Source organism: Nelumbo nucifera, chromosome 1 (genome assembly GCF_055504915.1).
Source record: "Nelumbo nucifera cultivar China Antique chromosome 1, China Antique-T2T, whole genome shotgun sequence".
NCBI classification, from domain to species: domain Eukaryota; kingdom Viridiplantae; phylum Streptophyta; class Magnoliopsida; order Proteales; family Nelumbonaceae; genus Nelumbo; species Nelumbo nucifera.
In genome coordinates, this window is record NC_142649.1 from 103,921,900 (window position 1) to 103,982,847 (window position 60,948).

The window sequence follows — 60,948 nt, forward strand, 5'->3', positions numbered from 1 at the left end:
TACAAAATATTCAAAAACCATGAAACCAAGAATTATAAGGAATTATTTGGAGAAAATATAAGCAACAAATAACAAAAGGAATTCCCCTTACATACTTAGTTATGTAACACACACAAATGTGCAAGCATAAATATGGCTGTAAGAGAAAGATGTTCAAGGATAAACTGGAAGGTAAGGTCTGATATGATACCCTTTTCATGTCACCTATTGAAAATCCATTATATTATAATGCCAGACAATAATTCCATGTTTTGTGCCATAGAAATGAACCAAAAACTTCCAAGGAGGAGGCTCATGATCCCTAACAAGCCTATTTGTTTTTCCTAGTGGTTTTGATCATCTTTCTAACACTGAGTTCCAAATCAATTCTGTCTTTCCCTCACTTATTGTGGTTGTTGGTGGAAGGCCACTAACAGTTGGTGTGAACTCTGACCAAGAAATCCATAATCAGTAATTTAAAAAAAATAAAAGATTACCTGATTCTTTACATTCATTCATTAAAATAGATTCATCCATCAATTCCTAATATATTAGCTGAAGTTACAGACCGGGCAGAGATAGATGGTCCATAGTAACCTTGTTCAGGTATACAACAAGTACCTTTTCCAGCCCAGAAAAGATAAATTTCAAGAAAGTTCTTAGGTACATTGGCTTTAAATTCTTTCTAAACAGCTTTATTAGAGGCCCCACCTACCTCCTTTCTTATATCAAAGTCTTTTAATTGTAGATTACTCTAAAACATTGAAAACATAGCTTTAACAACCAAGAAAATCTTATGGGGCATCAGGTATATATAGACAAACTAAAAACACATAAAAATTAACAAATATGCATGAAACTTAACGGTTTTTTTTTGGTTTGCTTCTGGTATTTTGTAAGTAAGATAAACTTGAGAGGTTCAATAATTGAAATATGAGTTCAAGACCCATGGCAAGAAATTTTATTCAAATATTCTCTTCTGATGTTTCTTTTAGTAAATCTTTTAAGTTGTGGACAAAAAACCCTTGATAAGCTCCATTGAGTATACTCCAATGAGAGAAAGGAAAGTTGCATTTATTAAAAGACACAGATATGAGTTGTGTTATCTATGTATACAATTTAATTTAAGGTTGATCTATATTCTCATCAATGGATGGGTTCAACTAATTAGAAATGGGTTGAAATAACAATGCAGCTTCATGGATTCAATGACATAGACCTAGTATAATATATGCATACCTATACATAAATGTCAAAAACATACCTTCCAAGACTTTCCAAGATTCTGAGCTTGCATCACTGATTTTTGTCTCTGCAAACCAATGGCTTACTGTGTAGATTCCATTCTCCAAACCTAGACAGGGGAAAAACACTCCTTTTATTTATAGGAAATGATATACTGTGTGCACAGAAGCATTTAAAACAGGGGAAAACACAAGCATTTTATCGTGGTCTCCCATCAGAACATATTGACCTAGGAAAAAACAAACCCCACCCAATCTTTGTGTGCACAGGAACATTTAAAATAGGGGAAAAAACACAAGCATCGTACCTTTGGTGTAGTTCTCAGTAGATTTTTTATTGATGCAGAACAATAGAAAACATTCTCTTCTCCTATTCGAACGAACAAGGGTCGAAGATTTCATTGTTAATCCCGTTCAATCAAAGAAAAAAGGAAAGAAGTCGTCCTCCTTCACAAGCAAAAGGCTCTCTGTGAACACTTTGTTTTGTCGAAGAGGAATCTCAATATTCACGCGGGGGAAGAGTATTTTTGACTTCCCCGCGTTCCTTCCCCTTATGAGATTAGACCGGTTTAAGTTTAGAACCGTCGTGCTTGGCCTATTAGACCGCCGCGCCAGATGCCAAATCGGATTTAGGCGGCGGCCTTGCAAAGACCGCCATGTCAGACATTACTATAGCGGCAGTCACTTGGACCGCTGGCTCTAAACTGCCGCCTTTGCTCATTTTTCTTGTAGTGGAATGCAGCAATTAAGTTTCCTAAACCACACTCAAAAGGCAATTATTGAAGTGAATAGTGGATAAGGTGGTTTTTTCTTTTGTTTATTGCTTTCGACTTGTCCTGGTAAACAAAGAAAAATAGTACATTTAAACTAGTTTTGGAGGGTGCAGGACTATGGAAAAAAGTAAGCCAATGACTTTCTTAATGAAAGTAACGAGCTTGAGAACCCATCAAGTTGGAAAGTATATGGAGATCATTATGTGAAAGGTAGAGAAAGTTAGCAAACAATGAGGGTAAGGTGCAACATGGAAACAAACTAATTAAATATGTTGTTTAAGGATTATTATGAGATCAATTTCCTCTTCAATTAATAAATCAATCAATGACTTCTAAGAAAGGCATAAATGCATTACTCTTAAAGAGAGAGACAAGGGTGAAAGGAGAAGTCCCCACCATTGCTGTTGTTGAATTTCCATACTGGTGTTTAACAAATGCTTATGAGCATATCCAAATGTGAAACTCAAATTTAGGATAACCATGACAAACACTTCAGTATCTTAGAGAAATATCCTATAAAAAAATATACCCACCAATGCTTATAATCAATAAAAAATATCCTATAAAAAATATACCTGCCTTTTCCAGATCCAAACTAAGTTTAAACTTTGTCTCTCCGGTCTCCACCACTACATCTGATCAAGTTCAAATCCCAAAACCAAAAGCCATTAAATTTTGGATATGGAAATGGGAATTACTGAAACTATTCCTTTTACCTTTATAGTGTAAAGATAATCTAAACCAAGAATTAAACAAAGTTTGAATCAAAAAATTAAATGAAAGCCCAAATAAAAAAAAAAAAATCTATACTACTTTAAAAAGTATGAATAGCCTCAAGAATATTTCTGGAATCTTTTGAGGACAAAATTTACCCACCCCCCCCCCCCCCCCCCATATTTAAATTTATTGAGAAAAATGAGTTGAAAAGAGGTAATTTTAGGATATTCAATGCATTCAATTCCCTCTCAATAAATCCAACATTTAAGTTATTAACTTGCATTTGTGTTCATTGAATCATATATTGAAGTCATTTTTGTTTCTTCTCAAGTTCTCATCATTAAGTTCTATTAATTAAATTCATACTTAATAAATTAATAATTCCAATAACATAAAAGCTTATACTTTTAAAATCTACCTATAAAAATAGTTTTTTCATCTAGGTGGTGGTAAGAAATTAAACCATTTTGGGTCAAATGGGTCAATCCATGTTGCCACGATTAAATAATAAAATTAAAAAAATTGGGAACATTTTTAACATACATATTAAACAATAATAAGTATGATAAATAAGAAATGTTTTTATTAATGTTGGAAATGGAATGTAAAATTTAATTGGAAATAAAAATGTTTTCCTATTCTCTCTCATTAAATCCTATATTTAAGATATATTTTTCTCATCATTAAATTCTTGTAATGAAATCCACAATATTAACTTTAATAGTATAAAAATAAATGTTTTGAAAAGTAATTTGAAAACAAAACCATTTTCTTCCCTCCCGATGGTGGGCAAGTAATTTGGCCATTTAAGGTCAAATGGATTAATAAATAATACCATAACTAAATAATAAAAAAATAAAATAAAAAAGTATAAAATGTAAGAAGTATTTTTATTAATGATGAAAATGGAATGTCAATATTAAAATCTACCTAAAAATGAAATGATGCCATTAGGGGTGAGCAAAAAAGCCCGAAAAACCAAACCGAAATCCGGTTAACCAAATCAATCGATTCGGTTTTGGTTCATTATTCTTAAAAAACTGCAAGTTTCGGTTAACCTTTTAAAAAACCGGAGGTTAAACGAACCGATCGGTATATATATACTGGTCATCTCCTCCACTACTCCGTGCCAACCGCCAAGCAGCAATGCCGATTGCCGGCAAGCACCAAATCACCAAAGCCAGGCGCTAGCTACTCCCTCTCTAGCGACACCTATCCTCTTCGCCACCTCTCACTTTAGGTTTAGGCGACAACAACGAGTCCAACACTTGTAAATCGGCCACCAGTTCAGTGTTCATTATCCAAGTTCGACTTCAGGCCTTCAGCTTGTTTAAGGTATTTTTTATTTTTTTGCTTAGGTATTATTTATAATGTATTTTTTTTGTATAAATATACAGGCCTTCTGGCTTTATCTTGTTCATTGTCCAAGGTTACTGCATAAAAAAAAACCAAAAAAATAGTTCAGTTTTGGTCCACGTTATTAAGAAACCAACCAAGTTGGTTCGGTTCAAAAAAAAAAACTTCATGAATTGAATCGTGAGCACCCCTAGATGTCATAGTCAAATAATAAAATTTTAAAAAATAGAAATTTGAAGAATCACAAAAAAAAAAGGATAGAGAAAATTTTGGGCACATATCTAATGTTATATATTTATAAAAAAAATAAAATATTGGGTACATCTCTAACATTATGCATTCATTATATTGAACAAAAATAAGTATTATAGATAAGAAATAATTTTATCAATGATGGAAATGTAATACCAAATTTAATGTCAACCTAGAAATAAAACTATTTTTCTTTTTGGGTGGTGGGTTAGTGGTTTGGGTCAAAAGATATCATAGACAAACAAAAATTAAGAGCGGTAAGTAGAAATTATTTATATAATGTAAATGAAATATATAATTTAAAGGGAAAATTATTGTTAAAGCTCGTTGTACATTTAAAATTAGGTTGCAATTTGGTCTAGAAACCAACAAAACTCTAACAACCAACTCTACATTTCAAATTATAAAAACCCCCACCATGTCATTAGAAGCATATCTGACTATTACAAACATGGGACTCTTAATCCATGTTGGACACAACAAAAAGCCTATATCGAAAATAGGTTTTTAGTTTCTCTCATGCTCCCTCTATCTCTTGATCTCCCTCCCTTCTCTCTTACTCTCACAATCATCTTTCGATCTCCTGCTCCCTCTCTCTCTCTCTCCCTCTCCCTCTATCTATCTATCTATCTATCTATCTATCTATCTATCTATCTATCTATCTATCTATCTATCTATCTATCTATCTATCTATATATATTTATATATATATCGTTCTCTCTCATTCTTCTGCCTCTCAGTTAATATCTCCTTCTCCCTCAGTCTTTCTCCCGCTCCCTTTATCGTTCTTTTTTATTTTTCTTACAAACTTATACAATATTAATCAGATGGTATAAAAAAAACTAAAGGGACCAACCACTTGTACAATCATGTTATAAATTTCTATCAAGATGATGTAAATTTCATAGTCAAGAGTTTCATGTGAATTTTTATCAAATTGGTGTAATGATTTTTCAACCATACCAAGTTGGTCTCATGTTCTTTTATATGGTATGATTAACACCATATAAGTGTGTAAGAAAATAAAGAAAAAAAGAATGAGAGAGGGAGCAGGAGAGAAACTAAGGGAGAACAACAAAAATTAAGGGAGAAGGAGAAATCGATCGAGAAAGAGAATGAGAGAGATTGAGGAAGAACAATAGGTAGAGAGAGAATAAGAGAAATTGATAGAGAGAACGTAAATACCGAAATCGAAAACCAATTTTATATATTTTCAAATCACACAATCGTTGAGCAGAGAGAGACGACTATGAGAATGAGAGAGTGGGAGGGGAGAGAGAGAGAGAGAAACTAAAAACCCTTTTTTTTATTTTTCCAATCACCTAGCATTAAAGGCAATTTCGGTATAATATTTTTGTTGGGTCCAACATGGATTAAGAGTCCCATGTTGGCAACAGCCACGTAAGCTTCCAATGACAAGGCAAGGGGTTTCTATAATTTGAAATGTAGATCCACTTGTTAGAGTTTTGTCGGTTTTAGGACCAACCTATAACCTAACTTTAAATGTACAACCCACTCTGACTATTATTTTCCCAAATTTAAAACTAATCCAAAAGCAAACCTATTTTCTTATCTAGATGGTGGGTCAATGATCCAACTTTTCAAAGAAACCCATAATGTCATAACTTAATAATAAATATTTAAATAATGATAGAACACCAAAAATAAAATTATACTGATTTTGTAGAAAAACATTTGAGAAAATTTCTAATGTTATATATTCATCATATTAAATAAAAATAATTGTTAAAATAAAAGTTATTTTTATTTATGATAGAAATGGAATACAAAATTTAATAATAATAATAATAGTAATAGTAATTGTTATTTGCTATAAGAATTTAAGTTTATTTTTAATCATATTATTACCTTTGTTAATTTTCAATTTATATCTTAACTATAATATATCTAAAATTCAAGTAATTAATATGAAGAAAATTTGCTCACGTGCAACGCATGTGCTTAATTACTAGTTAAGAAAAGAAACTAAAAACAAGAAAAATATTATGGCTCAGGATTTGAAGATGGAACACTTACTGTAACTTGTAGTAATGTGTGCGCATGCTACACATTATTTTTATTACTTTATACATGGTTTTGATGATGATTCTTAATGGTTTTTACCCTAATTGAGTTGAATTTCAGGAAATTGGGAATTTGGGACAATTTAGAGTTAAGAGAACATAATACATGGTGATATGGCGGCAAGGGGAGGACTTCGGCCCACCAAGGAGAGAGGCCCAACCGCAGCCCTATGGGAGGCTCCAAAAGGTGGTTGACTTTAGGAGTATTAAAAAGGAGTAGGATTCTCAATCAAAAGCTGAAGAAAAAGAGTATAAAAGAAAAAGAAAGAGAGGAAATTAGGGGTTGACCCCTTGACACAAGAACGAAGAGGAAAGTGCTAGGAGAAGGATCACAAGGCTGTTGAAGGAGAATTGAAGAAGAGATCAAAGATTGATGCAGAAAATTTAAGTGTTTTCTTCTTTGATTCCGCAAAATCGGTAACCTAGATTCAATTAGGGTTTTTCTTTGTTGAATCTTTATTTCTTTCTATTATGCAAACCATGATGGATGTTAATTTAGATTTGTAATTAATATTTTAAGATGATCCGATTGATAGTGATTCAGTCTTGGGATTTCTTGATTAGGGTTTTCAATTATAAGAGTAATTTTGGCTGAACTGCTCTTGTTTCTTGGATTATTTAAATTGCTTGAGAAAGGGTTTAGGTAATCAGATCAACTGATCAAGAAAACGGATTGAGTGTACCTTAGAGATAATGTGCATGATTTGTTTGGCATTCATTCAACAAGAATTGATTTCCTTCGAATTCTTTGTCCTTAATGCATCTTTGGTGATTAAATTCTTGATAAAAATATAAGAGTTGTTGCTCATAGATAGAGCGGGTTGTGCTCAAAAGAGGTTGCTCATACAATTAGGAATTAGCTAACCCATGACTGAATTCAATTTCGGTTGGATAGCTTAATGGTATAATTGCTGAACCGATTCTGCTAGTATTTTCGTGAAGCACTTCCTCTCATTACTTAAGGCGGTTTGATCTGAGAATACTTAGGATAATTTTCTAATTAGGAGTTAAGTTTTCCTTGTTTAACCTTTCGGATTGTCATATAACAAAGGCTGATTCAGTACTGGTAGTTGTTGGATTAATCCCTGTGGGAACGATACTCTACTCATCAGTATATTACTTGATCGGCTAGTGTACTTGCTAGTGTAATCTAAATGCATCAAGTTTTTGGCGTCGTTGCCGGGGAGTATTACAACAATATTAGGAACCATCTACTGTTGTAATCTGATTTTGTACAATATGTTCATGATATGTGTGTATTAATATCTTTTCGACTTTGACTTGTTCAGTTTATGACATGCAGAAGTGAAAAGGAGAGAATCATCTACGATCCTGAGATTGAACGAACTCTCCACTGTCGCCTCAGAGCTTCGAAGCAAGGGAAAGCTAAAAGTACAAAGATGGCCAAGCAAAGGGCTACGATGGACTATGCCAAGCCAATGCTCACTGGGGCAGCCTCGAGCATTTGAGACCAGCAATAGTTGCTAATAACTTTGAGATCAAACCAACAATCGTTCAGATGATCCAAAACACAGTTCAGTTCTGCGGCTTGGCTAATGAAGATTCGAAACACTCACATCGCCAACTTCTTGGAGATATGTGACACATTCAAGCACAATGGAGTCAGTGATGGTGCTATGAGGCTCAGATTATTTCCATTCTCGTTCAAAGACAAGGCCAAGACTTGGCTGAACTCTCTACCATCTGGATTGATCTCTACTTGGGATGAAATGGCTAGCCACTTCCTATCCAAGTATTTCCCTCCGTCCAAGACTGCAAAGATGCGGAATGATATCACCACTTTCTCTCAGCAAGACAGGGAATCATTATATAAGTCATGGGAGCACTACAAGGAATTACTGAGGAAGGTCCCTCATCATGGACTTCCCGTATGGCTCCAAGACCATTATGGACGCTACAGCTGGAGGATCCATTAACAACAAGACCCCTGAAGTTGCCCATGCACTTATTGAGGAAATGGCTGCAAATAATTATCAGTGGCATTCCGAGAGAGCCCAAGCTAGGAGACAACCCGACCTTCACAATGTAGACACCTATACAACACTATCTGCACAAATCGGTGCCCTCAGCAAGAAGATCGATGAAATGCAGTTGGCAACCATGCATGTTCAAGCCGTAGCCTGTGAATGCTGTAGGGGAGGTCATATCAGCACCGAATGCCAAGTTGGAAACCAGTTCATGTAGTCCTCTGAGCAAGTAGACTTCGTAGGGAATTTGCAAAGGCAGCAAGGCAATCATTATCCTCGTGCCTTTAACCCCGGATGGAGGAATCACCCCAATCTGTCTTGGTCAAATCAAAATGCGGTGAAACCCCTCCCTCAAAATTTCACTCAGCCATAAAAGAAATCTAATCTAGAGGAGCTGATGACTAAGTTCATATCAAGTGTGGAAACAAGATTTCAAAATCAAGAGGCATCGATTAAGAATTTGGAGATTCAAGTGGGGCAGTTGGCATAGATGATATCCTCTAGAGTCCAAGGTACCTTGCCCAGCAATACAAAAGCAAATCCAAGGGAACAAGTGCAAGCCATTACCTTGAGGAGTGGTAAGGAGTTGCAAGAGGTGGAGAAGAAAGAAAAGGAAGAAGGTAAGATGGGTGAAACCCTAGAAACCGAAAAGGAGGAAGAGTAGTCTGATTCAAGGAAAGAGACAAGCCAAAAGCCACAAGTGCCATTTCCTAATATGCTTAAGCGACACAAAATGGAAAAGGAATTCGGTAAGTTCCTTGAAATTTTCAAGAGTTTACATATTAACATTCCTTTTGCAGATTCTTTAGCCCAGATGCCGCATTATGCAAAGTTCCTTAAGGAAATCTTGGCGAACAAAAGGAAATTGGGAGACGTGGCTACAGTTGCACTGAATGAAGAATGATCAGCAATCCTCCTCAACAAGCTGCCTCAGAAACTGAAAGATCCAGGGAGTTTTACAATTCCTTGCACTATAGGCAGTTTAAAGATTAATAAGGCATTGTGTGATTTGGGAGCTAGTATAAATTTGATGCCCTATTCGATTTTTAAGAAATTAGGGCTGGGTGAACCCCAACCCACTAGAGTTGCATTGCAATTAGCTGATAGGTCCATCAAGCATCCTAGGAGAATCATAGAAGATGTACTTGTTAAGGTTGACAAATTTATTTTTCCCATGGATTTCATAGTGTTAGACATGGAAGAGGACGTTGACGTCCCACTTATCCTAGGGCGACCCTTCCTAGCTATAGGAAAGGCAATGATTGATGTCCAACAAGGGCAACTCAGCCTTAGGATTCAAGATGAGGAAGTAATTTTTAAAATGTCTAATGCTATGAAACATGCACCTTCTAGTGATGATTCATGTTATATGATAGATGTCATTGATTATGCGGTTGGTGGGTATTTTCAGGTTAACAGGTCGACCGATCCCCTTGAGCTATGCATACAAGAAGGAGAAGCCATAATGGGAGAAAATGAAGAAATTCAAAGCATGTTGGCATACCTGAATGCCAATCCTCAGTTTCAAGGAAAGGGGTTCATCAAGTTGGAGAGCTTAGATAGACCCTCGATGCTAGAAAGCAACTCTTCAATCGAAGAGCTGCCCACCCTTGAGCTGAAGCAACTTCCACCGCATCTGGAGTATGCCTTCTTAGAAGCACCACCAGCCCTACCAGTGATCATATCAGCAGCCTTGACCCCTTTGCAGAAGGAAAAACTGTTACGGGTGCTACGGGAACACAAGACAACTCTAGCTTGGTAGATAGCAATTATCAAGGGTATCAATCCGTCCATATGCACTCACAAAATTCTGATGGAGGATGGAAGCAAGTCCACGGTTCAGCCCCAAAGACGCCTGAACCTGAACATGAAGGATGTGGTGAAGGCATAAGTCATCAAGCTGTTAGACGCAGGTATTATCTATCCGATCTCCGACAATTCATGGGTGAGCCCCGTCCAAGTAGTGCCGAAGAAAGGAGGCATGACTGTGGTACCGAATGCGAAGAATGAACTCATACCGACTAGAACGATTACCGGGTGGCGAGTGTGCATTGATTACAGAAGACTAAATGAAGCCACACGCAAGGATCATTTCCCTCTACCCTTCATTGATCAAATGCTAGAGAGGCTAGACGGTCATGAGTTCTATTGTTTCCTAGATGGGTATTCGGGGTACAATCAGATACCGATTTCACTGGAAGATCAGGAGAAGACCACCTTCACATGTCCCTACGGTACCTTTGCTTACAGGAGGATGTCATTCGGTTTATGCAATGCTCCAACAACATTCCAGAGGTGCATGATGGCTATATTCTCTAATATGGTGGAGAGCTTCATGGAGATTTTCATGGATGACTTTTCAGTCTTTGGCTCTTCCTTCGATGCATGTCTATATAACTTGGAAAAGGTACTCAAGCGTTGCAAGGAAACCTATCTAGTGTTGAACTGGGAAAAATGCTACTTCATGGTGCAAGAAGGTATTGTGCTTGGACACAAGGTTTCACAGAGAGGGATTGAGGTCGATAGAGCCAAGGTGGAGACAATTGAGAAGTTGCCACCACCAACATCTATCCGGTCTGTGAGAAGCTTCTTGGGACATGCAGGATTCTATAAAAGGTTCATCAAGGATTTCTCCAAGATAGCTAAGCCATTGTCCAATTTGTTGCAGAAAGATGTGCCCTTCGATTTCACAAAGGAATGCCTACAAGCATACAACATCTTGAAGGACAAGCTGATTAATGCCCCGATCATAATAGCACCGGATTGGACACTCCCTTTTGAGTTGATGTGCGATGCGAGTGATTTAGCAGTTGGAGCCGTTCTAGGACAAAGAGTGAACAAACATTTCCAGCCAATTTACTATGCTAGCAGGACCTTGAATGGAGCTCAGCATATTACACTACAAGGAAAAGGAACTACTAGCGGTATTTTTTGCTTTTGATAAATTTCGCTCATATCTAATCTTGTCCAAGGTTATTGTGTAGACAAATCACTCAGCACTCAGACGTCTACTTGCAAAGAAGGATGCAAAGCCAAGGCTGCTTAGGTGGATTCTGTTGCTGCAAGAATTCGATGTCGAAATCCATGATAAAAAAGGCATCGAGAACCTGGCCGCGGACCATCTCTTCCGGTTAGAGGATTTAGATTTGGGAGGGAAGACACCCAGAACCCTTTGAGATGAGTTTCCAGACGAGCAACTCTACTTAATTCATGTAGATATATCCCCTTGGTATGCTGATTTTTCCAACTATCTCGTAGGAAACGTCCTCCCTCCTAATCTTTCATATCAATAGAGGAACAAATTCTTCTCTGATGTGAAACACTATTTGTGGGAGGACCCCTTTTTGTATAAGCTTTGTGCAAATCAGATCATTCAAAGGTGTGTTCCCAACGAGGAGACGAAGTCGGTACTCTGATACTACCATGACCGAGAAGCAGGAGGCCATTTTGGAGCCAACCGGACAGCAGCCAAGGTGTTATAATCATGTTTCTATTGGCCCACCTTGTTCAAGGATGCTCACAGGTATGTGTCCGCATGTGACCAATGCCAAAGGACAGGTAACATCTCTCGACAGAATGAAATGCCTCTGAAAGAATGGTAGGATCCATCGTATGGACGCCAAATAGGTTGGGGAATGGGTGGGCGAATTTCAAAAATTTCCTACCTTTCTTCAAACTGGGAATCACATTCCCTTATTTTAGAATCGAATATTCAAGGATCTACTCGAACCAAACCAGACAAGATCTGAACCAAAGATCAGGGGGAGGGTTATACCTGATACGGAGATTCAAAATCTCCCAACATCAGTATTCACGCCCAATGAAAGATCCAAGATCTGCTCCCGCTGAAGATGACACAACGATTCAAAATCTCCCAACATCAGTATTCACGCACTGAACTCTTCACAATAACTCGTTGGAGGCTTAGAGTACCAAACCAAATCAGCCTTTTAGCAAAGACTGATATCAAGAACAAATTTCTTGATTCTCCCTTCAATGGAGTTCAAACTATGCAGCAAGGTGGCGGTGGCTGGAGGAGATCCCTAAGCTGAAAGTGGCGTGAATGCAGTTTTTAGCTTAAGGAGGATGAGATCCTATCTCAGATTGCAGAGAGTGTTAACTGCAAAAACCCTAGGTCAAATTCTTGTAATTCTCTGTTAGGGTTTTCTCCTTTCTTAGTGATTAAGAAACCTCCTAATCCAATTAGGAGCTATCCCAATCCAAATCTGTATTTGGATAGGGGATAATCTTAATCCTATCTGCAGATTAGATTAGCCCATTCCTGATCTCATCAGGAGTTTAGTCTTAATCCTATCTGTAGATTCGCCCCTTTAAGTGGGTGATCAGATTAGCCCTGTTCAAAATGGGCTTTTAGGCCTAATAAGTAATTAGTGCTCAATAAGTTTCCAAACTGCTGCCCAGTTGGGCTTCTTTGTATGGCGTGGGACCCAAGCATTGATCTCCACATTAGCCACATGGGTTCGGCCCAGCCTTTGTTACAAGGCTTAACTGAATTCACTAGAAAACCTAGTGAACCCCTTGAGCCCATCACATGGACCCTATGGGCCCAACACTTACACTAAGTGGTCCTTGGGCCAAGCCATCTTATAAAAACCCAGGGACTGTAGGCGGATGCAAGATTATCCCATTAGGTATTATCCTAAATGGTCTTACACTTAACCTCTCAGCCCATAATGATCAAGCACTGCCCAACAAGAGAAGACCTCTCCCTCGGCTGCAAGGAACAGTGCTGTAGTCTCTACTCACATGGATCCCGAGAATTAAAACAATTTGCAAACAATTTGAAACCATATATAACTATATATCATATATATAAATTTTGCAAAACAAAATTCCAACGATTGAAATCAACTGCCGGCAGTTTGGTTTCCATCAGAGAGAGTGCATCCCCGATCATTACCTTTGTCCGACAAAGAGGCTGATCCTGTCACTATGATCACCTACTCAGATGAATTCTCAGACTGTCCCAACATACCCAGGTTTTGACCCCCGCTAAGGATCTCACTGATTGGCATATCAAAGACAGACCAATCCGACACCTAGTGCAGTACCATAATCGGGTCTAGGGGTCAGGTGTAACTTTCCAATTTTGCCCATCAATCTCCAAGATCCAAGGCAATACTGGAAATCTGGTATGGTTCAAGGGTTCAAGTAATCCTACATTGCGTGTGCCTTGGGTCTCACCCTGGCGGCTGAGACAAGCCACCCCAACAGTTGGCAGCACACCAGTGTTAGCCTTGACAGGATAAATCTCCCCAGACTTATCCAACGACTGTGAACATTTAAAACTAACACAAGTCTCATTAAGTGTCCAATTTTAGGGTCTTACATAGAAGTATACCACACAACATGAATCAAACATGTACTTTATTTATTTACATTAAATATGAAAAGTACATCAAAACTGATTGAAGCTAAGGGCATACAAAACAGTCTAACAGCCTCTCACTAACATATTAATTTGTGAAATCTTTGATGTATGGGGTTTTGACTTCATGGGACCTTTTCCAAATTCTTTTGGAAATAAATACATCCTAGTTGCTGTTGACTATGTGTCCAAATGGGTGGAAGCCATGGCTTTACCCACAAATGACTCTAGTAGAGTAGTCCAATTCCTTATGAAGCTATTCACCCAATTCGGCACACCCTGCGCCATAATTAGTGATAGGGGAACTCATTTCTACAACACCCAATTTGAGTGACTGATGTGAAAATATGGTGTAACACATAAATTAGCAACCCCATATCACCCTCAAACCAGTAGCCAAGTCGAATTAGCTAACAGGGAATTAAAAAAAAATGGAGAAGACGGTAAACTCTTCAAGAAAGGACTGGTCAGTCAAGTTAGATGATGTATTGTGGGCATATAGGACTGCATATAAAACACCTATTGGCATGTCCCCATATAGGTTGGTCTTTGGAAAACCATGTCATTTACCTGTTGAACTTGAGCATAAGGTGTATTGGTCCCTGAAATTATTAAATTTTGATTTGCAGGCCGCAGGTGCACAGAGACGAGTGCAACTCAATGAGATGGATGAATTCAGACTTGCAGCCTATGAGAATGCCAAGATCTATAAGGAAAAAACCAAACGATGGCATGACAGAAATTTATTGAGGTGTGATTTTCAGGTAGAACAACAAGTACTATTATATAATTCACGCCTCCGGTTGTTCCCAGGTAAACTGAAATCGAGGTGGTCCAGACCTTTCACCATATCACAAGTTTTCCCTCACGGAGCTGTAGAGGTCACTCACCCGACACAAGGCACGTTTAAGGTCAATGGTCATCGCCTAAAACCATATATAGTGGATGGAACGTTGCCTACCCCATCAATTTTATACCTAGACGGTCATTGATCCCATTGGAATGTTGAGCTTCAGACAGAAAACAAGCGCTTATTGGGAGGCAACCCATTGTTGATAAGTAGTTTTTTTTTATTTGTTTTTCGGCTTTTTTTTTCGTATCACTCGAGTTTTTTTTTAGGGTATTAATATCGTCGATTGCTGATCACCCCTAGTGTTTCTCATTCTCTCCTCCTAGTTTCTTTTGATCCTTAGCAGCTAGAGGGCCCAAACGAAGGAGCCACTTCAAATTTCATAACGCTCTTCAGGGAAGTTTTCTAAATCCCCTTAGATGCTTGAAGTCATACTGCCCACATTGCTGACCCCATCCTTACACTCTACCTATATGAACATTGAGGTTAATGTTCCTGATAAGTGTGGAGGAGGCTATAGCTATGCACCTCAATCACCCCAATACATAAATGCATTGATAGGCTGCATAAACTGGTAATCACCTCAAAATTATTGTTGTCTATAAGGTGAATTCCAAGAGAGAATACGCTGAAGTTGAAGGAAAATCACTTGTAAGTGTTAGAATTTGTTCCTGTGATTTATCCAATTTTATCACAATACATGAGGTTGAGGAAGTCGAATAGGACTTTCATCATAGCCAGCACTAACTCTATTCATGTCTATAGTGTACTTGATTGAAGTTCGAATGAAACTCAAGCAATTAGTGAACATCATGAATTGTTAATGCTTGAACTTCAACAAGTGATCCAAAAATGAAAAAAGAGAAGAAGAAAGGACAAAGTCCGAATTACTCCATTGTCATGAACTGAATAATAAAACTAGCGGTTTATGATATGAGTTCAGTCCCAACTCCGCTATTCCAAGTTGAATAGTAAAACTAGCAACTTGGTATATGAGTATTGTCATCTGCCCCTAGCCTGTGACCCGTGTAAGATGGAGCATAAAATGCACTCACACACAAAAAAAAGAAGAGAATTCCGTGACGACTGAGGTTCAAGGGGACAAAAATATGGTTGGACATTTAATTTAGTACATTAACAGGATTTGAGACCAAGCTCGAGGTGATGGTTAGTTAGGGCGATCAAGGAGCTGCTATATATATTGAATGGAATTGAGTGCTAGAGCATGAAGAATCTCATGTTCTCCCATTCCTTTGCTCTTATGTATGTGGTAAGAGTGGCCAACCATGGGGATGAATCAGAATGCTTATGTAGGATTTCCGATCAATTAACGCATTCTCATCCTAAAATTCATGCGATATATGGAAATAGTCTGGGGAATGATCAGTTTATGAGTATTATCTTTGCTTGAGGACAAGCAAAAGCTTAAGTGTGGGGGTGTTTGATCTGTGCACATGCTACACATTATTTTTATTGCTTTATACATGGTTTTGATGATGATTCTTAATGGTTTTTACCCTAATTGAGCTGAATTTTAGGAAATTGGGAATTTGGGACAATTTAGAGTTAAGAGAACATAATACATGGTGATATGGCGGCAAGGGAAGGACTTGAGCCCACCAAGGAGAGAGGCCCAACTGCAGCCCTATGGGAGGCTCCAAAAGGCGATTGACTTTAGGAGTATTAAAAGAGAAAGAAAGAGAGGAAATTAGGGGTCGACCCCTTGACACAAGAATGGAGAGGAAATTTCTAGGAGAAGGATCACAAGGCTGTTGAAGGAGAATTGAAGAAGAGATCGAAGATTGATGTAGAAAATTTAAGTGTCTTCTTCTTTGATTCGACGAATTTGGTATCCTAGATTCAATTAGGGTTTTTCTTTGTTGAATCTTTATTTCTTTCTATTATAAGAACCATGATGGATGTTAATTCATATTTGTAATTAATATTTTAAGCTGATCTGATTGATAATGATTCAGTCTTGGGATTTCTTGATTAGGGTTTTCGATTATAAGAGTAATTTTGGCCGAACTGCTCTTGTTTCTTGGATTATTCAAATTGCTTGAGAAAGGGTTTAGGTAATTAGATCAACTGATCAAGAAAATGGATTGAATGTACCTTAGAGATAATGTGCATGATTCGTTTGACATTCATTCAACAAGAATTTATTTCCTTCGAATTCTTTGTCCTTAGTGCATCTATGGCGATTAAATTCTTGATGGAAATATAAGAGTTGTTGCTCATAGATAGAGCAGGCTGTGCTTGAAAGAGGTTGCTCATACAATTAGAAATTAGTCAACCCATGACTGAATTCAATTTTTGTTGGATATCTTAATGGTATAATTTCTGAACCGATTCTACTAGTATTTTTGTGAAGCACTTCCTCTCATTGCTTAAGGTGGTTTGATTTGAGAATACTTAAGATAATTTGCTAATTAGGAGTTAAGTTTTCCTTGTTTAACCTTTCGGATTGTCAGATAACAAAAGGCTGATTCAGTACTAGTAGTTGTTGTATTAATCCCTGTGGGAACGATACTCTACTCATTAGTATATTACTTGATCGACTAGTGCACTTGCTAGTGTAATCTAAACGCATCAAGTTTTTGATAGTTGGATTATTCACTTGCTAGTGAGCTCCACAAAAATTAATTTTAATCCAACTAATCGGTGGCTTGGTCCAAGCACTAGCTAGTGTTATAGTGGATTGATGTGGCTGCACAGGAATACTCTGATTCTTCTTAGATGCAAGAACTACTAACTCCAAATGTTAGTGAGATAGCACCATAAAATGCACAGCTATTCCAAGAGGTCCGGCTGTGAAACCCTTCCCTTTAAATATACCCGGCCCCTACATCTATCTGTCAATGAAGCTGGACTCCATCCCATAATCCACGGCTCATCATATCATATATAGAGGTGTCCCACCCGTTGCCAATGACCCAATGAAGATTATCTATCTATAATGTGACTTCTCACTTTCAACATTGATGCCCAAGTTCCAGAAATTGATGATCCTTTCATATATAGGGGGTGATCTAGAAAGAGTAGCCAAATTTTAATTGAGCCCACAATTGATATTAGATGTTAGGAATCCCCATACTGGTTTCATAATCAAGGCTATATCCAATGTTAGAATGTCCCTAATCCCAACCCTCCATCTTCCTTACATTAGTAGAATTTCAATTCTTTCAAGTATATGTAATGATCTCTGATGAGGGCGGATTTGGCCCTCTAATGACATTGTGACATATGGCATCTCAGAACAGGTAGATGACACCTAGACATCACCTAAGTGATGATTTGGAGTCCCAGATCGCGGCTCGTCTTTACCCCAACCTAGCGACTTGCCTTTACGCCGACCTAGCAACCTCGACCACAACTTAGGTCGGCATGCAGCACCTTGTCCAGGGTAAGCCTGTAGCACCTCGTCATCGGCCAAAGTGACCTCGACGCAGGGTGTGACCTCCCTCGACAGCTTGCCAACCTGATTGGGGACTAGGCGGTGACCTGTGAGATGTGATCGCCGACAAATTCGGCAAGCATATCTCGACACTCCTAGGTTTCTCAAAAGTTGGCCCACGTACCGAATGTTCCGAAAGATGGTCAACGTGCATGGTGGTTACCTTTGAGGATCTCGGACCGGTTAGGCACGACCTCTCGGAAATCTTGGATGTGGTGTGTGAGGCCCACACCAAACAATGCCTATATAAAGGCACCAACCCCAATGACACAAGAGAGAGGCGAGTAAGCACATTCTAGCTCTCATACTTTTTGATTTTTTAGCTCGGGATCAACTACGAGAGTACTAACTTAATCGTCGGAGCGACCTCACCGGGTTAGCCACCCCAGGTCCTCTAACATTGATTCCTTGTAGGTTTCTCTGAAGAGCTACCCAGCTCAACAATCAACCTAGCTCGGAACCCAATCTACCCCCTAGCTTGGCCTAGTCAGCTCGGCATCCAAATACTCATCCAGCAAAAATTCTTCACTTCAGTCTTTGAGTCATCGACCATCTGGATGTAGTCTGAACAATAGGGTGCTGCCAAAAAACCCTTCATCAATTGGCACCATCTGTGGGAAATGCTACAAGAAGCTAAGTTCTCACCTCTAAAAAGCTAAGTCTTTATCTTCCAAATAGCTAAGATCTCACCTTTTAGAAATTAAAGTTCTCACTTTCTAATTTCCATATTTTATGAACTCAAAGGAACTTTTGAGCAGCATCAACACCCAGAACGAATACCGATTACTAGGGGGCAAAAACATCTGTGGTGAACCTAGAGAACTCCCCTATGACAATCAGACAAGTTCAGGCCGAACTCAGCATCCCTAGGGCCCCAGATAAATGCCCCACTACTGCACGTGAATGCCCCTCTCGCCGCGGTAGAGCCATCAGCAGTTTCTTCCAGGCACGAAGCGCGGCAGTTCCATGAGATGAAGCATGAATTTCTAGATGTATGCATGGGAGCAGCTCGATGTATTCATGTCGATGCAGAATAGGCAGCAGCAGAACGACCTTAACAACTAGCAGTCTGGCGATAGGCACCTCAAAGTAAGGCTGTCCTCACAGGTCGAGCCAGTCATGGTTCCCGTAGGAAGTTGATGGTCAACAGACTAAGCAGATCTACCAACTTTATTTCAGCCCAGATAAGCCTCATCAGTTCTCTTTGTGAGGTCTCTTCTACAGATTGAACCCTTCGTGGCTCCTGTGGGAGTTAGCGGCCTACGAACTATGCGAACGCCCTTGCAGGTTGAGCCCCTCAAGGCTCCCGAGTGAATCGGCGGCCTACAGTTAGTAGAGGTACTCCCGTAGACCAAGCTCCCTGTGGCTTCTCGTAAGAGTGGACGACCGACGTCATAACGAGGCTGATGCAGTGCAGCCATGGCCATGAACTGCCGACTCACACCAACAACAACATTTTTCCCTCGCAAAGGGGGGGGGGGGCAGAACATGTACACCGAGGTCTCGCAAGCACTCACCTAGGAAGATAGTCCCACGGGATGACGTAGAAGTAACCATATGAGAGGTTACTACAGAATGACCACCTGCGTAGGCAGAAAGGTTAGGTCGCACATCAGTCAAATAATATTAAGGAGAGTGGACTATGAAGTCGCTCCTATTGCCTAAGGGCTAAGGTGTCGAGCTGATAAAGACCTCGACACAACCTAAGACCTAGCCGCCCCTTTGGCATGGGCAAAGTCAAGAGTAAGGAGAGTGGACTATGAGTCGCTCCCTAGGCTTAAGGGTTATGGTGGCAAGCTGATAGAAGAACTCGACACCACACAAGACCCAGTTGCTTCGGCATGGGCAACCTGAACCCTAGTCGCTTCGGAAGGGGTAACCTAAACCCCAATCGCTTGTCCAGCAGGGGTGAAATAAAAAAGCAGTTCGTGTTCATCGGTGTGCAAACATGTCGAATACCTTCCCTACAGTGTTCGCACCCCTCAGCTTACATCGACCTCGGATTATTCCTAACTATGCCCAGCCCACCAGTTCGGCACCTCGGGTGAATTCACACTTAGAAAATTTTTGGAGAAAAAAAAAGAGAGAAAAAGAAACGACGGAAGGAAGATTAATTCGGCACAAGAAAGAAAAACAAAGGAAAGACCAATTCGCTTTTAGCATCATGACAGACGCAAACTTGGCCGTTCTCTTCATGGTTGACCTCCACCTCGGTTCCTGGCTCCACATCGAACTAGCTTGAGAAACACTGTGTCAAAGTCTACCTAGGTGGAGTGACCTAATAAAACAACCACACAGAACCGCTTCTTGAGGATGACATGATGAGCTTCACTCTTGAGGTACTTAGTTGGATTATAGAATCCCTTGATGGTCACATCCTTAATAAGGTAGATGTCCTCGGGGTACCTGCTTCACCTCTCCTCGAGCAGATGAATTCGCTCTCGTGCCCCGATAATCAAGATGGCGAGGTCCTGCGTAAGGCTCTAAACACTCGGACTCTTCTGACCTGAGAAGCAAATTAGACCAATGCTTACAACTACAAGCTTATCGAATCAGCCATTCCGGGCCAAAATGAGCGATCTACTCCCTTCGCCGAGCTACTTTCAGCTCGGGAGTGGGGGGCAATTGATGAGGACGGATTTGGCCATCCAATTACATTGTGACACATGGCATCTCAAAATAGCTAGATGACACCTAGACACCACCTAAGTGATGATTTGGAGTCTCATATCGCAGCTTGTCTTTACCCCGACATGGCGACCTGCCTTTACTGCCAACCTGGCGACTTGCCTTTACCGCCAACTTGGCAACTTGCCTTTACGCCGACCTAGCAACCTCGACCACAACTTTGGTCGGCTTGTAGCACCTTGTCCAGGGTCAACCTGTAGCACCTCGTCACCGGTCGAAGTGACCTCGACGTGAGGAGCGACCTTCCTCAAGGGCTTGCCGACCTGACTGGGGACCAAGCGGTGACCTGGGAGATGTGCTCACCGACAAATTCGGCATGCATATCTTGACACTCCCAGGTTTCTCAAAAGTTGGCCCACATACCAAATGTTCCGGAGGATGGTCAACATGCATGGCGATTACCTCTGAGGATCTCAGACCGGTTAGGCACGACCTCCCAGAAATCTCGGATGCAGTGCGTAGGCCCACACCAAACAATGCCTATATAAAGGCACCAATCCCAATGGCACAAGAGAGAGGCGAGTGAGCACATTCTAGCTCTCATACTTTTTGATTTTTTAGCTCGCGATCTACTACAAGAGTACTAACTTAATCGTCGGAGCGGCCTCGCCAGGTTAGCCACCCCGGTTCCTCTAACATTGATTCCTTGTAGGTTTCTCAGAAGAGCTACCTAGCTCAGCAGTCAATCTAGCTCGTCACCCAATCTACCCCCACCTTAGCATCCAAGTCCTCATCCAGCAAAAATCCTCCACTTTGGCCTTTGAGTCTTTGGCCACCTAGAAGTAGTCCGAACAACAAGGTGCTGGCAAAAATCCCTTCATCAATCTCTACCTTCACAACCCCACCAGAAGTCTTGGCACATTGAATGAAAATGATTGGCATCAACTTGGAAAATCAAAGAAGTAGAAAGAGTATACAAAGGTAGAGTCTCCACTACACTCTTTAGTAGTACAATTTGACCCGCTTGAGAGAGCAATTGTGATTTCCAGTTTGATAGTTTTGAAGGAACATTGGCCAGCACTTCCGTCCAACCCTTGATCCTTATTTCGCCTCTTATCATAAAAAAGGAGCCTAAGTAAAAGATTAGTAAATAATGATGAATAAAAGCTATTTTAGGCACAATGAGGCTCTACCACATATTGATAATGATAGGGATTATAGCTGATAAGGGCAACTTTTGGGCCCTAATATCAATAAAAATAACTTTTTTAATATAATTTCTAAAATAAGATAACTTTTTAAAATATATATCAAGAAAGGGCAAAAATATTGTTCATGGTGGCTCCAAACCATCGTTAAATTCTCTCGAGTTCATCAAATAAGCTGAGAGGATGCACATGGTGGCTCTAGCCAAGCTCAACCTTCTCGCCGAAGCTCATGGCACTACTACTACTTTGGTCACTGCTCAACAGCTTTGGCCCTTAATTCTCAAGCTCTCTTTCAGTAGATATGTGGGCAGAGGCTATACCAATCTAGTTGCCACTTTCACCTTCTTCTTCCTTCGATTATGGCTCATAGTTTTTCGAGAAGATCATGATACAAGCAATGACCGAAGATGGGAGCGAGCTCTTTGATTGTTCTATCAGAGGGCGACTGTGACACGCACCATCCAACCTGATGAAAAAAGCCTCCATGCTCTCTCCATGCTTTTGCTCTAGAGCTTTGCCATCTCTAGCTGTTTTTCTTTCCCGATCTCCTTCACCGTCGATATTTACTTGTATGGTCTCCGATCTCCTTCTCAGTGTTCTCACTGGTATTTGTAAAGCAAAAGTAGAGCTTGTGGGTCGAGGCAGAGGTGGAGGTGGACGGCGGATTGGCATTGCCAAAAGTGTTCATCTTCTTCTTTTTTCTCTCTCTCCCTCCCACACAACACTAAAGGCGGAAGCAGTTTGGAGAAGGAAGAAAATGAACAATATTTTTGTCCTTTCTTGATATTAGGGCACAAAAGTTGCCCTTATCAGTTATAATGTCATCAACAAAAAATAAATGATTAATTACACACCTACCTGAGCCAAAAGGGCAACCTTTCAAATTTTTGAAATTGATACCATTAAACAATAGTTTTGAGAGCACATTTAGATAAAAGAATGAATGGAGAGTAGGCATCCCTGTCTGAGACTATGTTGTGGGTGGATAGATGAGCATAGAATTCCATTAACAAATGCAAGAATAAATAAGATGATAGAACTTGTCAAAGAATTCTCTTAGTTGGAGCATCGAATTCCTTTACAAACCTCGTATAGGTTTCCTTACGTTTCCTTTCCTTTCCCTACCTTTTCCTTCAAACCAAACATAGCCTGAATAGTAAATGCCATTCCATACGATCATATTCTTTGGAAAAGTCTAGCTTCGTAAGAAATTCTCCCACCCGAACCTTCTTTTGTAATGAGTTCTATCACCCTATTATCAACAATTTGTCTCCTAGGAATGTGAATGCATGCTTGCTAGTAATAATCATGGTGATGATTTTGTAAACCATATACCAATGGGTCTAAACTCTAAAGTCAGCCATCCTTGAGAAGGCTCTAATAATTAGGGAAAATTCCTGATCAGTACCCTGTACTTTGGCTCGTGTGACAATTTGGTCCCCAAACTTTAAAATGAGACAATCCAGTACCTGAACTTTTAAAATGTGACAATCTATTACCCGAACTTTCAAAATGTTACAATCCAGTACCTGTCATTAACTAGTCCATTAATCAGCCATTAATTGACATTTGAAAAGTCAAAAATGCCCTCAGGATGCAATCTAATTCTCTTTATCAAGCATCCAAACATTGACAATAAAATGAACAATCCCAAATTCTAGATTCTTCTAAACAGTCACCAACTTTTTTGAATAGAAGAGGCTAGGATTTGGGGTGCTCAATTTTTTGTCAATGTTTGGATGATTCATAAAGAGAATTAGATACCATTCAAAGGGCATTTTTTTATTTTTCAAATGTCACTTAATGACTGATTAATGGACTAATTAACGATAGATACTGTTACATTTTAAAAGTTTAGATATTAGATTGTGACGTTTTAAAAGTTCGAAAGCACTGAATTATGGCATTTTAAAGTTTTGGGACTAAATTATCAGTCCAACCAGGGTACTCATCGAGAATTTTCCTTAATAACTATTATTGAATAATGTTGTGAATCAAATCATTTATGCAAAAAATCTTTTGGGTTACAAGTTTTGAGTTCGGATATGCTGACCGCAATCCATTATTGGCCACGTTCAGCTGCCCGTGCCCCACATTAGCAATATCTTTTACACTTTACATATATAGCAGATATTCCCGATGTGCGGATTGGTGGTCAGCAATATCTATCACAAATTTTAGTAAATGCTTGCAATGATAGGGGTGTTTTTAGTAAATGAACCTAAACAAGACAAACAAAGATCTTATATATGTTAGAAGTCAGAACATACCAAGGACCGTTACGATGGTAAGAACAAAACGACATGGTAATTTCTCACATAATCCGATGGACTGGTGCAAGTGCGACGTTCCCCCGGAACATGAAAATTTTACCGGTAAAATAGTCGGCAGCCGGGGTAGCTTGACGCAGCAAGACTAAATCCACATTGTAAAACACGTGTGGATCCCTTCATAACGTTGGATTGGAATTAAAGCCCATACGATCTAAACATTAGATGAACCATTGAAATTAATCTGACGGTTCAAAAGAGATAGCTTAAACGGGCGGCATCGGGCAACCTAACTGGCTTACTGTAATTCTGCACGGAATCGGTTTCCTTCCTATTATAATGTAAATCAATGTCTGCGATTACGACCTGTACAAGTTTCTCTCTCTTCTCCATGTTCGGTGAATCCAACTCATCGAATCAATTGCTGGAGACGGCTGAGGCCAGAGAAGAACAACGAAGCACGCAGTCGTCGAAGAGGCAGCGACTGAGACAAAGGGAGAGAGGAGAAGGAGATGATGTCGAATAAGATTTATTGGCAATTAAATTGTGGTGGAGAAGACTTGGGGGTTGACAACTGTGGGATACTCTAAAGTTTTCTTTCCGGTCATGGAGGTTGAGGTTTCTGGTTCGAAACTTTTGTCTGTTGAAAGTTCTAAAAGGAGGGAGAAGGAGCAAATTCGCGTGAAGAGGGAAACCTTGCAAGCTGTGCTCGAGCAATGTCAGAGAGCTCTCGAATCACTGAAGAACACCGGCAGTGAGGACGCCGTCGCTGAATCGGAGGAAACTGATGAGGAATCTCCGTCTCAGTGCGGGGATTCTGAAACGGACGAGGTACGGATGCAATTCTTATAGATATTTGTTTCCGTCGACCTTCACATAGATTGAGCCTAGGTTTTAATCCTGTGTAACTTTATATATCCGATCGTTAGTAAACGCAAATCACTTCAGAAAAATTTCTTCCGATTCTGCGGTTCAATTTTCTAATAAAAACTCCTTGGTTTTGGAAGGTTTGGTTGTTATAATATGCGAACCCCTATTCTTTGTTTATGCTCCACAGCTCGAATCATGGCATAACGTTGGAAGCCTTCACGTAGAGCAATTAAGTTGCTTTAGTTTTCTTTCTTCCCTTAATTTAATAGTGTACCTGGCGTAGTAGTTATTAGCAAGATGCGTGGTCTCAAGCGCATCAAGATTATTTTATTTAGTTACATTTATTGTCATTGGTCTATTAGTAGTTCTCAGAATGAAGTTTTAATGGAGTTTATGGATTTGGTTGCTACCGGATGGATATGGGATGCGCCTCATTGGTAGATAATTAGCAATTAAGCACATGTTTTGGGACCTAGAGACGATGAACTGATTACTGATATGAAGTTTCTGGTGCTGACAAATGGTCAGAATGTGTGTATGTTGCTCCTGGAAAATTTGTCTTTATTTTGACTACACACTGCACTAGTAAAAAGACCATCCACTGCAGCAGTAAGAAGAGGGTATTGTTTGAAGTTTCTGATATGCATTTCATTGATATCACATTGCGGTGCCACATGGTATTATTTGTGCCAGAAGAATTTGAAGATTGGAATTCATTCCATTTGGTCCTTGTTTTGCATCCACTATGAACATTAGAGACAAGGAAATAGTTTGTTTGGCATGCATAATTATTAGTTGTTAAATAGTAAGCCTAGGCCTCATACTTACCAAAAAAGCCTAAGCCTCATGTCATTACAATGACCACCCCAAAATTTTAGTCCATTCTCTTGCCGGTTCCACTTGACTGGTATTATTAAGAGTCATATAACTTATATTTGGTAGTGCAAATAGGAACAACATTATATTTTTCCTATCACTTTTTTTTGTGTTCAACTGAAGCAATCCATACTTAATTGTTGGTATCTTACATGCAAATAAGCACTTTGCTATGAAAATTGAAATATTTTTCTTGTTCATATTCAGCTATGTGATCTTCTGAAATCTAGAGTTGACTCCCCCGACTTTCTTGAAAAGCTTGGAAACGCCCAGGTGCCAGTTCCACAAAATATGGCCGGTATGCATCCCAAGATGGACTCTTCCCTGGTGGCTAGACCTGTTCATGGGCCAGGCTTTGGGTGCAACTTTACACTGTTTTGGGCTTTGGCTTTGGGCCGGGCCTGTTCAAATTTTAGAAAAAGTCAAGCCCGAATGGCCCATAAACATGTCTACTGGTGGCTTGTGGAAATTTTGGTTAGATACCAGTTTCTTTTAGAAGCTACCAAACCACCAAAATATGTAGGCCTTCTTTGTGCTTCTTTAAGTTTGAAACAACTTTATTATTTAGGATAGGGATGACTATGTTGTCCTGTTGCTGGTTTATACTCATGATCCATGATTTGTGGTATGTTCTGAAAAAGGCTATATTTTTATTGTAACAGAAGATGGTAGCTCTTGGGATTTGGTCAGTGAAAACGATATATGGGAAGGTGGGAACATTGATGGAGATATTGAGTCAGATCAAGATGGTTATGTTCTTGTTACACAAGAAGATATTGTGGAGGGAATTGCATGTTTTATGGCTACATATATGTTGTCCTTAAAACAGACGAAAGTATGTGAAAGTTCCCTTTCTATTGTTTTCTTCTGTTGTAGATTCTTCTTAGTAGATCTCTTTCCAAACATTTATGTTAGTTTATATTTATATTACACAATGCAGTGATTAATTTTAGCCAACCATTATGCTTGCTTTAATACTTTTTGGCTTGTATGACATTGGTATTGTATTAATCCTTAACTAAGTTAGACTTCTTTTCTGTTGGCTCAGCAACAAGTGGTTAATCCTCCATGTCATGTAAACTTAATGCTTATAAGAACAATGCTACATTGAAAACATGTGCATTAGATTTTGAGTTGCATTTCTATCTAAGTGCATTTTTTTTTACCATAGAACTCTCCTCTGCATTGGAGCTTTTCCTTTCTATAGCCCATGGTCATTCATTAAATACAAGTTTCTGCCTTACTAGTACCTAGTGATTACATGCTATTGTGTCTGTTAATCTGTGTGTCTTGAATATTTTGGTAATCCTCTTCAATGGATATCACCTATCTAACATCAATTGGTGTCTTCATGATTTTAGGACATCTGCTTCTTGAGTCCATTAAGTTTTTTTTTTTTTTTTTCTTTCTATATGATAATAAAGAAATTCTATTAATTTAGTAGAAAGGGCATGAATACCATAGACAAGCAAGAAACTATACCTTTTTCTGTTGATTTGTAATGAAAAATATTCCATTTAAAAATTATTTGTCAGAAAACAATTTACATAACAAAAGTTTTTACTAACAAAAAGGAAAAAATATGCCAGAAGCAAACAAATTAGATTTGAGTCTAAGAGCATGGGATGCAAATTTGAGTCTGAGAGCAGTCACTTTGTGCGAAAAATGGCCAAGGTTAGGTCCAAATCCAATCCGTCCTTGTCAAGATCATGTGAAGCTGGGACCAACATTGGGTAATGATCCTAAGCAAACAAAAGGGTGTTGGAGACAAGGAAAACAAATGACTTACAATGTGTTGCCCTTCCAAAAAGTTAGTAAGGCTAGCAAAATGGTATATCAATATGTGAAAGGATTTTTTTATTTTTTTCTGCATGGAAGGAAACTTGCAAGAAAAGTGTTTTTTGAGTTGGAGGAAAGAACCGCTTGTAGAATTTGAGGAAACTTAAACAGAAGCTAGGGATATTAATGGTGAAGTTGGATTTTTTTTCATATGAAATGGAGATATTACTTGCCTCCTTGATCACTTTCCACAATCCATCTGCAAAAATCACATTTCACTTTCCTTGTCCAACTTGACTAAAACCTTCTTGTTCTGCATAATCATTTGCAACACATTATGTTGAACCTCCTCCTATTTCATTCCCTCATTTCTTCCTGGTCCACCTTTGTCACAATCTTCTCTAAATATGTGGTTTTGCTTTCCATATGGAAACCCCTAATCCTTAGATAGCCAATACTAAGGATGTTCAAGTGCCACCTGTCATAGCAAGGGTCCTATTCTCAATAAATAGGATTAACCTGAGTCCGTTCTGGCTGTATATGGTTTACCTGCTCCCAAATTATAGACTTGTAGTGGATTTAATGGAAAACCTCATTGGGGTAGAGAACCGTCCTTTTATTCTGTTCCTTTTCCTTGTTTATTAATTATATTCTACTCAGATGGCATTTCCTGAGGAGGAAGCTTATCCACTCATTTTGATGATCCAAATATTTTTCTTTCTCTTTGTGGTTGGATACATGTAGCACGTCCTTGTCAACAGTGGTTACTCTTACAAAGTTGAAGCACAATCTGCCCACCCTAAACAAAGAAAAAGAGAAAAGAAGGGAAGAACTACATCTTTCTGCCTTCTTATTCACCTTTCCACCCAATTGGTGGTCGTTTACTTTTCAAAGTTCAATAAGTTGATTATTTAGCTATAAAAATATGATATGTTAAACATCTGTTTTCTAGCTGGCATAATTTGCTACCAATCTCTTGAATTGAAGTTCAGTTCTGAGACTGGGAAACCAGCATATAGAATAGCAGCTAAGGTATATTGTGCTTGTGTAGGACTTGATATATTGTGTTTATTTTTCAGGATTTGACTCCAAATCAACTCCAAGAAGGTTAGTTTGGTTTCCTTTCTTACAGAATGTTTTTAACGAGCATCCTTCCCAATACCCTGGATAGCCAGGACTAACATTGGGTAATGGTCCTTTTTACACAATGGAAAAGTAAAATTCCAATGGAGTTTGTTCCCTGATGGAAATGATTCATTTTATATTTTGAATTAATTAGTTTTTCAGTTAAAGAATTGAGTAAGATATCTGATACTTCTTTGTGCTTTTCTTTAGCTCTCAGCAAAACATTCTCTGTAAAAAAGAAAAAAGGAAAACTTCGAAAGGCATGGGATGGAAGCAAAGTTATTTATAATGTGGCGTCTTGGGGTGCAACTGCCGTTGGGTAGGTTATGTATGATTCAATGTAATTTATGTTTGATTTTTTTTAGTTTAGTTTATCTCTAGACTAGATTTGGTAGTTCTGAAGGAACTTCAACTTGATTGTGTTCCCTGTTGTTGTATATAATTTGACAAGTGTCTATCCTACATATCCTCTCTCTCTCTCTCTCTCAATCCTTTCATGAGATTCTCTTGAAGATTTTATTTGGTAATTTCTTATCTAGTCATCCTTATAATATGCTGCTTTTACCAAGTTATGTCATTCATTAGTGGTCTGATAAGACAGTTGTATATTGGGGCCATTGGGCTGGTGGGTCAGTGGTCGGTCATTGGATAAAGATTTGCTGAGGTTTACTTCTTCCAATTGAAAAAAGTATTTTCACTTCATTTTGGGGTTGGTCCAAGCTTTAGGTTTTGATGGTCGGTGGGTGGTAGCTGATAAGTGATAATTTTCGTACGATATGTGCATACTTTGTCGAGTACAAATTTGCTACTACAGTTTTTGTTTAGCATTCTATTTGTCACGGGTGTGCCTGAAATCTTATTTAACAATATATGTCTTCAGCCTCATTGTTTGATCAGTCTGCGGCATTTATAATTACACAAAATGCAATTTTATTGACCTCTGGATCTTTCTCTGTTCGTGTCTAACAGGATATACCAAAATCCGATGCTATTTAGGGCAGCTTCTGTGGCTTTTTGGACCTCATGTCGTGTTATATCGAAGCTTTTCTAAATCTGTATGTATGTTGCTACCATGGAGAATGCTTGTAAGTTCGCTATTTGTGTCGTCCTTCTCTCGAAACGGAGGCTGGGAAGATTGCACAATTTGTTTAATTGATGACGTCTCTGTAAGAATTAGGAATGTAGGATCACCCAAATGTAGTTAATTTCTAATTAGATATCATAAGCCGGTTGGTCTTCATGAACGTGCTAACTGACTCGATGGGGGTGTGTTCTGTTAGAGGTGAAGGTTCAAAGTATCTACTCAGGGCGTATAGGTCTGTATCGGTACTTTTTTTAAGTTTTATTTTTTATTATTTAAATCGATTCAGAGTGGTTGGTTTAAGTTCTAGCTGCTCTCTGAAATCATGACCTGATACAACTCTTGGAAGGGCATATTGAAAAGCCATTGACATGATATGTATTGGCTAATATGGGCTGATACATGTCGATATTTTGAATTTTACTGTAACTCTACAATTCACATTTGTATTGGTATCATGCCAATGGTCTATCACCTAAAAACACCACCCCAAGGTCCCCAATCTTGGGGCTTACAAGTGACAACGATAATTATCTTAATCTTGGACTCTGATGCCTAGAGAAAAATTCTATCCATTACTACTTTCAATTGGACCCTTATCATTGTCCAAAAGTGAATTATTGAGTCGCTTGGCTTGATTCACTGAAAAATGTGCCTACGGCGTAATGGTCCCAAGCCTTTCTCATTTGCTATTAATTCAACCACCTTGCAGACAATTACCAAGAAATGGACACTCCAGGCCAAGGGACGTGTAAAATGTCACACGTCACTCGTCAATCGTGAGAAATCCTGTCCCTGCAGCACGTACTTCCTCGTCGAAAGCAATGGCAACACCCAACAATGAACCCTTGTTTCGATACAGGAATAAATACACAAAATTGTGAGCTTATCACCTCTAACTATCACGTTGTTGGAATACATTATTTTCCCCTTAAATGATAACAATCATACATTTTATTAAAATTCAACTATCGTTGTTTCTCCTTACTGACGCTTGATTGGCAGGAAAATTTAGGGGGCGTTATTTTTTCGGATTTTGAGAGGAGGAAAGTTGGTTAATGGGATTTTGATTCCCATTGATCAAGAATTTTTTGTTCTTTTTTCAGATTTATATGGGGATCAAGGAAAGTTCATTTTTCTGGTTACTACTTACCTGGGTAACTTGTATCCATCTCCTAAGTGAGTATTACTTACCTGGCTAAAATAGTCAGTCTTATTTACACGAAAAATAAAAGAACATGGATAAATGCACTTACCCGGGTAAGTGTTTCCCAGGAAAAAACTTACCCAAGTAATTGCATTTACCCGAATAACTTACCAAAAAACAAACAAGACCTTATTAGTAACTAAATTGATAGCGTGGCAGAAAAAAGAATGAATAAAAAAACAAAATTGATAACGAAGATGAAGCCAAGACATCAAAAAAAGAATGAACGGAACCACGGTAGAGAATCGTGCAACAGGACAAACCAATTGAATTTGACAATAGATAAAATATAGATGACATTGACTATAAAGAATACAGATAATAGGATCAATTTCCCAGTACTGTTACATTTATATTAGGAAGAGAATATATTTTTAAAAGGAATTATCGAAGAAAAAAAGACAACCTAAGATGGTAGCCTTGTCAATTAGGATGCATCTGCAGGTTAGTGGTAATTATTATTGTCCTTAATTGTGGTTAGGGGCCTCCTTCCAAAGCATTGAGTGCACTTCAATGATCAATCAAGGTGGCTCAAGGTCCTTCTCTTGCAGTGTATTCCCAAGCAGTTGTTGCATCTGTGATGCAAAGTAACCATCCAAAGATGAAAGATCTGCAGTAAAATACAGAATCAAATAAGCCTCTTAAATGGTTTATGTACAGGAAAATTTATTAAATTTGATAAATAATCTACTAAATGCGAAAAAGAAAGATCAACATCAAGGTGTTTGTTTTTATTTATCTTTGTTTGGATTTCATTATTTTTGTTGCTATTAGATTTTTCTTGGTTACTATTTCAAATACTTTGTGACTTTATCCTATGGGTGATTGTTGTAAAGTCACAACACCAACTTCAAGCTGCAGAGCACATAGGTCGAAGAAAACTACTACCATTGACTTACCACAATAGAAATATGGCTAAACAAGTGGATTGACAACAAAGAATAAAGTAATGATTTAAGAATGGATATGACATCAAATAGAACAGATTAGTGAAACAAGATTCATATAACCAATCCCATTGGGATAAGGCTTGGATGATGATGATAATATGCTTAGAAATCAGTAGGATACTAAGGAGCAATTAAGGCACCGATTGATTTGGTAGAGAAAACCTAGGGTTGTAATTGGGTTTTATTCGTATTGGGTCCTGCCACATCCAATCTGATTTGAAATTCAGAATATCGGACTTACATCCAAATTCACTTTATTGTCATTAAAATAAAGAAAATTTAACTTTCAAAAAATTAATTACTTTTTACTTATATGACAAATTTATATTTATATAAATATAAAACATTAGATTTAATAACTATAAATATTATAAAATTATTATATATATAATAAATTTTAATCAAACCTGAATCTTAACAGCTCTTAATATAAATCTTGGGAAAAATCTATGGTTCTGGAAAGATATGATACCAAAAGAACTTTGACCAATCAACCCCTAGTGAATTTATATAAAAAAAACTTGATTGGTTACCACTTTTACGATTTGTACAAGTCATCCAATATCACACAAATTCTTTAAGTCAATTGGCTATAAATAAGGTATAAAAAAAAATCTTTTCACAGCTTCTGTGAAGAATGATGTATTGCAATCAACACCATAAACATGTATTAATTGTAATTTACATTTGTATGCAAAATGCATATAAACGTGGGCTGGGAGGTATTTAAGGGATAGGTGTCAATATACCATGTGATTACTCATTGTGCTTTAATAAGGTGATTACTCAATGTGCTCACTAAGGTGGTGTTTGGTACCATTGAGTATTGCATTGTTGTTTTATGAGAAAACAATAATGAATATTGTTTGGTAGTGTTGCTGTCACCTAAGCAGATGCAATAATACTATACACAAATTTCTTTTTGGTAAAAAAGCGGCATAGTGTTGTTGCCACATCAATAATAGGCAATTCACGGGTTGCTTGTAATAGTTTTTTATTTTTTTTTGAAGGTTTCAATCATGTTTCATTCATTCAAGAGATTGGTAAAAAGAGATGCCAACCAGGCCAAATAAAGACCAGAGATACATTCTCAAGAAGAACAAAACGAATAAATGGAATTTAGGAGAATCAGAATAATTTCTGTAACTAAACCACCATAATTGGTGAGTAAGGTGAGTTAACTTCACCAACAGAAGTGGATAAGAACATCTCCAAATCACCATAACTGGCAAGTAAACTAACAATAGGAGCTACCAACCAAACCGAAAACTGACAGATGAAGTTACACAGCCACAAGCCAAGAACTGTAACTTCTAGCTACGCTAAAAAACTGCAGAATACGCATCATCTGTAACTTCCATCCAGTACACCGAAGAACTGCCAACTGCAAGTTGTCTTCCAAAGAAAACCGAAGAACTGCAACGCCCAACCACAATGCCGGAGAGCGGAACGTCCATACACAACGCCGAAAAACTATAACTACCACCTGGAAAGCCGAATAACTGAAACTACCAACTAGGACGTCGGAGCACATCACAGCCATCCAGGATGTCGGAGAAACTATCGTTTGAGCACTATCTCGGTCAACTGCGATGTCAAAATGCCCGCAGAAAGAAAGCAAACAAAGAAAAGCAAAGAAGATGAGAGAAACAGAGAAAGAAAGGGATGATCCTCGAGAGATCTAGAGAGAGAGAGAGAGAGAGGAAAACATAGAAGAGGGGAAACAAAGAACTTGAGAGAGAGAAGGGGGAAAAACACCAAAAAAGGGAGAAACAGAGAGGGGAAAAACATAGAACAGATGAAAACCTCTCTGAAAACAGAGAGAGACAAACCATGAGAGAACAAGAGAGAAAACCTCATTGGGAACAAAGAGAGACAAAGTGGGGCGAGGAGGGGGGTGTACCAAACAACTCTACTGCGGACTTCGGCGCTTCCCAAGAGACTTCAGTTGCTTGTAATAGTGAGCCATAGCAAGAAATATCATGAAGAATGTTTCACAAAAAAAAAAAAGACTTTCTTGAGTTCCAGGGTGGTACGTTTTTTAGCATTTTTTAAGAAACGGCTTACCAAACAAAAGATTAGATAGTTTAACCAGAAACGCATCATTCTTCTTCTTCTTCTCGCTCTTGCTTGCACATGACTTAAGAACTGTTCTACTATACAAGAAACCCAAACAGAGTTGATAAACTATATGTAACGTGATTTAATGTCTTAGGGAACGTTAAGACAATGAGATGTTTTTGCCGATGTTAGATGTCCCCGCCAGTTAGCTATTAGATGGACAACCCTCACATGGTCTAACTTTTTTTTTTTTCTATTTGGTGCTATGCATCATTGTTCTCCCTGGTCCCTTTTTCCCAAAGCTAGGTGTGGGATTTGATTCTGCATCAATGCTGGAACAAATCAACTAACACACCAATGAGACAACCCTCAGTTGGTGGTACCAGGGTTCAAAGTATTGGAAACGCCAAATGTATTGGAAAGGCAATTTTAAGAGACATATCGGGATACGCCTTGGATACGCATGTATATTGGAGAAAAATTAAGATACACATAGATACGCTTAGAAACACTATAAGTACTTTAATAAATCATAAAAATATATCAACAACACTAAATATAAGACCTCAATGAGGTGTATATACATTAAATTAATATATTTTAATGTTTTTATGAAGAAATATATTATAGCTAATTATAATTTCATTAAATATCTTATGCTTAACTACAATTTATAAATTATAATTCTTAAGTTTTACTGTTTTATGGGATGAGAAAAACCCAACTCTCCTATCCAACCATATAACATGCATTGGCACAACTTCCATGTGAAAATATAATTAATAATTATTTATTGTTTAATAAATATTATTTATTATTCATTTCCAAAAATTATAAAAAATAAATAAACATTTTATAATATATTCAAAAAATAGTTATTAAAGAAGAAATTTCAATTGCTTTGTGGATATGATAGATCATCCATAGAATTATAATATATTCAATCATTGTAATCAAATGATAAAATATAATTAATTAATTAATTATTTTTTTATTCTAAAAAAATTATTAAATAAGAAATTTCAGTTGGTCTGTGGATATGATAGATCATCCATAGAATTATAATATATTCAATTGTTGTGATCAAATGATAAAATATATTTAATTATTATTTATTTTTTTAATTCTAAAAATATAAAAAATCAAAATAAATATTAAAGAAGAAATTTCAATTGCTCTATGGATATTATAGATAAATCCATAGATCTAAAACATATTTAGTCTTTATAGGCAAAGAAAAAACTTACATTTTCAAATTTTTTTGTTAATTTATATTTTCCCCAAATATCTTCATGAAATTTCCATAAATCTACTGATAGCACAAAAAAAATCGTGATTTTGAATGTAAAAAATGTAGATCAACATAAATTTAAACATTCAAGAAAAAATACAAGATATTATAAAAGATTGAAAAAATTACTTATTTTTGCCATATTTTTTCAAAATTTGATAGATCTTTAAAAAAACTAATAATTCACACTTGTTTCTTGCAAACTTTTGCAAATCTAGCACTCTAGGAATGAAGTTTAGAGTCATTTAGGGGTGAAAGAAGGCTTATTTTGGGAAAAAGAAGTTTGTTTTTCCCCTTTAATTTTTTTTTAGTTTTTGGTTGTATCTTTTTCATCGATATGCCCCGATACACCCCCAATATACCCCCGATAGGCCCCCGATACAAGTCCAATACTCATGAAAAAAGACAAAATGTCCGATTTCTATTTGTATCCAAGGTTTAAAATTTCGATACGATACGCCCGATACGGGGCGTATCGTGTCGTATCGTTTAAAAACTAATACAATATACGCATGGAAATTGGACATTTCGTCTTTTTCATGCATATTGGACCCGTATCAGGGGCATATTGGGGCGTATCGGGGCATATCAGGGGTGTATTGGGGTGTATCGGTAACGTATCGACGAAAAAGATACGACCAAAAACTAAAAAAAAATTAAAGGGGGAAAGCAAGCTTCTTTTCACCGAAAAAGCCTTCTTTCACCCTCAAATTATTCTAAAACTCCAAACTTCATTCCTAGAGTGCTAGATTTGCAAAATTTTTCAAGAAACAAGTGTGAATCGTTAATTTTTTAAAGATTTTTCAATTTTTGAAAAAATATGGCAAAAAAAGGTAATTTTTTTCAATTTTTTTATAATATCATGGTTTTTTTTTCTTGAATGTTTAAATTTATGTTGATCTACATTTCTTACATTCAAAATCACAATTTTTTTGTGCTATCAATAGATTTATGAAAAATTCATGAAAATATAAATTAACAAAAATTTTGAAAATATAAGTTTTTTCTCTGCCTATAAAGACTAAATATGTCTTAGATCTATGGATTTATCTATCATATCCATAGAGCAATTGAAATTTCTCTTTTAATTTTTTTTGATTTTTTATATTTTTAGAATTAAAAAAATAAATAATAATTAATTATATTTTATCATTTGATCATAACAATTGAATATATTATAATTATATGGATAATCTATCATATCCATAGACAAATTAAAATATCTTCTTTAATAATTATTTATTTTTTATTTTTTTATAAATAAAAATAAATAATTAATTAATTATATTTTATCATTTGATCACAATGATTGAATATATTATAATTATATGGATGATCTATCATATCCAAAATTGAAATTTCTACTTTAATAACTATTTTTTGAATATATTATAAAATGTTTATTTATTTTTTATAATTTTTGGAAATGAATAATAAATAATATTTATTAAATAATAAATAATTATTAATTATATTTTCACATGGAAGTTGTGCCAATGCATGTTATATGGTTGGATAGGAGAGTTGGGTTTTTCTCATCCCATAAAACATTAAAACTTAAGAATTATAATTTATAAATTATATTTAAGCATAAGATTTTTAATGAAATTATAATTAGCTATAATATATTTCTTCATAAAAACATTAAAATATATTAATTTAATGTATATACACCTCATTGAGGTCTTATATTTAGTGTTGTTGATGTATTTTTATGATTTATTAAAGTACTTATAGTGTTTCCAAGCGTATCTTAATTTTTTTCCGATATATATGCGTATCCAAGGTGTATCCCGATACATCTCTTAAAATTGCCTTTCCAATACATTTGGCGTTTCCAATACTTTGAACCCTGTTCATATTCTATATCATTTTTTCAAAGATACGATACAACACGCCCCATATCAAGTGTATCATATCAAAATTTTAAACATTGAGTGATACACATGGTCTAACTCAAATACTCAATTTAATAAGGTAAATTTCTCATCCCCATGTTAGAAGTTCCAGCCAGTTAGCTATTAGATTTAAGTGAATCATACAAAGCACCTCGATAAACACAACTTGGATTTGTGGACTAAGAAAAAACTACACTCAACAGGGCACATACGAACTGTTACACTGTTTCTTATTAGACCCTCTGAATCTCTGATTAGAAATTTGGAACAGCATGGACCAAGAAGAAATAAACAAAGAGAAAAACGGTCACAATCACAAAATCATCGTTATTGCCGTTATGTCATGAACTGAACCTGTCACTGCCAACTGATTGGCAATGGAGCTCATATAAAATCTTATAATTATGATTTGTGAAATAAAAAGAATTGTCACCTCTCTCCCTCTCACACACACATGTCCCTTAGCTCGAGCTACCAAGGTCAGTATCACTTCCATCATCTACACCATAAAAGGAATAACTCATGGTAAAATAAATCACAAGTGATTGGGAAGAGTGCTGCAAAGAATAAAAGAATATGTTATGACGTTATAAGATGAAAACAAGGAATGTTGTTAGGAAAACCTAAGGATAAGCATCTCCAAAAAGAAAAAGGTGCAGGAAAAGTCGGCTTTTGTGAATGGAGACAAACCATTGCACTCGAACTACAAAGTTAAGTAATTGAGGTATAACATATTAAAAGATTTATACTATACACCGAGAAATACTAAAAAATTGGCATTTTCTTTCTGTGAATGAGCACTCAGGCAGTATATTGGTTTTTCTATTAATTGATCAAACTCAAACAGGGTACACTTAATCAAAATTTAAAAATTCCAATGAAAATAGTAATTGATCTATTAAATGATACAAAAAGGCTTAATAAAATCCGTATCAATAATTTTTTATTTCAATTTCCAACTCTCTGTGGAATAAAGTGGTGAGCATCTTAGGTTTCCCATAAACAGAACTTTATTTTATTGCCTTGGTAGATTCCAGCTTGTGAGAAAGAGAAACTAGTTCAAACAGAATTCATGGCTAGAGCCCACTGATTGGGACTCTTCCTACAACCATGAATACAAATACAAGACATGTAAATTGATAATTGAATTCTTTGATACAGCTTATGTATACAGTTCTTCGATGTTGCACTCCCCAAGGAAAACTTTGATGCTCTTAGGTGAACCACAGTTGCCCTCAGCAATAAGTGCTCTATCATTGGCTGCCACGTGCGCGACAATCTTGAATATCATTTCAATCTGTTGAGAATAAAGAAAGAAACAATGAGAAGAGAGCAATCCTATACACATTTAGAAAACGAACTAAACACTGCCAAGGAACAGTTGGGATTTTGATACATACATCAGCAGGAGCATGGCAAAGGTCAGCTATCTCTTCCACTGTCAAAGGTTCCACAGGCTCCTTGCAACTGAAAACAGAAAAATGTACAAACAATAAGTACTTAAAGCAATGAACTAGATGAGAATGATTCAAAGAACGAGGAATTATGTGTAAGATGAAAACAAAAATAGGGCAACAGATACCACTGGGGAGAAAACAATAGTTTATTATTTAAAAGAATGCCACATGTCACTATTTATGTTAGCATTCACACTCAATATCCCTCAATGGTTTTCCTACTTCCAACTCAAATATAGACTAAACAAAAATATTGAAATAGAATAAACAAAGAAATTAGTCAGGCCTCTAGGTAAGTCCAACACACACACACACACAAAGTAAATTTCACAACTCATAGTGTGGGTCAAAAGCCTCTCTTCAAATGTCAATATTTGACACTTGACCACTTTAACCAATTTGCCAATTATTTAAATTGAACCTGTAGCCTGTAGATCTTCTAGAAGGACCACTCCCAGCATATAATCATTAATCAACCTGAAAATTGAGTAGCTATTAGTAAATTTCTTGAGCTGCCTTTCACAATTCACAAATAGGATGGCTAAGAAGCTGATTGATTTTTTTACTGGCCTGCATATTTTATCTCTAGAATTTGTAACTTTTCTTTGGTTCTCTTCCTTTTCGTCAATCATCCAATACATGGGTTTTTTTTTTTATTTCTTTTGAAGGGCTACACAAGGAGGGTAGCCCATTCCCCAACCCAGGTGCAGGCAGGATTCAATCCCAAGTCTCCGCTAGAACCAGCAGGAGACCTTACCAACCCACTGGTTGGCATCTTGCATCCAATACAAGGGGTATTCCCCAAATGGAAAATAGACAAAGAGGTGTATCAAGTGTAGGATATTTCTAATCTTGGTTACTTATATGGCAGTCAACTTTAGAAGGATCATTAGAAGGTGCCAGTTGGCTCACAAAATGGCAATTACCCCCTGCATATACCCAAATATCAAGTAAATATATGCCCCCACTTAGATTACCAATAGTTCTCCCACTCTTGCATGTTTAGCATAGGACCACTTCACCTAAGTCCAAGAGAACTCCATTATCTTCAGTGTGCCATTCTAAACAAGTTAAATGTCCTACAAATAAGCCAATCTAAAGATTTTTGCTACTGATCTAAACCATCCTAACAGTGTTTAAGGACAGTTTGGTCCTTAAAAGAGGTTTGAGTATACCATACGATTGTCAAGGTTAAATTTTCCATCATGAAAATCTATGTCATGTTAATCTTACAAAGTGAGGATATTGTTGCAAGTGCTAAGTAACTTGAGGTAAATGTAGGGTAATTTCATAAACCTGAGGTAAATGTTTAGGAACTTCAGATAGAACATCTGTAATTTACTCCATAGACAAAATGAGTGAGTTATGGAGCTAGTCTTTAGTTTCTGATAGGGTTCAAAATCCAGGGACTGGATTGTGTATGGTCAGTCTACGTCAAGCAAGTTCAAAGAGATAAAAATTCAAACTGACCAATATGAAGAGGCCTATTAGATGTCTTCCGCCCTGGTAGGGTTGGGTTGGGTTTCAGATAGGTTGTGGTTCAGGTCAAATGAGGTATCATAGTATAAAATGTATACAAATATTTTCACTTAGAAGTTTTTGGGAGTTGAACCCACATCCTAGAAACCTAGCTTCAATGCTGAATGGGGCTCTCAACCCTGATGGGGCTTTGCAGATAACCAGACTTCTCATGTCCTAAAGTGTAGGGAATTTAGCTTCTCTGAAAGAGGAAAATTGTAAAATTGATTATCATCACAAAAAACAGGAGGTCGCTTTTTTATAGTTATAAGGAGGGCCTTTTAATTTTGAAGAAATGCACTTCAATCCTAGTTTACTGTTGACTTGGATTTGAAGCATACCTAGCTTCATTTAGTACAGCCAAAACCCTCTTCTGAAGAGCTAATACTTCTGCTGCTGCCTTTTTCCCAGCTTCTACACCTGAAATTTGTATTAAAAACACAGAAGGAGAAATTCGTCAGATGCATCTAGACAGGATGTACCATTTACCAATATAGAATGTATCAGAAGTCTTCCCAAAATGTGTTCCAAAACAATAATGAATATGAGGAAAAAAGAAGCAAAATTTTACCAGGTTGGTGATAAGCATTGATGTTGACCAATGAAGCATAGATCCCAACAGCTCGTTCATACAATGCTATTAAGGCCCCCACAGATCTCGGATTCACTTCTTGCACTGTGACTGTAATAGATTCTCGATTATTGGCATAAAGGGCTGATCTTGTCCCCTGTAAAAATTTATATCAAGTTACATAAAAAGACCAAATGGCAGGAAAACCTTATAAGATTTACACTTATGCTAAATGATCGTGCATAACATTAACCGGTAGCAGAAACAAGGAAAATATCTGATACATCAACTTAACCATTACTAGGGGTTTAAACAGATTGAATTTGAATAAAATCAAGCAATATTTGAATTCAAATTCAATTAAATATTTGAATGTTCAAATTGATTTGAATTTGAACAATTTATTAGTTTAGGTAATTAATGTATATATAATATAAATATCTTAGATTATATATAAGAATTATACACATGTATGTAATCAGTTCGGATATTTATCAAATTGAATCAGGTCATATCCAAATCCAATTCAATTATGTCGAATATCGAATTTGAACTCATATTTTTGGATACTGCTGACACCCCTACTAATTGACAATGCTAATTAATAATAATAACATTAGGCATCTAGCAGGATGAAAAAAAAATGTTTAGTAATTTCCATCCGGAAATTGCACAATTCTAGTATGGCATATGTGAGTCAGTCATGCTTATCAGATTAGAATAGTAACATGTTCATTTTGCAGTTAAGAGATCTAAAGCTAAAATGGTAGATTGCCTTCACTGTTGTGACAGAAAATAAAGATGAATTCCAACCAGAGTACTAAAACAAAAACTAGTAAGAGCAGTAAATAATATAGCAATAAATAGGACAGCAATGAAAAGGTCTAGGGTTGGCTGAACCACACAAGAGAAAAAAAAATGTTTCACTCAAATAGAACAATGAATTTTTTATTTACAAAACATTGTGCACATTGTTAACTTGTTATTTCTACAGAACTATATATAAATCCCTCCAAAACCTACTAAAACTCAAAAGATACACATAAAACTCCTACTGGACTATCAGATGACAGAAACTGTAGTGGTCCCATGACTCAAATCCCAACAATAACCTGAAAAATTGTATTGTTAGTTTCCTAAACGAACCCTAACTCCCAAGGAAAAAGACAACCGAAACCCTATAGACTTGATCAATATAGAGGGTGATTTTAACAGAATACTTATTGAGCCATGAGACAGATAAACAGTTTGCACAGCAACACAATGCCTGCCATATATCCAAAATTCAAGCCAAATCAATGGTTGGATGATGAGGTAAAATTGTACAAATTAAGGGTGCAAATCAGATACCTGATTTTAAGAATTTCTACTGCATTTAGGCCTGGATACTCGGGCTGGGCCCTTTACATTTTAACAAATTCTCTGCCCAGGTCCCAAAAGACACCAAAATATGGTAATAACTAGTACTGTAAAGTGTAAACCAATCAAACAACCATGAACCATCTTGTTTCAAGTGCATTTCTTTGCTTTTGAAGAATTTGTGAACTGCATGAGAATATATTCTGTAAGCAGTTCAAGTTTAAATCATACATTTCAAATTATCAACCATATGATGTTAATTAGTTTGCCTATTTATAATTGAGATGTGTGCAGTGCAAGGATCTCACATGATATTAAGTGCAGTCACCATCTTTAATTAAGAAAACAAACATGTATATATGATAGAGCAATGACACACTATTTTACTTAAGACAGTGTACCAGAGAGATTTCATAGGATTAAAAATTCAAATCACAAATAAGAAACAGCAAATGAAACTTCATTGAATTCCTATTGAAAGGGATTAACTTAGGATTTAGATAATTACAGTTAAGCAGCGATATGACCCATAGAATCCAGATTGTGAGCTTTGAGATCAAATCCAGTGACCGAAAAAAAAAAACTCTAAAACATTCCTTTCCTCCCTTTGGATGCATTTTAAATACTCAAAAAAGTGAAAATTTGGCATGCCAAGCATCTCTCAATCACTTTACCTTAGGCTTAGTTTGGGAGAGTGCAAATACAAGGTTTAGAAATACTGCATACAAGGATTTGCACAGTACGTATTTGTATTTGCACTCTTCCCAAACTGAGCCTTAACTACAAAAGAACTTTTATGTTACAAAGGATTGAAAATTAACTTCAATATCTTCACATATTAGTTTATTACCCACTCAATCAATTGACTCATCCACAAGGTTAACTAAAACCAGATTGAGAAGATCCAAAAATTATTTACCAGAAATTGTTTTGTTTTATAGATGAACATTATAAAATCCCTTCTTACCCCTCCCTCAATACAAATAAAAAGGATTATTATCTTCTAATAGAAAGGATTCAGAATTCAGTCTACTTAGTTTTCCTCCCTTTCCTGCTCCAATACAAGACAAGGAAGAGTATGATAAAGCCATAACCATATTACTAAAAAAATGTGCAAATAGGCGCCTATCATTATGCAATGATAGATGCACAAATATGCAATTGTAAATGAGATCCTGAAAACTTAACTTTTTTACTTTCTTGGATCAGAAAATTTAAAACTACATATTAAACCATGAAATATTAGAAAACTGACCTGTAGCATTCCAAACAAATAATCACCACATGTGACACCTGGTTCCAGCTCCCAATCATGACCAGGGGGCCTATCACGTAATACTTCAATGAAGGTAACAAAGAAGTTGTGTACCCCCTCCCTCAGTTGTTGAATGTAGCTGTACAGGAAGGGAACTGCAAGTGTAGGCTTAACCAATCTTAACATATAAAATGTATATTGTAGGAAACAAAATGCAAGAAAAAACCTACGCATGCTGATCAGTGCTCCCTTTGTTCCCATAGACTGTAAGCCCTTGATTCACCTGCCAAAGTGAAAAAAAAAATTATATAGCGCAAACTCTATGGGAAGTTTTTATCTATATATGAACTTTACATTGCAGGGAGTGCCACATGCTATTGAATTTCTATATGGAGAAAATTCCTGCTGCGAAAAGTAGAAGGAAAAGATTTCTAACAGAACCAAGCATCATGAATGTAAGAAATAGTATGAATATTGGAAGTAGTTTCCCACCTAGTTGCATCTTGCATGGCCCTGTAAGAACATCTATATCTTTCCCAGTACAGGACACATCACACAGATGCCCCACCCAGACAATATTCATACATTGTTCCCCCATAGTAATTGAAGGAAACATGCAATGCAAATTCAAGCCAGAAAAATAATACTTCAGGCCTTGGGACACCTACAACTACTACAGTAAAGAAATCCATCTTTCCCAGTACAGGGCACATCATGGAGATGCCCCACCCAGACAATATTCTTACATTGTTCATCCATAGTAATTGAAGGAAAACATGCAGTGCAAACTCAAGCCAGCATAATAAGACCTCAGGCCCTGGGATACCTAGAACTACTACAGTAAAGAAACCCATGTTTAACAGCACCAAAATGCATTTACAAACTTCACTAACCCATGAGGCCTCCCTTACCCATGTCAACTTCTAGAATTTTTTAAAATTATAGCATATGATTAAGTTTCGTTCTGGTTATTCCTTGACAGTATACAAAATAGGATAAAATATTTAAAGTACCCATAAGTTTTGCAAAATGGACTAAGTAACACCCTCTGGTTTCAATAATCCCTTAAAGTACCCTTCAGTTTCCTAAAAATAGGACATCACCGATCACCGTTATCTCCTGATGGAAGTGCACAAATGTCTATATTGACCCTCATTATTTTTCAAATTTTCAAAACATGGCAAATGAACTTCCACTTTTTCTTCTAAACAATTCCTACCTTGGTCTTCTTGGAAGGACTCCTCTGAAGCCCCAACTTACAAATGATCTGATAAAACTGATTTAAACAAGTATAAGAAAAGATGTAACAACAGAGAAAAAGAAAGGAATGTTTGGTGTATCATGCAGATCCGGTAGAGAGAACATGTGAGCGACTTTTCTTCTTCTCTGACCAAACCCTTTCTCCTTCTATTCTCTTCTTTCTCTTCTTCTTCTTCTCTTCTTACTTACTTCAGACCTAGAACTGAACTAGGGTTAATCGAATCATTCACATGGTATCAGAGCCCTAGAAAATCAGTTTAGGACTCAGTTTTTTTTTCTCCCTCCGTCCTCCTGAGATCGCCATATCAGAACTTCTCTTTGAAGTAACTCGTAAATGAATTGGAGGATTGATAAGGGACCAAAAAGGAGTGGTCGTTTTTCCTTCTTGGAGGTAAATATGCCTCCAGTTGCTGTCATGGTGGTTTGGTAGAAACCCTCTAATCGATTACACGAAGGGGGCTGGTTGTGGGCAAGTGTGAACAGAAATCTATAATCGGTTGATAGTGGAGTGTGTTCTCTCTCTTTTGGGCTGGATTTCGTCCATGTTGCAGTGTTGATTGGGAGGTATGCATATGAACCTTTTTTTTTCTGTTTATGCCTGGATATGAATGGTGATAGTAGGGTTTTCAGGTGCTGAACCCATGACAGCAGCAGTGTCATCATAACAGTACATTATTGTGTGGTGTGTGGTGTAGTGCTGAATGGTAAAGGGTGATTTTTGCTTATCGTAGTTGGAATTTTTTTGTGGTGTGAGGTGATTTTGTTATAATGGCAACAACTGGAGAGGGTAGTGATAATAAGACAGGTGTTATGATTTCTCCTGGTTACCTGAATGTTCAAATGACCTCTATCAAATTAATGGTGAGAACTATGTGTCATGGGCTAAATCAGTGGAAGTGTTCTTGAGAGCCAAGAAAAAGGTGAAACATGTGAGAGAGGAGAAACCCTCTTCTGACTCTCTAGGGTTTAGTGAATGAGAATAGGAGGATGCACAGATTATGACCTGGTTGTGGAATAGTATGGAACCTAAAATTAGTGTGAATTTTATGTTCCTGGATACAGCTAAGGAAATTTGGAACCATACTAAGAAACTTTATTCTGGCCAAGATAATACCACTAGAGTGTACCAACTTTACTAGGAGTACTTCAACCAGAAACAGGGTAATCAAAGCTTAGAATAATACTATGCAAGCACGAAAAACCTCCGTAATGAGCTTAATGTGTATAACCCTCTAACTCCATATGTTAAAATTCAGCAGCAACAACGAGAGCAACTTGATGTGACAAGGTTTTTAGTGGGTTTAAAACCCGAATATGAACCTGTTCGAGCAAAAATATTAGGTGGATCTGCTCTCCCCTCTCTTGAGGAAGTGTTTGCCCAACTTCGGAGGATTTCTATTGAACCTACAGAGTCTTCCTCTCTCTCTTGAACAGGTCTAGTTTTGTAGTGATAAGAGGGGGAGGTTGTGGAAATAGAGGTGGTGGAGGTGGTTGTGGAATTCTAGGGACCTGAGGTGATCCTATGTTTAATCGTACTGGTGGCTACAGTGGAGGTCGAGATTCAGGGGGAGGTTGTGGTAGAGGAAGAAGTACTGGTACTAGGAGGTGCACATACTGTGGATTAGAGGGACATACTGTTAACTTCTGTTATGACTTACATGGTCCACCCAACACTTGGGCCAATCATGCCATGACTAGTGGTAGTGGTACAGTTAGTGAGAACTAGTAGGCTGATCAGACTCCTTCTACATCTACTGGTGCTTCTAATTAGGAAATGGTGAGTGTCCCACGTGAGGAGTATAAGAAGTTTCTTCAGACATCCTCTCAGTAGAACACAACTACTCTTGCACATTCAAGTATGGCTTGCTTGGCTTCCAAACCCTCACATTGGATTATTGACTCTAGAGCCTCTGATCATATGACTGGGACTCAAGGTGTGTTTTCTTCACTTTTTCAGTCTTCTACATCCCAAACAGTTACCCTTGCTAATGGCTCTACCTCTCCCATTTGTGGTGTTGGTGATGTTGATCTTACCCCCTTATCTTTATCCTCTGTTTTATATGTACCAAAGTTCCCTTTTAATCTTATGTCTATTAGTAGATTAACCGTCACTTAATTGTTCTATAACCTTTTATCCCTCTTCTTGTGTGATTCAAGATCTCAAGAAAAGGATGAAGATTGGTGGAGGGCATGAGGCAGGTGGATTGTATTATCTTGACGATGGTGGTTCGAAAGTAGCTCTTCAGTCCACTCTTACTCCTCTCCAACGGCACTGTATCGTCGCTCAAGGCCCTGAAGTTATTGGTCTCATCTTTAAGTCGCCTTTCATCGTTGGATTGTGAGCCGTGTCAGCTTGGGAAACACCATAGAGTCTCTTTTGGTCCTAGAGTTGATAGTCGTGTTTTGAGTCATTTCTCTTTAGTCCATTCAGATGTTTGGGGTCCAAATAAAGTAGTGCCATACAATGGTTATAAGTATTTTGTAATTTTTGTTGATGATTATTCAAGGATGACATAGCTCCATCTTATGAAAGACAGAAGTGAATTGTTCTCAATTTTTCAAAAGTTTTATGCTGAAATTCGTACCCATTTTGGAGTTCATATTAAAATTCTTCACTTGGATAATGCAAAAGAATACACCTCAACACCATTTCAGCAATACGTAGAGCACCATGGGGTAAATTCACCAAACTTCTTGTTCTTATACCCCACAACAGAATGGCGTGGCTGAACGGAAGAATCGACACTTGAAATTGCTCGGTCCATTATGCTTGATGTGAATGTTCCAAAGCGTTTTTGGAGTGATGCTGTCCTTACATCATGTTTTCTCATCAACCAGATGCCCATGTCAATCCTTGGAAGTCAATCTCCCTTCTTAGTCTTGTTCCCTACTCTTTCCCCATTCCCTCTTACACCTAGAGTCTTTGGTTGTGTTTGTTTTGTTCATAATTTAGGACCTAGATTGGACAAGTTAGATGCACGTGCTACAAAATACATCTTTCTTGGCTACTCTAGAACCCAAAAAGGGTATAAGTATTATAACCCTAGCTCTCATTAGTCCTTTGTGTGTTCTGATGTCACTTTCTTTGAGTCAGTTCCATTCTTCTCAAGTGTTGATGTTCCTCCTCCTGCTTCTGTGTCCCCTTCCAATTCTAGTTGAAGACCCTCTTCATACAATTCCTGTTCTATCTCAGTCGCCGTCTTCTCAGTGGAGGTTAATACTGAGAGTCCACCAATCACACAAGTGTATACTCAAAGAAGAGCATCGGCCCCTCCTCCAGTTCAGCCCTCGTCAACAGATCCTGCAATTGCACCTCCTCCTTCTGAACTTGATCTTCCTATTGCATTGCGGAAAGGTAAACATAGTTGTACATCTCATCCTATTTCTCATTATGTTTTTGTTGCTCACCTTTCTGCTTCCCATCGACAGTTTTTATCCTTGTTATCATTTATTTCCATTCCTAAGATTGTCCAAGAAGCCATCACTTCTCCAGGTTGGTGGCAAGCAATGGAAAAGGAATTGTCTACACTGACACACAATCACATGTGGGAACTTACCACTCTCCCTCTTGGTAAGCATGTTGTTGGGGATACAAGTGGGTTTACACAGTGAAATATCTTCCAGATAGAGTGTGGAACGGTTGAAAGCTAGGTTAGTGGCCAAAAGCTATTCTTAGTTATATGGTGTTGACTAACGTGTGATTGTGTCCTCTCCATAGGTGAAGGACACCTGTCCCTCCCACTTAAAGAGAGGGAACTCCCATACGGAACACATGTTTTTTAACTTTGATAATTTGCTAGCAGATTAGCCAACCCACTTATTTGGGTTATAAATTATTTAAATATTATTTGGAAAAAAATTCTTCCAACAATCAGGAGGAGGTTGAAGAAAGTCTAGGCTGTGAAGGATTCCTTTTATTTTTGTTTTTTAGAGAGAGTAACAATTTTATTCAAAAAAAGGAGAGAAATACATGAGAGAATGTACAAAAAAGAAAAAGGCTTTCTAACTCTCTAGCAGACACTTTGGCTAAACAAGGGGTGGGAAGAGCAAATCTTTTTTGGGCATTGTTGTAATCTAATTTTTAATGTTAGGGAGGGTTAAGAGTTTTTACCCCTCCCTTCTTTTTGTAATTTTCTATCATCTTCTTAATAAAAGTTGTTGTTATTGATCAAAAAGAAAACAACAAAAAAGAAAAAAGAAAAAGGCTTTGATACAAGAAAAAAGCCAAAAATCCACTCAAGACATAGGTAAGCTATTTGCACTATACAAAAAAATTTCTCCAATCCATATTTAACTAAAGAGAGCCATTTAATTTAGTTCTCTTGGAATCCATCTATAGTAGCAGTGAAGGGAAACAAATATTTCTTTAATTTCATGGAGTTGGACAGCCTCCAAGGACCAGTCCCAAAATTGATAGCTCAACCAAGACATTCCTAGAGTCACCCTCCACTAGCAGAGAAGCAGCTTGGTCTTTGGCAAATCTGAGACTTGAACTTCAAGTTTAGAGGTAATGAGGTATCCCTTGCATTTTTTTTTTTATCAGCCAAAAATCTTTAAAAATTTATCGAGTGATGCTTGTGAATGATTCGATTAACCCTAGTTCAGTTCTAGGTCTAAAGTAAGTAAGAAGAGAAGAAGAGAAAGAAGAGAATAGAAGGAGAAAGGGTTCGGTCAGAGAAGAAGAAAAGTCGCCCTCTCTCAGCCAACCCAGTTTATAATTATACTCTTTGCATTAGATTACAAAAGACAGATTTGTATTAAGTATGGGACACACAACTTAAACCCAGAAAAAATAGACAATTTAACCTTAATTAGATAGACAAAAGACTTAATTACCCTTGTACTGTCGATTCTAACACTCCCCCTCAAGTTGGAGAGTATATATCATATAGTCCCAGCTTGTCACATATATAATCCACTCTTCCCCGACTCAAACCTTTTGTAAACAGATCTGCCCATTGCTTTCCTGAACTCACATGAGTTGTATTTATCACTCCACTTATCACCTTTTCTCTTACAAAGTGGCAGTCAACTTCGATATGTTTTGTTCTCTTGTGAAAGACTAGATTAGAAGAAATGTGAGCAGCAACTTGATTATTGCAGTACAACTTCATGGGTCTATCAACTGAGAACCCAATTTCCTGCAAAAGATTTTTAAGCCACACTAGCTCACATGTAGTATGAGCCATAGCCCAATACTCAGCTTCAGCATTGCTTCTTGCCACCGCTGTTTGTTTCTTGCTCTTCCAAGTTACCAGATTGCCACCAAGGAAGGTACAATACCCTGTAGTGGATCTCTTATTAGACACAGATCCGACCCAGTCAGCATCTGTATACCCCTATATCTCAAGAGTTCCTCCACTCTTGTATAACAGTCCACGACCTGGAGCTCCCTTCAATTACTTAACAATTCTTAGAATTGCTTCCCAATGTGGAACTTGAGGACATTGCATAAACTGACTCACCATGCTTACAACAAATGATATATCTAACCGAATAATAGTCAGGTAGTTCAATTTACCCACCAACCTCCTGTACCTTCTAGGATCATCAAATTCTTCATCTGCATCAATACTCAACTTAACATTCGGTTCCATGGGTGTTTCAGTTGGTTTGGCACCCAACAACCCTGTTTCTTCAAGTAAATCAAGGACATACTAACTTTGGCACAAGTTAATGCCATGCCTTGACCTTGCAACTTCTATCCCCAAGAAATACTTTAGCTTACTCAAATTTTTTGTGTGGAAGTGATCCTGTAGAAAGTTTTTCAACCTATCAATCCCATTGTTGTCACTACCAATTATGACAATATCATCCACATACACCACTAACAAGATTTTCCCAGCTTCTGATTCATGGTCTAATTGGCACTGTTTCATGCCAAAGTTCACTACTTCACTGAATCTACCAAACCACACACGTGGAGATTGTTTCAGTTCATAAATCGCCTTCTTAAGTTTGCAAACTTTACCATCCTCCCCCTGAGCAACAAGCCCTGATGGTTGCTCTATATATACCTCTTCAACAAGATCACCATGTAAGAAGGCATTTTTTATGTCAAGTTGAAAGAGGTCATACATTGCTGCTAAAGAAATCAACACCCGAATTGAACAAATCTTAGCCCATAGGAGAAAATGTCTCCGTATAGTCAACACCATATAACTAAGAATAGCTTTGGGCCACTAACCTAGCTTTCAACCGTTCCACACTCTATTTGGAAGATATTTCACTGTGTAAACCCACTTATATCCAACAACATGCTTACCGAGAGGGAGAGTGGTAAGTTCCCACGTGTGATTGTGTGTCAGTGTAGACAATTCCTTTTCCATTGCTTGCCACCACCCTGGAGAAGTGATGGCTTCTTGGACAATCTTAGGAATGGAAATAAATGATAACAAGGATAGAAACTGTCGATGGGAAGTAGAAAGGTGAGCAACAGAAATATAATGAGAAATAGGATGAGATGTACAACTATGTTTACCTTTCCGCAATGCAATAGGAAGATCAAGGTCAGAAGGAGGACGTGCAATTGCAGGATCTGTTGACGAGGGCTGAACTGGAGGAGGGGCCGATGCTCTTCTGTGAGTATACACTTGTGTGATTGGTGGACTCTCAGTATTAACCTCCATTGGAGAAGACGGCGACTAAGATAGAACAGGAATTGTATGAAGAGGGTCTTCAACTAGAATTGAAAGTGGACACAGAAGTAGGAGGAGGAACATCAACACTCGAGAAGAATGGAACTGACTCAAAGAAAGTGACATCAGAACACACAAAGGACTAATGAGAGCTAGGGTTATAATACTTATACCCTTTTTGGGTTCTAGAGTAGCCAAGAAAGATGTATTTTGTAACACGTGCATCTAACTTGTCCAATCTAGGTCCTAAATTATGAACAAAACAAACACAACCAAAGACTCTAGGTGTAAGAGGGAATGGGGAAAGAGTAGGGAACAAGACTAAGAAGGGAGATTGACTTCCAAGGATGGACATGGGCATCTGGTTGATGAGAAAACATGATGTAAGGACAGCATCACTCCAAAAACGCTTTGGAACATTCACATCAAGCATAATGGACCGAGCAATTTCAAGTGTCGATTCTTCCGTTCAGCCACGCAATTCTGTTGTGGGGTATAAGAACAAGAAGTTTGGTGAATTTACCCCATGGTGCTCTACGTATTGCTGAAATGGTGTTGAGGTGTATTCTTTCGCATTATCCGAGTGAAGAATTTTAATATGAACTCCAAAATGGGTATGAATTTCAGCATAAAACTTTTGAAAAATTGAGAACAATTCACTTCTGTCTTTCATAAGATAGAGCTATGTCATCCTTGAATAATCATCAACAAAAATTACAAAATACTTATAACCATTGTATGGCATTACTTTATTTGGACCCCAAACATCTGAATGGACTAAAGAGAAATGACTCAAAACACGACTATCAACTCTAGGACCAAAAGAGACTCGATGGTGTTTCCCAAGCTGACACAGCTCACAATCCAACGATGAAAGGCGACTTAAAGATGGGACCAATAACTTCAGGGCCTTGAGCGACGATACAGTGCCGTTGGAGAGGAGTAAGAGTGGACTGAAGAGCTACTTTCGAACCACCATTGTCAACATAATACAACCCACCTGCAACAAAGGGGCAGGAGATTAAAAGGTGGTAACAACTTTCTCCATTTGCTTTGCATAGGGTACACCAATGCGAGGAGATACACAAATTAGGTATTTTTTAATGTGCAATACATCCAAAGTGTTAATTTTACCATGAAAGACTTCCTAACAAAAGGACCCTAACTTGGGAGGAATAGGTTTGGACCAGATTTCTTTCACAAGACAAGGCTGAGGGGTAGGGGATGAACACAAGGAAGAGAAAAAAGAGACACAGGAGAAAATCCCTTAGGATGGGGAGTCCAAACCCAATTATCTGGTTTAGAGAGATCTAGAAGCACGGAATCAAGGATTTGTAGGAGCAAGGTTACCCTAACAAGCTAATGGTCTCTCAAATGTCTCCTTCGGCCCAAATTCCAATTAACTTCAGTCAACGAGGAGGAGGACACAAACCGGTGGACTGGTTCGTTTTTAATAACGAAGAGTGTACAAGAAGGAAAGAGATCTTTAAGGGTAGAGTTGCCTATCCAAAGGTCCTCCCAAAAGAGAACTTTATCTCCTGAGCAGACGTCATACTTGATAAGGCTAAGAAACTGAGGAAGCACTCAACAAATGGACTTCCAAGGGGAAGCCAGAGTAGCCCTCGCAGATACCCCAGCATCCCAACTATTGCCTGCACATCCTTGAATACTACCAATAACCTCTTGCCAAAGCCTCCCCTTCTCCAACAGCCATCTCCAGAGCCATTTGCCTAACAAAGAGACATTCTTCTTCCCTAAATTACCTATCCCTAAACCCCCTTGCTCTTTACTTCTGCACACTAATTCCCATTTAATCAAGTGGTCCTTCCTTCATTAGGCTCCCATTAAAAACCCCACATCAGTTTTTCTAATTTTTTCACTTCCCTCTACAGCATTTTAAAGACAATAGATAATAAATTGCAAGGCTCCTTCAGAGAACAGTTTTTGGACAATGATGAAGAAAACTTCTCTATAGATTTTGGTGTGATGGTGAAATTTAGGGTGTGATTGCCTAGGGTTATCCTCTTACATCTTCTCTTCTCTTCTCTTCTTTCTTTTAACCTGATATTTGTTTCTATTCTGCGCATCTGCAACCTCAGTTTAGTTGTAAAAATAGTACTGAAATCACAAAGATCCTGAATCATAATCCAGTTAAGGCTACGTTTGTAGCTCTCAGTAATTAAGTTTTACCCAAGGTGTATCCATCCAAGAATTCAAACATTTTCAGCCAGTATTAATGCAGTAGTAGCCTTAAGATGGTTTGCTTGTATGCATACCCGATTACCATTGAGGTCAAATTCCTTCCCAAGTGATTCCATGACCAACTGCTGCAGATACCTACTAAACAGTAGCAAGCTATCCTTGTAAGGAAGTACAACCATATCCTGTGAAAAATCAAACATAATCAATGCACCTCCATCTGTTGGGGAAACACAAAGTATGCAAACATCTCAAGCAGTATAGCAACTATGAATAGAAAGAAATGGAATACAAACCTTTGACCCCACTCCATCAGAAGCCCAATACCAGCATAAAGCAAGCAAAGCTGCAGGGTTATTCTTCACCTGAACAAATTAAAAGAAAAACAAATATGTTAGTAATGGCACAAGTCAAGCTCTAAGTTTTGTAAAAAGTGACAAAACATAAATCATACATATGACGGGATGAAAAGGGAAAAAAATAAGGAATCAGATCCAGAACATTACCACACTGGCCCTAGTTGCCTCATCCATTAGGGATGCACCAGCAAGCATTTCTTTAATATCTATTCCCTGAAGCAAAAATAATTTAAGAATAAAAATCAAAGCCAAGATATGAAAAAATAAAGTTTCTGGATACTCAATATAACAAATACATACCTGGAGTGCTGCAGGAAGTAGACCAACTGCAGACATTTCAGAGGTTCTACCACCGACCCAATCGAACATTGAAAATCTTGCTAACCACCCTTCAATCCTAGCTGTGTTATCTAACAAAGAATTTTCTTGTGTAATAGCAACGCCCTATGCATGGACATGTTGCAACAGATATATTAAAAGTCCTATATAAAATCAAGAAGATAAGTTTGTATTCCCAAAATTAAATTTAGGTGCACGAGTTCTTAATCTATGTTGATACACATCAATAGGGTTAGAATTCTTCCTGGTGATACAATTTCAAATCAGTCTATGGGAGCATAGTCAACCTTCTACATACATCATAATGGTCACCAAACTCCAGAATAGCACCAAGGGTCTAAGGAGAATGCAAGGACTGTGCAAGAGGATCATCCAGAAAATGTCTGTCGCACTTGAGAATCGGAACTGCATTTAAGGTGCATTCCCCTAGGCTTGAGACCTAACATGAGGCAAACAGCATAAGCCGTTCCTACACCTCAAAGCCAGAGGCATGCACATCAAGTGAATGGGGAAAAAGCATTTGAAAACTGCAAGATCTCTTTTAACCCCTAAGTTGTCTTGGAAGAAATAAAGTGGCTTCTTTCAATCCAAATAGAAAAATGTGTGGGAATATGCAAATATATATTAGATTCTCAAAAATTTAAGTTCATTTCACCCAAAGAAACAAGAAAAACACCAATAAAAAAATAATAAGCATTGATAGTTTTTATTACTAATAAATAATAATAATAATAATAATAATAATAATAATAATAATAATAAAAGGATATTTTCCAATTTATTTAGATTATAAAATATATTATACTGAAAAGCCTATATCAGTTACTGATGCATGAAAACAGGAAAGAGCCCATGCAGAAAGGAACCAGTTTTCTCTAGATTCCTTATTGAGTGGCAACTTTGTAATTTTTGGTATTCTTTAGTTTTTTGGAATTTATTTTCCATTATGTTGGTGTCTTAGAAATAGGGCTAATTGTTTTAAGGGGTCATATCAATTTAAAGAGCCATATTTATCTACTAAAAGACAACTTAATAAGCAACTCTGTTAAGCCAATTCAGCAGCTATCATTTATCAAATCGACCCTTGGGCTTGAAATTTGGTAATAGATAATATGATTACATCTAATTGGCAAGAAAATAAACTGAAAACTAAAATTAGAATTAGAAACTAAAAGTTATAAACCTGTTTTGAGAAATCAAGGCCAGCATCACGAAAAGCCTTCTGTACTTCCAACAGACCATTCCGAGTTTCAGGGGTACCACCACTCTGAGCAAGTTTTGAGTGCAAATTTTCATGACATATATTCAAAGCCAATAAATATATATATATATATATATGAGAGAGCAGACTGCAGAGGTTATCAAAACCTAAGCAACTTACCTTGGAAATCACTATAATAAGTGTTGAAGCCAACTCAGATCCAAGCTGTGCAATTTGATGATCAATTCCAGCTGGATCTGTATTATCAATGAATCTTATCTGCACTAAGCACAAAAAGAAATAAATAGCCATGAGGCCCATTACCCCCACCAACCAAAAGATCAAAGCAGATATGAAAAACTTAAGCTAAAGAACTCCAACAAAGAAGGTTCTTAATCCATTACAAATTAAGGGGAATTATCCTTAATGCATGAAACTACCTCTTTAGTTCTTAAGGTAAATCTAGAAAGTCAATCGACAAAATTAGCAGTGTTTCCAAGGACTCGGTTTAACAAATTGTTCAACCACTGTTACCTAAAGACCTAAAGAACATAATTTCATATCATATAACATACAATTGTAAAAAAAGAAGACAAAAAGAAATACAACTAAGAATAATAAAAAGTTTAAAACCAATAATAAAGCAAAACCTGATTCAAAATACAGTCAAAACTAACATCCACCCTCATCACCCTGCCAAGTGCCAACCACCAACCAGATTTTATAGCAACACTAACAAAGAAACAAATAGCATTTTAACAACTTATTGAAACTCATATTGTTCAGCTTTGTTTCTTATATTCATTCAAACTGCTTGTAAACAGGGGGAGGGGCCAGACAGGAAAATGATACGAGACAAAGTTTCTTTTTCGATCAGTTATAGCCAGTTAAATATGGACACACAAATCAATCATTTATTTATGACCTAGCAGCTTGTAATAAAATTTATAAGCAATTGAGAAATAAAATGTTCATTGAATATGGACAACCAGTATCAAAATGTGCCAAAATGGATGAGAAAAAACATTAGTAATGGGAAAATCAGAAATTAACATGTCCAACAGAAAACTAGATAAGTTTCCTTGGTCAAATTCAAAGGACAACTATTGAAATCATAAAAGTGAGTGCTTCAAGTAAAAAGATAAAAAAAAAGATCCTGGATACAGTAGAATATAATAAATTAATATAACTAACTCAAAATCATTGAGAAAAGTCTGACACAATAGTGGTGGTGGGTGACAGATTCTGCCAAATGTCCATAGTTTAAAGCAGCAGCTAAGTGAGAAACAGAAATCATGACCTACTGCATATGGAAAACATCTACACTAAAATAAAATCACTTGGTTAAGAATGAAACCTTTGATTAAGAGAAAGTCCATCTGTGCAAAAGAATCAAATAACTCATTCCAACAAAGAGGGTAAGAATGGTACAGCGTCTTGAAACATTTCAGGCATACCTTAAGAGGAGGATTATCTGGAGCTAAAGCCTCTGCAACAAACTGTGGTCCCAGAGCTGAGCCTCCAATCCCCACAGAAAGAACCTGAGTAAAGCGACCTGCTGGAGATGATGGGGGCTTAATCTGTTACAACAAAGAATGTTGGATGTTTGGTTAACATTTTCCAAAAAAAAACTAAAAAACAAAGAATGTCAGACATAGAATAACAGAAAGTTAGGAAATATGAACAATCCTAACCAAGGTTCAAAATATCGACATGTATCGGCCCATATCGGCCGATACGTATCGTTCCAGGACCCCTCCGGTACGCCCCTATAGTGGGTGTATCAGGGGTCTGACCGGTTTAGGGGGTGGAGGAGCCCTAAACCAGCCTCCCTGAACCGGTTTCAGAAAATAAAAATAAAAAAAAAACAGTATCGATTTGCCCGATACGCCCCTACCAGCGTATCGGGCGTATCGATATTTTGAACCTTGATCCTAACACATATTAACATTTCCCAACATGTAGTAGTGTTGTTTATAGCGACCAATAATACTTGATTACCTAACTAGGCAACTTTTTTTCTATTTATTTGCTTTAACAATGATTTTCTTTTTGAGGAAAAAGAAGTTTGTGCCATTCATTAGAGGTTCTAATTTCATATATATATATATATATATATATATATATAGAGAGAGAGAGAGAGAGAGAGAGAGAGAGAGAAATGGTAGGGGTGGTGGGTGATAAAATTAACGGCATTTTAGCCAATATTAATTCAAATGTGGCATGAATAAAAGGTAATTGTAATACCTAGCTGAAAAGCTTACATATCATGGTAAGCAATGCTATGTTTCATCCGCTGCACAATGCCAAACACCATACAAAATAAATACAGAGGGCTTCCCAGAATTCTCAATGCATGATTCCTCACATTGTATTCAAATTAAAGAAAGATCTGTTAGAGGATTGGGGTGTGTTTCATGATCTTGGAAAAGACGTTATTTTTTACTTTCTCAGAACCAGTAGGAGTTGGAAATTCAATAGAGCTTAGTTACTTACAGTTATTCAAGGATTGAGGTTGGCAAATTCATCAAAGTTCAGGGACATGCTTATTAAAGGAGATTCCAAGACTATATATAGTAGGGCGGATGAAAAGTGAAATGGAGGTCAGATTCCCGGTTCAATGTTTACAGGCAGCATATACGTAGATCCCTTGGTCTGTTAACTTTCTTGTGGATTCCCTGTCTCATGAACGGGTCGACATAGATTGCTTAGTATGGGGAGGTTATCCCTTAGCTGATTGCAAATATTATTTGTGCGGCTACCTTGGGTAGATGTGGGGGAGTAGCAATGGCCTAGCCCCATAACACTAACAGCCTGCTTGTAGATATAACGTATAGTGATACGTTGTATAGACCTTGTAGGTGTTTCTTCTTAAAGTTTCAAGTTACTGATAAAAAAAGAAGATATTAATGCGTTTAGAACATATCATCTTGCTTCTTCAGGTTTCCTTTTCTTAAGAGAGAGGAGGGATCTGCAAAGTAGCCTGTTTATTTCGCTATATTTTTGTAATAAACTTGCATATATAATGCCAATTTTGGTTAGTTACATTGCGTGACTGTTAATTACCAATAATACCATTTGCTTCTCGCAGCGGAAGCTAAAGCTAACTTTTAGTGGTCTAGAAAACGCCCTAAGTCAATCGACAAAAGAATGTCAAACGAAATAGCTCAAAGGAAGACGAAAGAAGGACCTGACCTTACCACCGATGACATCATTTGCGAACTTGCAGATAGCCTCGAGAGTGTTGTCAATCTGCGAGAGGAGAAACGAGGTAGGCGCAAGCCGAGAGTTCCGAAGCCAGTAATGACCAACCATGCGCCCCTCGTCAGGATTAGCAATTGCTCCCCTCTCAAGCTCCTCCATGGCCCTGAAAGCAGCTTGGAGCTTCGGTTCCATCTGTTCCACGAATTCGTCCGTAAATCCAATCCGACTGACATCAAGATACAGCCCCAGCTCCTTGTGTTGGTAAAGCCAATCAATGTAACGACGCCATAGAGCTACCGGATCCTTCTCCAATTCCTTTTGAACGACGTCCGGCCTCAACAAATTCGCCGGAACCTCTCGACCAATGGATTGAGTTGGCCTGAGATGAAAAGAGCGACAGGAAGACCGAGCCACGAGTTTGCAACGGTTCGGACATGAAACAGAATCATTTCTAGGAAACCTGGGAGATGGAGCAAGAGAAGATGATGCCGTCGTTGCTGTTCTCGTTGCTCTTACAATGACCTGTTCGGGCTTAAAGGTCGACGAAGAAGAAGTACAGACGCCCGAGGCGCATGCCATTGCAACAGCTAGTTGACGAAGAAAACGAGAGAGAGGGAAAGTATGAAAGAGAGAAGCCCCTCACTCCATTAATTAATTTTTGGTTTTTTCCTTTCTGGATTGAAGCTTGAAAGCTTGAGTGGTTGGTGTATTATGTGTATGAATGAACTTTATTTGAATCTCCTCCTGGATCGCGTGAGCCGTACTTGTGCGGACGACGGTGAGGAAGGCTCGCACGCATCGTTTGAGATGTCCGCCGTTGTTAGATCAACAATTACTAATATGCCCTTATGGAATATTCAGACGCCCACCCGCCTTCCGTGTCGATTTCCACGTTAATGTGTCCGCAGTCGCAGACTCGCAGTTAATGTAAGCTTGTACTCCATATGAGACGAAAATGACCTACATTGGTCTTTTGCACAGGTGAAAAGGAGGGTTAATTAACGGTGTCGTGGTGTAGTTGGTTATCACGTCACTCTAACACACTAAAGGTCTCCGGTTCGAGTCCGGCCGACGCCAATCTTTTAATCCTATTTTTTCTAGTTTCCATCAAAAAAACAGAAAAGGAAGGGAAGGGGAGTGTTTGGCCACCGGGATAATTTCTCAGGTGAATGCCGTGTCACTTCTTCGTCCCACATAAAATCGCAACTACACATGGAGAATATCTCATCTTCGTATATAGTATTATGCATAGGGAGACACTAAAGGTCTCCGGTTCGAGTCCGGCCGACGCCAATCTTTTAATCCTATTTTTTCTAGTTTCCATCAAAAAAACAGAAAAGGAAGGGAAGGGGAGTGTTTGGCCACCGGGATAATTTCTCAGGTGAATGCCGTGTCACTTCTTCGTCCCACATAAAATCGCAACTACACATGGAGAATATCTCATCTTCATATATAGTATTATGCATAGGGAGAGATCTGGAGCCTCTTACATAGCCTCATCCCACCTATAGAGATGTAAATTGGTAGGTGGGATATATCAAAATTTCATATAAAATAAAATTTTAAGATTTTTTTAAATTTTGCCTATTTTGACATTTTGTTAGTTTATAATAAAATTTTCATTATTTTTTCAATTCTTAAAAAAAAACACGGCTTAACCCGATCCATGACCCGGCCTGGTCCAAGCTCGACCCATGGCATGGCACAGTCCCACACAGGCTCAGAACATGGGCTATGCTGGGCTGACCCCCCAAAGCATCCCAAAGATGGAAGCACAGCCCGACTCAGCGCAATTTACACCTCTACCATCCCACCATGTATTGGGAGCATCTCCCCATTACACAGTGGGATCATCAACCTTCTTGTGTTTTCAGCTAGAAAATACAAGGGTTTTGATTTCGGCCAGATATTATGTCTCCACAGTTGAGACTTGAGAGTCTTGATTTAGTATAAATAGAATTGCTGAAGGAAAAAAAAAAAACTGAATTATTAAAGTGATAGCAATGCTATAAAATATATAATTTTAAAAAATGATTCAAAATCAATGGTGGGTAAGTGGTTCGGGTCAAATGAATTAATTAACAGCATTATAAATGGAATACAAAAAAAGAAAAAAAGAAAAAATCAAGCAACCGACCAGGTAGTGGGTTGTTGACTTGACTCAGTTCATATTTCTTTGTCTGCAAACATTATCAGCATATGGAATATGGGATGAATTGGGATATCTAAAGAGAAAAATGCTACCACAATCAAAA

General features: G+C 37.6%; 3 protein-coding genes and 1 long non-coding RNA gene across 5 annotated transcripts in view; 1 reads left to right on the forward strand and 3 right to left on the reverse strand.

Moving 5' to 3' along the window:
* LOC148803646 (putative LRR receptor-like serine/threonine-protein kinase At1g56130) overlaps positions 1-1,276 on the reverse strand; it is a 2,301-nt gene extending 1,025 nt beyond the window's left edge. The window contains exon 1 of the mRNA XM_088896996.1: positions 1,244-1,276. Within this exon, the coding sequence (XP_088753122.1) occupies positions 1,244-1,276 (33 nt within the window). The remainder of the gene's footprint in view (positions 1-1,243) is intronic.
* Positions 1-1,757, reverse strand: part of LOC148803645 (uncharacterized) — a 12,079-nt gene extending 10,322 nt beyond the window's left edge. The window contains exons 1-2 of the long non-coding RNA XR_016081352.1: positions 1,532-1,757; positions 1,244-1,333 (exon numbers count right to left, since the gene is read on the reverse strand). This is a non-coding gene — a long non-coding RNA (uncharacterized LOC148803645). The remainder of the gene's footprint in view (positions 1-1,243; positions 1,334-1,531) is intronic.
* Positions 1,758-24,558: 22,801 nt separating this feature from the next.
* LOC104608600 (uncharacterized) lies at positions 24,559-30,249 on the forward strand. The gene is made up of 6 exons (XM_010274632.3): positions 24,559-25,026; positions 26,149-26,239; positions 26,604-26,776; positions 28,800-28,827; positions 29,056-29,164; positions 29,815-30,249. Exons 1-6 carry the CDS (start codon positions 24,802-24,804, stop codon positions 29,894-29,896), a joined length of 708 nt encoding a protein of 235 aa, XP_010272934.1. The 5' UTR covers positions 24,559-24,801; the 3' UTR covers positions 29,897-30,249.
* An 8,001-nt stretch (positions 30,250-38,250) lies between these two features.
* LOC104608602 (glucose-6-phosphate isomerase 1, chloroplastic-like) lies at positions 38,251-59,467 on the reverse strand. 2 transcript variants are annotated; one of them, XM_010274634.3, is made up of 15 exons: positions 58,685-59,467; positions 56,947-57,069; positions 55,670-55,768; positions 55,472-55,555; positions 54,250-54,393; positions 54,097-54,162; positions 53,887-53,955; positions 53,668-53,775; positions 43,724-43,776; positions 43,494-43,632; positions 40,880-41,036; positions 40,650-40,728; positions 39,212-39,267; positions 38,734-38,800; positions 38,251-38,630 (listed from the first exon to the last, which is right to left on the reverse strand). In XM_010274634.3, exons 1-14 carry the CDS (start codon positions 59,270-59,272, stop codon positions 38,775-38,777), a joined length of 1,791 nt encoding a protein of 596 aa, XP_010272936.1. In that variant the 5' UTR covers positions 59,273-59,467; the 3' UTR covers positions 38,251-38,630; positions 38,734-38,774. The 2 variants fall into 2 exon arrangements, with proteins under 2 accessions (XP_010272936.1, XP_010272935.1); XM_010274633.3 differs by lacking the exon at positions 39,212-39,267.
* Positions 59,468-60,948: the final 1,481 nt, after the last annotated feature.

Bases quoted from the DNA above. Each gene is read 5' to 3' on its own strand.
- LOC104608600 (XM_010274632.3), top strand. From the start codon at position 24,802: ATGGAGGTTGAGGTTTCTGGTTCGAAACTTTTGTCTGTTGAAAGTTCT. The intron at 26,240-26,603 runs GTATGCATCCCA...TTATTGTAACAG, and splicing joins AGTTCCACAAAATATGGCCG to AAGATGGTAGCTCTTGGGAT. The intron at 29,165-29,814 runs GTAGGTTATGTA...CGTGTCTAACAG, and splicing joins TGGGGTGCAACTGCCGTTGG to GATATACCAAAATCCGATGC.
- LOC104608602 (XM_010274633.3), bottom strand. From the start codon at position 59,272: ATGGCATGCGCCTCGGGCGTCTGTACTTCTTCTTCGTCGACCTTTAAG. The intron at 55,556-55,669 runs GTAAGTTGCTTA...AAACTTGCTCAG, and splicing joins TTATTATAGTGATTTCCAAG to AGTGGTGGTACCCCTGAAAC. The intron at 40,729-40,879 runs GTAAAATTTTGC...TACAAATTTCAG, and splicing joins CAATGCTTATCACCAACCTG to GTGTAGAAGCTGGGAAAAAG.